General features: G+C 44.5%; 1 protein-coding gene and 1 pseudogene across 1 annotated transcript; one reads left to right on the top strand and one right to left on the bottom strand.

Annotated features, from left to right (window-relative positions):
• Positions 1-340: 340 nt before the first annotated feature.
• Positions 341-32,748, top strand: LOC115309969. The gene is made up of 6 exons (XM_040219550.3): positions 341-661; positions 7,666-7,791; positions 21,180-21,358; positions 26,431-26,522; positions 26,606-26,677; positions 32,575-32,748. Exons 2-6 carry the CDS (start codon positions 7,675-7,677, stop codon positions 32,709-32,711), a joined length of 597 nt encoding a protein of 198 aa, XP_040075484.1. The 5' UTR covers positions 341-661; positions 7,666-7,674; the 3' UTR covers positions 32,712-32,748.
• A 5,848-nt stretch (positions 32,749-38,596) lies between these two features.
• Positions 38,597-39,451, bottom strand: LOC115315060 (annotated as a pseudogene).
• Between the last annotated feature and the right edge of the window lie 15,848 nt (positions 39,452-55,299).

Here is a 55,299-nt window from a genome sequence, read left to right as displayed (position 1 = left end):
ACAATCTTAGTGCAGTTTAAGACTAGGAGTAATAAGTAGATTTGCAGCCAAGTTGTCGCCATTACCTAACCTGGCGTGAACCCTTTTCAGAAACCTTGTCGCTGCTTCCGTTGCCGTCCTAAGTTCACCCGGCATTGCGTGTGCGTCCACTTTGGTTACCATCTGTGGTGACGATGCAGTCGCGGTCTCGTCACGTGAAAGAACGCTTTTCATCAAGCCAGCCTCATCAACGCCGGTGGCTACACCCACCATAAATCAGCTGTCCCTGACGTCATCGACTTTACCCGGCTACAAAAAGGATCGTCGCTTTCCCAACAGCGGGATTTGCAGCCAAGTTGTCGCTATTACCTAACCTGCCGTAAACCCTTTTCAAAAACCTTGTCGCTGCTTCCGCCGTCCTAAGATCATTTGTGCCTGTGAGGGCGTCCGCTTTGCTTCATCTGTGGTGACGGTGCAGTCGCGGTTTCGTCACACGAAAGAACGTTTAGAACACTTATCATCAAGCCAGCCTCATCGACGCCCGGTGGCTACCCCCACTATCTATCAGCTGGCCCTGACTTTATCTACTTTAACCGACTAGAAAAAGGATCGTCGCCTTCACAACAGCAGGATTTGCAGCCAAGTTGTTGCCATTACCTAACCTGTCGTGAACCCTTTTCAGGTATGTTGACGCTACACATCTCACTGTAATATTTCGCGTATTTTGTCCTCATTTCATGGCGTCAAACTCCCAAAAGTCTGTGCATTGTGGGTGTCGATGGATCAACGTGCCAAGCAAGCATTGGCCACTTCGTGAATGGATCAAAACAAAGGTTGCACCACCCACCACCACATCGTCTGAGCCTTTCCTGTCTCTCGACTTTCGTTTTTATTTTTTTTCTCAAACTGTTTACTGTTGCAATTGTTCTGTTGATGTTGCTTTCTGCACCTGGGGTGTAGGGAAAAACCCTTGCCCAACATCAACCGAGGAAAAATTATATAAGCCGCAACAGGCCATCGAGGTCTAAATTTTTAGCGAAGGGCTAATCTTTTAGGGGGAGAATGGCTGTGTCCGGGGACACAAACGAGAGTCCGAGCAAGAGGGGACTCCCCCCTTTCTATCTTCTTAAACTGTTTGGTAGAACGCGCGATTTACGAGTTGAGGAGGAAAGCTAAACAGGAAAAAGTTGGAAAAGCACACGAAATCGCAAATATATGGTTGTGCTACTTGAAAAAAAAAATACGTAGACAGGAAGGTGTAGACGACGTTTCGGGCGGACGCCCTTCTTCAAGTGATAGACGCGAAATACGGCAAGGAACAGGCAAGGGTCGTACACGTCACAAAGATAGGTGTAGGTACATTGGCCGAGGGGAAGGGGAAGGCGAAACCACTAGAAAACGGAGCACAACTTCTTCGCTTGTCATCTAACGCAATAAATAACAAAAAGAAAGCAGAAAAGAAAGGCAAATCAAAAGCCAGGAAGCTCATTGGCACCACTTTGGAGGTGGTTTCCAATTTATTCAATCGGATTTCCATGACTTTTCAATATTGGTAATAGTGGTAATAGATAGGATAAGTTGGGCCAATCATAACCCTGTTCTCTACGACATTAACAATATTGGTTACAGAGAGGACACAGTGCATATTTTTGTTCCCAGTATTGGCCCAATGGCGAGTGCTCTCTGAGTAACCGTCCCCAGTGAATTTAGATCCGTTTACCGAGAATGAAAGGTGAAGCAGAAGTTGCTCAATCCTTGATCCCCAAATGGTGACCATACGAGAAGCCTTCCGCTACTTTCCCAGAATCCAGTGATTTTACATAAACCTATTCTACTACTAGCCAAATGAACGTTGTTATTGTCTTTTTTTTTTTTAGTTTGCACGGACGGCGGCTCGCGGCATGCGCCATATTGTCACGAGTGGTGACCAAAAGAACAATAAATAAAGAGGAAGAAATAAACGTTTAATGTGGCGAACTTGTGCCAAAAATGAAAGGGGTACAAAAGATATTAGAGAGTTTTAGTAATACGTATAGGGGCAAACGCAAACCCCCTACGTTAGCGTTAACGTTGCGTCGACGCAACGTTACGGAGCGCGTCGAATACGCACTTTTAGTACAGCGGAAGAAGAACGCATACGTAAAGACTTGTAGCGCCATCTAGATGTGCTCCTGTAAACTTCTTCAAACAATCCAAGGCGGGCATTCGGTCAAGCCAATCCAAAACCCCGATTCTCCTCGCTTTGTTACGGAAGTGCGTGTTTCCGTGTGCCTGTTGTGTAAGTGTTTTGTCTATTTTTTTTTCTTTTTTTTTTTTTTTTTGTACCGACCGCACGGTAAACACCTTTTTGGGTTCGACGACGTCGCCAACGTTCTTGGCTATCGACACCCATCTTTGTGGGTGCTCGAAAGGGTTCGTCGCGTTGACTTCTTTGAGGAAGTTGATGTCATCTTCGATGGTAAAGCGAACCCGTACAATGCGCGTAGCACTTCCGCTGGTTTGCCTCACCGCCGCCATTTTTCAAACTGGACTAGTCTCGCGCTGTCCCGTGCGCGACGAGAGCAACGAGATGGCACGCAGGGGACCGCTACGTACGTTCGCAAAAATCGATAGCGAGCGTACGTACGCAAGGCTCGCCGCAGTACGTACGTATGGCGCGTGCGCAGTGTGGAGGACGCAACGTTAACGTATGGGGTCTGCGTTTGCTCCTATACGTATTACTAAAACCATAGAGTAATATAGTAAACGTAAAGAGAGGACACAGGAGCCGATTCGCGGCCCAGATAGTGCGTTTCATACCCTCCGCTACGTGGCGCTTTTCTGCAATTTGGTTAAAATTAATTAAAACTCTTTCTGTGAAAAGTATTTATTTTTTAATTGGCAATGCTTTAAAATTGTTTAAAGTACTTACCACGGCTAAATAGTTTAAATCAAATACGTCACAAAAAGCACGTGATGAATGGCGCCTGCCATGGCCTGCCTGCCTGCACGCCGTCGCTTCTGCATCATACTGCATGGCCTTTGCTCGTCCCTGCGTCGTTCGTCTGTGCCGTGCGTGCCGTCCAGCTGTGCTTTCTGCTGCATCATGTTCGGTCGACTTTGCATCAATCAAGGTGACGCATGACCGCCCGCGTGCTGGCATGCTCGGCGTGAATTCGTGCAGCCGATCGGTTCGAGCTTCTCGCGCTGTTCTTTCTGCCGGGCTGCCTGGCTGCACTTGAACCTGTGTGCATGTTGATTTCCGATGAGATTGTTTTAAAAAAAGAATTTAACTTACGACCCAGCACACGACATTGTCCATGGGTTTACAGATGACGGTGTTGAACGAACCTCTAACATTGCAGATAGAGCCTTGGTTGTTATGCTGTCTGAAATTTCCAGGAGGTGCGTTTAGCCCCTTGCATACACTGTTGTGCACACTCCAACAACGTCTTCTGTTTAACGCAGTCTCCTCATTTCTCTCATTCGGGAGCTTAAAGGGGCGGTGCAACGATATTCAATGGGAATGGTCTTCACTTTACACAAGCTTACTGGCACTAGTGGGACTCAAGGATATTCGCACGCAACGCCACTGACCAAGAAACTCCTTTGTTGCGCTGCAAGTTCGAGGACAAAACCGAGTGTTTTCATTCAATCTCTCCTTCGAAAAACCTGATGACGTAGCTGGGCGGTAGCAGTACCGCCCAGTGACGATATTTGAATACGGCTCATAGATTGGACCCGAGCATGGCGTGGACACTCGATTTGGACTCGTGATAATCGATAGCTCGAGAAACATTCGGGTAGTGTCCTGTGTCCAATCGCTGCAATGACGACAACAGCCGAACCATAACAATGTCTTGAACTCAGCGCGTGTCCTGTGCCTTGCCAACCCCAGCGCATGGCTATGATCAACATTGGCGGCATATAATCGGCTCCAGATCACGGGGCCGCTTGTTATGGCTTCGAGTTGAGGGGTGAACTCTGCTCGTTTTTCTTTATTTTTTTCTGCGACTTCGATTGCGTGTGGTGAAAACGTACGGGTATTTCACAGATCATTAACGTCAGGGGTTCGTTCTAAGCGGTATTTGCGCAAAATAAAAATATCAGTGCATCGCCCCTTTAAGTCTGTTTGCTTTACAGTAAAGGCTGTGGTCTGTGGTTAGGGGGCTTCAAACATCAGCTTGGTGTGTGTGGTAATAAGCCATTTCTTGAAGTTCACAACGAACACGTTTACTCTGTCTTTGATGTTCCACACCTTCCCAAAACAACCAAGAGCAATCTCCAAGCCCACAAACTTTGCATTCGAAATGAGGTCATTGAGTGGTCTTCTTTGTTGAACTTTATTGTTCTATCCATGAGATGAGCTTGCAACTGACTCCGAAACTTACTGAGAGAAACATTTTTTCAAGAACCTTTCTGTAACATGGAAGAAAATTGTCCCCCACAGGTCTGCTCTTTCTTGCAATCATATCCCTTGTTTATGCCAAGGAACTTCCTGAGGCAGCCATGGCTACAGCCTTTTTCTGTGATAGGATGTGCATACCTTTTGACTGTCTAAATAGCTAAAAAATTCAAGAAGACAGGGCAGAAGTTGCGTCATGCCAATCTGAAGGGAGAATCTGAAATACTTGATTTTTTCCACCAGTAACTCGGATGGATTTCAGCATGGCAGTTCCAAAGTAGGAGGCAGCCATAAGCCATCATTGGGTGTCAAGTTACTATAAAAAGTTTCCTCATGCTCTGTGATGAGCTTTCAAGCAGCCATGACTTGAAGTTCTTACTTACACGACGCCTGCAGCAAGACACACTTGAGAACGTTTTTGGAGCTATATACGACAAATGCTGGGCTGCAACACAAACCCAAATGTGGATCAGTTCACCTCAGGACTAAAACACCTCTGGATAAAGAAACTGTTCAAACTGTCGGACAATGAAAACGTAGAGGATGACAAGGCTGACCTCCTAAAGGAGTTGCAAATATCTTTGCACCATGAAAGTTTAATTTCAGACATTGTGGAATGTCTTCCAATTGATAACTTCCCGCCACTTGAGGATATTTCTGAGCTGGCATCAGACATCAGGTCTAACATAATTGATGACTCGTCCACTTTTTTTATTACGTTTGGGGCTATTTGATCAAGCTTTTGCTTGAGCAGACAACTTACAGCTGTGGCTGTTCTCAGCTGCTATCGGATGAGTCTAATAACTTGACCAGGCCTCACCAGTACTGCCTTGTTCCTAAAGCATACCACGTGGCTGGAAAATTCTTCGGGAACTTAGTAGTACCATCACAGGCTGCCTTTCATTTTATTCAGCCACTAGAAAATGACTTTCTTCCTATAATAGAGAGTGTGACACATGTTCGAGGAGTCTGTGCCGCCTTGTATAGCACACTTTGAGGTCTGGGTGGTTTTAGCCTTTACCCAGAGGAGTACCACAAAGGGTTTTTAAAGTTGTTTTGCAGAATACGCTTGTGTTGACATGTTTGATTTCTTAACCGGAATTTGGACAAAGTTCGGTTGCACACTTCAGTGGTTAATAAGAACGAGACAGGTTTAACTGTTAATAGTGTATTAACAGAGGCGGTTGCCAAACCAAAAACAAAAAGTGCTTAAGTGGGCGGTGTAGCTTGCTCTCCAAATATTTGTTTCCCCTTTTTCCAGCGAATGCGTATCACGGCTCCCGAACAAAAATATTTGTCCACTTTCTACAAAATTGTGATAGAAAATAGTGTATAGAGGCTAAAAATATTTGAAAGAAAATGTATCCACTTTTGTATCCACTGTCCATAGTCTTTTAGCCGCTTTTTTCTGAAGCCATATTTCTTTTCTGAACAATTTCGGGGAATGTTTAGGGACGTTGAATCTTGTCAGATTTCGAATAGAGTTCTCTTTGTTTGGTAATGGCTTGAGGCTATGCGAATTGGTGTTTTTTTATATTTGCCGGAAATCGGGAATTTGTACTATCCGGCGCGTGACTGGTAATGATAGCGATGTCTTATTTATTTTTGCACTTACTTCCCGTACCCGAGTCGGCGTGAAAGTGAATGTATCATACAGCATGTTCTCCGTGGAAAGGTTTTGTTAACTTGGTTCCGTTAAGAATCTATTACGAAGTGTACGATATGCCGAAGTCCTTCATATTCATTTATTTTTGTGAGTATCGATCTCTTTCGTATAAAACATACAGAGCTTCTGAAGTAAATCATGTATACATGAATGTGGTCCAATAAAATGTGTTCGAACCACTCACTGTTGTTGACTCCAAAATGCTCCACCAGCCAGGAGTCAATGCGGCGATTGTGTAACTTCAATGCTTTACAATAGAAAAAGAACAAGAAATATATATGCTTATGCTTTGTGAAGTAAAATGAAATATTGTTTGATACATTTTGCACGGACTCTATCGTAAAAAATAAAGCAAAAGTGCGTCAGTATTAAAAAAAAAAAACAAAAAAAAACAGCGGCTTCGGGAGTCAAGGAGCTCCCGAGAGCCGAGCGAGGCGGGGAGGAAAGAGAGACAGAAGGGTACCGGAGAACCGGGGCAGAAACGCCCAAACCGAAACCGAAACTAACTTGACCGGAAACGGAATCAGATTACACTTCATACCGCCCGCTAGGAGCGCTACCTGTCACTGGTCTATCTGGGCCGCTGGGGCCTATGGCAGTGTCCGCTCTTTACCTTGTGTATATTACTCTATGCTAAAACTCTCTAATAACAGAGCGCCGCGGGTGTCGAAGTCGGCGTAACAGCAGAGTCGAACGCTGGGGCGAGACTGACTCCCCGCTCGCCTTGCGGAATCCCTTAGGTACCCTCGTGGGTTTCTGGATCGTTCGGCATAGAAGGTTCGGCGCGTAGAACATTCTAACCTCGAATCAGCAAGACGGTTCTCGAATTCACCAGAACATCACATTACAGTGTCAACAAAAATGTGTAGCCGCGGCCAGGAATCGAACCTTGGCCTTCTGCGTGGAAGGCAAGCGCGATAACCGTTAGGCCAGGCGCGTGCTGCCTACTTGGCCAGCTGCGCGCGCGGCAATATGCCTGGATGTACTGCCAAGATCGGTTTTGCCGGGCATTTTTATTTTGCTAGAATAAACTCGTTGTCTTCGTTCAAGTACACACTGGGTTTAATCCGGGCACATTCTTCACGATCAAAACCCAAGTACGCAATAATTTAATTTACCCAAAAATTCGCCGCAATCAGGCGTGTGGGAAAACATTTACCCCTCGTCTGCATCGTGAAACAGATAATGACATGAGAACGCAAGTCTATGCCATTTTTGTTTTTCGCCTTTATGATTTGCCGGGTTCTCTTCGTGCATCGCGGGGATTTGCTGAGTTCCCAGACGGAATACTTGTGTAAGGTAATGAAACGGTGCAACGAATTTATAGTTTGGGGGTGCTTTGTTTTGATTTTGCAGCATTTGATGTTTACTGGATTATTTTGATGATTGGCCATTACTTTTGCGCCCGTTCTTCACAGGAGAATTCTATATTCAATGTTCAAATCATTGTAGTATTCAATGCTTTTGTGTATGTTCAGTGCTTTGCGTGATGTTGATGATATAGTGTAGGAAGATAAAGGCTTGAGGACTGTTTTGAACAATAACATAGAAGAGATTCTTATCTATTTATAACATTAAATATTTATATTTTCTCAATTAAAAAAAAATTCTGTTGACACTCAGTTTCTGTCTTTAGGTTGACCGGATGGCATGGACAATGCAAGTCACCTTCTTATGTCTTGTGCTAAAACTCAACTTGGCCGAGGCTGATTTTAAGGACGCTGTTGATTATATATATAACAACTCTCAAGCCGTAAGGCTGGTAAGCAACATTGCTCTAAATTTCGGTCAGCGCCGTTTTGATACCAATTTAAACACAAATATGTATTTTTAAGTACTTGAATATTTTTTCCTCACTCTGTGTATAGTTTTTTTTAATATAAATCAGCATTTCGTCAAATTATGTTTTTTTATTGATTTAAATCGGCTTTGATATAAAGTTTGCGTTTCATTGTCTTTTCAAATATCTTGAACGTCTCGTAGATACGTAAGTTGTGGAACGAGAGTCACTTTTTAAACTATTGCGACGGCGTTACCTTCAAAAGTCACTTTAACGATGATAAAGACGGGCATTTTTGCAGGATCTTATACGCGAATTTCTATCTTAGGGCGGTCGATGATAATATCCTCTGTTCTTTTTGTTTTTTATGGCAATTGACGCGTTCGTTCTTCCGCAAGACTTGATAACCTATCTTGGTGCGGATTATATTTCACACATGACCTGTTTCCATTTAAATGTTCGGTCTGCGAAAAGCCAAGCTGTAGATCTTGAGCTACTTTTCGATCAATTTGGTTTTTCTTTCGATGTCATCATGCTCACAGAAACCTGGTACACTGAAGAGACTGACGTACTACAACTCCCTACATACCACTCTTTTTACATAAATCGTAAAGAGAAACGTGGTGGTGGCTTAGCCATTTTGACAAAAAGTGTTTCTGGTAAGTATTAGGTGATTATAGTTGCATCACTCAAGATTACGAAATGATGTGTATACGCAATAACCAGAATATCTTTGCTGTGGTGTACCGACCACCAAACGGCAACATTGAATCGTTTTTAAAATTTTTCGAGTCTTTTTTGTTTTTTGTTAATGAAGAAAAATGTAATGTAATTTGTGGTGGGGACTTTAATATTGATATGAGCGCGGAAACCGTAGCTAAAAAAAGTTTAGATTCGCTGATCAGGACATATATATGGTTGTGCAAATGTTATTAATAGACCTACACGTGTTACTCTCCAATCTGAAACATTAATTGATTTGTTTATTTCAAACAGCTCAGTCGATTATATAAAAGCTGGCGTCATTGTTTGCGATCTGAGTGACCACCTCCCAATATTCATTTCTCTCAAAAGTTTCCCGAAAAAAAATTGTAGGACAGAGCGGACATTAGTACAAATAATAACTTTAGATCGACTCAACGCTTTTCAGACCGCTGTTTCAAATACAAATTGGAGCCGGGTACTGTGTGAGGATAGTGCTGACGGAGCTTATAACACTTTTATAGAGTTATTTCTTGGACTGTATAAGACATATTTTCCTTTCGCTTCTATTAAAACAAACAAGCGCATAAAGAAGCCTTGGATAACGAGAGATTTACTCTGTAAAATTAAGATAAAAAACGCTTTATATGGTAAATTCATAAAATCCAAGGTCCAGAAGGACCTTAAAGTATTTAAAAACTATCGCAACAACCTGACAAAAGAACTAAAGCGCGCCAGAACGCGTTATCATTTTGATTTGTTCAAGGCCACACAAGGACGCACTGACATCATGTGGAAGCAACTAAATTATCTTCTTTATCGTAATCGCCCCTTCAGTTCAACTGAAAAAATTCTGTGCAATGGTACTGAACTTACTGGACGTTCACTGGCAAATGCTTTAACGAACATTTTGTAAATATTCTGGGTACTACTGAAACGGAAACTCCTTTGGTTTTAAATGATAAACGAAACAATGATTCGATATTTCTAGATCCCGTCGTCGAACCAGAAATTATAAGCGTGTTTCTTCAGCTTAAAAACAGTTCTAGTTGTGACGTCGATGGCATCCAGATAAGACCGGTAAAACATGTTATTCATCTGTTAGCACCTGTAATAACTCATATATTTAATATCTCTTTATCTACTGGAATTTTTCCTAAGCGAATGCAGATTGCCAAAGTTTCAGTATTGCATAAAAAAGGAAATGTAAATGAAATGGGAAACTACAGGCCAATTTCAATATTACCAGTGTTTTCCAAGGCACTCGAAAAGGTTATTCATACACGTTTGACTAAATTTTCAAATAAGTATAACTTGATAACTCCATCACAGTATGGATTTATAAAACACAAGTCGACAAAATCTGCCTTACTTGTTTTAAAAGAATTTATTTTACAAAGCTTTGAAAACAAAAATATGGTTCTTGGAGTCTTTATAGATTTCACCAAGGCGTTTGACTGCTTCAATCATAAAATTTTACTATCTAAATTAGATAATTATGGAATTCGAGGGCACGCTTTACAGCTGATAAGATCTTATCTGAAGCATCGAGCACAATATGTTTATATCAATGGGAATTCTTCCACTATAAAACCTATTCCTTCTGGTGTACCACAGGGTAGTATATTGGGCCCCTTCCTCTTTAACATGTACGTGAATGATATAGTCAATATTAATGTAAGCGCAAAATTTGTAAACTATGCTGATGACACGAGCATACTGTTTTCTGCAGATGATCCTGACCTATTATTCGATATGGCGAATCTGGCCCTGTCTAGGTTACAAACGTGGAGTCATTACAACGCATTACAAATAAATGTAAATAAAACCAAAGCCGTGCTTTTTCGTCCTAAAAATAAACTCGTTACCATTACCAAGGAGATAGTTTTGAATTCAACGAAAATCGAGATTGTGAATTGCTTTAAACTCTTAGGTGTCATGTTTTCTGAAAATATGTCGTGGGAAAGTCATATAAACTCTCTTATTTCAAAGCTATCCCAAACTGTGGGCATGTTAAATCGACATCGTTATATTTTACCAACCAGCGTTAAATTATTAATATATAATTCTCTATTTTATTCTCACTTAAATTATTGTCATTTAGTTTGGGGAACAACAACTTTAACAAACCTAGAAAAGTTACATGTATTGCAAAAAAAAGCACTGAGGGCAATAGCTGCCGTCTCGTATGATTTTCACACAGCTGGCTTATTTCAACAATTTCGCGTATTAAACGCGCATGCATTATATGATTACAGGCTTAGCACTAGCCTTAAAGTAGAGCAACTTAAAGACTCAACTTTTTTAACAGATCTTGGAAATTTATCAAAAAATGTTCATAATTACCCTACCCGAGGTGCTGAATGTTGGGAGGTGGCTACACCAAGAACAAACTATGGCAAACAAATGCTTAAATACACTCTCCCCAATTTACTCAATTCGTATAAGACTAAAAGTATAGATTGGGATAAGTTATCCCTAAGAGAAGTAAAATCATCCTTTTTCTCTAGCAGCTGAAGGTAGTTGCCTTTCTTTCTTTGTGATCTTTGTAACTAGTTTTTGCATAATTTTATCTCTGCTGTCTGTCCTGCCTCAATGTAAAAAAGGGGAAAAGAAATCTAAAATTTGTTTTAAAAAGTGTGATAGCGACAATCATTGTACAATTTTCGTTTTCTTTTCTCCTCTTCAATATCGTTTTTTCCGGCTCTGTTGCTGCTTTCTGTAGGCGGTCAGGGACCCGTCAAGCTGTACGTGACAGCTTTTTTCCCTGATCGCCACCATCTTATGGTGAAAAATAAACATTAGTATTATTATTATTATATATATTTGATGTGTTCCACGAGAACAACAAAAAGAAAACCAGGGGATACAGGAGAAGCCATCACATTAAAAGAGTCCCACAGTTTAACAGAAAGCATTGTGATCTAATTCAATCATTATTCAAACATATAAGTGACTGTATCGATCCTTCTCTGAGAAGAAGGCGTCTGGTTTAATGCTTGCGACTTTCGAGCTGAGGACCTTGGCGAGTCAGAGCGTGGTGTCCTCCGTGACTCAACAAAAAGAATGAATGAATGACAAACTCAGTCCACGTTCCAAACCGGAATGCCTTTATTTTTAACAGCAAAAAAAAACAAAAACATGGGATATGAGGAACAATATGGTGATGATGATAACGTGAATATGTTGCCAACACAAAGCAGAGCGCAACACAAATTAGTCCTTCTTAATTAGCTTTGATTACTCTTACTTTTCTTTAATCCTTCTTAATTCACTTTAATTCCTCTTAATTCACTTTGGTTCTTCTTAACTCGCTTAATAGTCCTTCTTTATTCCCATCGATTACTCTTACTTCTCTTTAATTCCTACTATACCCCTGTCAGACGGGCTAGTTTAGTGTCACTACAAGCGAGTGCACTTCGCCCTTAGTGTCATTTCTGTAGTGTGCCACACGGCTTCTTCCTGCGGAACACACTTGGCTTGAAGTGAGTTTGAAAAACTCACTTCGCTCGATCGAGTGCGTGGCATCGATAGGAGTGTTTCGACAGTAAAACATAACACAGAAACCAAAAGCGTGGCGTAAGTTTTATTTTAAAGAAAAGAAATTCGTGAAAGAGACGACATGTAGAAGAGTGGAATTGAAAAAACAATAGTGGGGTGGACTTGGAGTTTAGGCTGATCTGAATCAAGATTAGCGCAACGATGAATTGATAAAAGAAGACGAAAAAGTCAGTCATTCATAGCTATCTTGCTTAGCAGAGAATGATGGAGCCTACTTTTGTTTCAGCATGTAACTATTCGAGACAACACGATAATTATGATCTGATTAGGCAGTGTCAGGGCCTCCTCGTAGACTTCCGTGGAACGAAGCGGAACGCCGAAGTTAGATATGCTTCGTTCTTTATCTTGGCTTGCCATGATCGATCAGAATCATCCAATCGGCGTAAAAATCGTTCTTTAATGTAACGTTGTTTTAAAGCACAGCTCCTAGGCACCCGTTGTTGGGTTGAGCGGCGTCGACGTAACCGCGCGTTGCGTTAAGGGCTGTTTCCCAAAACGACGTCACAGGTGACGTCACGTGTTTCGTCACGTGTGACGTCACGAGGGTAAAATTTTCCCGATAAATTTTGCGGAAAAAGTTTTTGCTAAGTTTGGCGGAAAATGTTTCCGCTAAATTTAGAGGGAAAATTTTACCCGTGTGACGTCACGTGAAGTCACACTAAAAATTTCAGATGACGTGTCATGTGACGTCACACGTCGATTCAGCGGGAAAATTTCCCGGCTAAATTTAGCGGGAAATTTTGCGAAATTTTTACGCTAAGTGGGATGCGAACAGGAGAGGAGGATGGGAGGGCGTGGAGGGGGAGCAGCTGGCATACCCTCCCCCTTCGTACCCTTCCTCCCTCCTCCTCAAGAGCTGCGCTCCAATTCGGCATTTTTAAACGTCGAATTTTTTTAACGTGTCTTTATTAAGTGGTATCGGTGGCCGAGTGGGTAAGCGCCCACCGGATCGGAGTACGTGGAGAGAAAGCTCGCGCTGGAGAAGAACCCAGTGATCCTGAGCTCAATCCCCAGCCCTGACCGAAGAACACACTTCCAATGAAGTGAGTTCGGGGAGCGCACTACGCTCGCTCCGGTAGACCGAGTGTGTAATCTCGATAGCAGTGTTCAAGGAGTAAAACTAAAAGAAGAAATTAACGCTGCGTAAAATTAGTATATTATTTTGATAGGAGTAATATTAGATGCGCACTTGTTTTTGTTGGCAGGAAAGTAGTACATTGTAGAAAAACAAGCGGCTAATCTAGTTTCCAGCCTTGGTCCCTGCGCGACGGCCAACGACGGCCAGCGACGGCCAGGAGGCACCTGCAAGACTCCACCAGGAATCTGAAGGTGGCAGCGAGAGACACGAAAGGCTTGCTTGAAATGGAACTCGCCCAAATGGGGCAAGTGTCTTTGAACTACCGTTCGTTCCTCTAGAAAGTTCACCGTTCTCGACTGATCACAGGTAGTTTGTCGGTCATGAGAGCGGCTATGGTGAAAGTATTGGCCTGCAGCGGCTGGTCGATGTCACTTGAAATTCTTGCCTGTGCGTCGGCATCCAGGTCCAGCTGCCTCTCATCTGAAAGGCGCTGGACTCTCACGGAGGAAAATGCTTCAACCACACGCTTCCACTGTCCAACACCGCGGATATCGCCCTCCAGCTCGTCCTCCACACACTCCATGATGTTTCCTTGTGGCGAGTGGCGAGTGGCCGAGTGGCCGAGTGGGCTCGGGCACACCAGCTCGGAGTACGCGGAGCGAAAGCTCGCGCTGCAGAACCCAGGAATCCTGGGTTCAATTCCTACTTCTGCTCGTTTCGATCTATACTCCGTTTCACCTTATGTTGTACCGCAGACAAGGCAGCGCGAGCTCATAGCGTTGGGAGCTACTCTTAACGCACGAGAGCTTGTGCCGCCGAGATGTGTCCTAGAGGAAGGAGTTCGCGTTTGTAGCCTTTCCTGCGGTACATCATAAGGTGAGACCGAAGATAGATGAGCATCGTACCGGCGTGCGAACGTGTATGACTGGCTTGTAATGGCTGATCGCAATGACCAAATTGGATTTAAGTTTGGATTAAAGTTCGTGACTTAGCGCAACAATGTGTGGAAACGCGTTTCTAATAAGACGACGAAGTTATTTATGAAAAAATGTGTATACACTGTAATATTTTGCGTGCCCATTACTTACCCATCGTCATTGCCATCATTTTGGAGTGACACTAAGTTTTCCCGTGTAGCACCAACACACTTGGAGTGTGTTTCGACGGGTTGAAGTGCACTCGCTTGTAGTGACACTAAACTAGCCCGTCTGACAGGGGTATTAACTCACTTTGATTCCTCTTAATTCACTTTGATTTTTCTTAATTCAGTTTATTGTCCTTCTTGATGCCCATTGATTACTCTTACTTCTCTTTAATTACTCTTAATTTACTTTAATTCCTCTTCATTCACTTTTATTCCTCTTAATTCGCTTTGTCATCCTTCTTAAATTCATTGCGTCCAATTAGCCTGAGTGGTCACGTAAACGTTTTGGTCCCTTCCGTGTCGCCGACGTGTTTTCTCTCAGGGACTTTGAAATTCGACTGAACGATGAGGCATATCAGGCTTTCACCTTAATACCTTGCAATTTCTTGGCTATTTTCTTAGATTTAATGTAGACTCTAGACATCTACAAGAGTTAATATTGTGAACATTGTCATGTTGTATAGAGAACTTCCAGGTCTTCATTAAAACTGTATAAAAGTAAATTTTGTAAGCACTCGAGAAGGTGCTGAAGCCAAGCGCTGGTTCCCAAGTCTGCACCATGTTTTTAGCTTTAGCTAGGACGCTGGCTCAGGAGTCTCAAAGCAACGTAAATCGTAATTAAATCGATTTTTGTTTTCGGTATCAACGAATAACAGAAAAGATACAGACACTCTGATAAAATATGAAGTACGAAGACTAAACGAAAACGGAGTTTTCATTTCTAAAAACGAGTTCATCACATAAAATAACAAAAATAGTATGTGTTACGCTCGGAAGAGTAGCGACACCGCGTAGCCCCGTAGTCCGTAACGAAAGGCCCGCGGTGTTGCAGATGTTTACAGCATGCACACAAGACACACGCAGAGAAATACGTAGCAATTCTTATCATTAATAGTACTGCACTCAGCTTAAAAATGCTATAGATTAGCGTCAACCACATCAACGCTTCCCCGATTAGGAAGAAAAAAAAGAGTTATATACGTAAAAAACAGGGGAGGGGATGTTTTTACGTATATAACTCTTTCTAAACCTACACCACTACCAACGCGCTCACTAAGAAGTTTAAGAAAAAAAAAAACATCTTGATTTCTAGGCCGCCTAAAGCTTTTAGCGACCGTAGGCCAAACCCTCGCGGAAGCTCGCCAAGGACACGTATTAAAAAGAAGTAGTGAATCATTTGAAATCATGGAGAACATCATTTCCATTTGGCGGTTTGATATGATCACTAAAAACGACTTGCGATTTCTGTTAAGCCGAAGGGTGGACGAACACTCACAAGACACTGACCGATGATGCAACCCGGTAGGGATGATTGGAACTAATATCCAATGCACTTTCGGGATCCACGGTCGGACGAACATATCTGGAGCGGCTTTAGGACGGTCGGATGCGAATTTGGGCTCTAAATGAGGTCATTGCCACACTTATACGACGAGAAAAGTCCACACGATCGGCATCCTGCCCACTCCACTGCAGCTTACCGAGACGTCGAGAGGCTTGGTCCCGGCAGACTTGTATACCTATCTCAAATACTCTACTCAAGATACTGTATTTCAAATACTTCTTGAGGTATCTGGGTATCTTTGAAGTACTTTCGATCGAGAGTATTTGATAGTCTCTTTTAATTACATTTCTCAGTATCTTGTACTCATTATCTGAAATACATTTTTGACATTCCGCCATTTTCCGAGTTTTTCGGTATGAAGTGGCGTATGCGTGGCACGAGCAAACGTGAACATCCTTTCGAGCAACCAAATTTTGTTGCTAACTCCGAGAAGCTACGGTGACTTAGATTGGGTTTGTGAAAGCATCGCTTTTGTGCCGAATGTGACTGGTATTTCACCCCAAAATTCGTGCAATGAAGGTCTTCGCCTCGCCTTCCCAAAGACGTCATTTGTTACCTCAAGTTTTACCCCCGAATATCCTCAAACAAAAAGGGCACGTGGTTTTACCGAAGTAAAGATTGCCACACTGAGGCGCAACGCAGAACGGGAAACGACCAACGACAGCAATGCAGACTTAGTGTCAAGAAAATAACAAATAGAAGTAAATGCGAAACGGCCACAAAAAGAAGACACTTTTTTGTGTTGGCGAGCATTTGATTTCGCTATAAACAAAACGTCGAGGTTTTTTTTTTTCCTTCCTTTTTGTCGCGCTTATTGCTCTCGCGAACACTGTTTGTAAGCGAATATTGATGAGCAGAGAACAGGACAGGAAGCCAACTACGCGCAGGATGACCCCTCAAAATGCCAACAAAGTGTCCCCCAATGTTGAGTGCATTTCTGAACGCAACCTACTTGAAGAAGGTGCGACCAGTGCCTTAACTTATTTCTGGGCTCTCTTTGTCATCCATTCACTCATTTCCGTATCCCAAGTTCATTTATAGTGAACTTCCCATGTAGCGAATATGAATTGTACTTCAACGATGCGTCTAAGGTGCGCCGCTGGACTTGACATTCAGCGATGTCACTATTCGAAACTTTCAGCAATTGTGGTACCGCGGTGTCAGAATCGCACTCCCTAGCTCATGGATGCTCGGCTTCACAGAAAAGGTGATTGCCACCACCTTCCGGGCGGGAAAAAATAAAGTAGGGCTCTAATACTGCTTGTATAAAGCAAAACTATAATTAATTACGCGTTGCAGACCGCGACTTTTACTACTGTTGTACGACCATCATATAGATGACAGCCATTATGGTAGGCCAACGCGCATAGCTAAAGCGACCTCTTTTTTTTTTTTTACGTCCCTGAATGTTTTGTAACCTGTATCAGTGATATCCTGCTCTTTATAGTTAGACTGCATAAAACAGCCCTACAGTGTTTTTTTGTGTTTTTTTTTTCGTCTTGTGTTGATTTACGCTAATAAACCATTCTGGTAAACCAGATTTGCGAAACTGTATAATTGTGCTTGTCACTGACGTCGATACAAGTTATGCAATGCGGAAGTATCTTCAAAAGTAATTGACTCTCAGTATTTGTACTCTACTCAAGATACTTTGCAGTGAAAGTAACTTGAGAAGTATTTTAAGCACTTTATGGAGCAGGTATTTAGTAACTTAACTTAAATTCTTTTATCAAGTATTTTGTCCAACACTGGGTCCCGGGAAATTTTCCTGAGAAATTTTGAGGGGGGGGGGGGGGGGGGGGGGGGGGGGGAGGCTCGGGACCCCAGGCCCCCCCTTGGTCGGCACTTATGTGCATGACAGTAGGCAGCGAGTTGTTTCGTAGCGCCATATCATGTGCAACGGTGGTCCAACCTTGTGTTCTCTATGCGCTCTACGCCATATAATTAATGCCGACGAGGTCACGTGGTAATACCCTGCGTTAAGTCACAGGCACTATCAATATTTGCAAGAGGATATAGACCATATCCAACACCGGTCGCTGGCAAACCATCTACCCCTCAACTCATCAATATGCTCCGTCGTGCTGATGACGCACGGGAAGACCGCCGACAGCCCACCTATACTGACTTGGCCGGTGGCACCCCCTGTTAGCAGACCAGACTTCTTGGTGTTGCGCTTGCCCACGACTTCAGTTCCCTCAACACATCCACGAAGCGACATCCAAGGCCAGGCGAATACTGAGCTTCATCACTCGTACCTGCAAGGGTATGGTAGCTGATACTCTCAGAAGCCTTTTCACAACTCTTGTTTTATCACAGCTGGAGCCTGGAGTACTGTTGTTCAGTGTGGGGCCCACTACAAGCACGCGTCAGTGCCTCGCTGGAGTCTATACAACGTCGTGCCGCATACACAGTCCTGTGCAGAGGTTCACCAGCAGGCCTTTCTCGATAGAATGACACTCGGACGGCCCAGCTCTTAAAGGCTGTAAATAGACCGATCTTACGAGGAGTTGCGCGACGCCACCGCTGCCGCGGTGCATTCTGGTACCTGTAGTTCTCCCCAGTTTTCCGGCCGCGTCGGCGCGCATTGTACGCCCGGCGTTTGGAAATTTTCGGGTTGGCACGAGACTTTTAGCCAGGTGTTGACTCATGGTTTTCAATCGGTGGCTTCACATGTTGTATGCCACGGAGCTATAATAACAGCACCAGGCAAAAAGGCCTCGGATATTATATGTCTTCCCGCAAGAAAGAAGCATGGCAAACAAAGGTCGACAGAGCCGGACAGAGCGGCAGGAAAAATAGCGTTTTACAATTTGTTTCGCGATTTGCTTCATAATTGATATCCAATTATTGCACGTCAGCTAAAATATGTAGGGTTACAGGGCACGAGACATAGAGCGTGCCGATGTGTTCCGTAAGCTGGAATCTCTCAGACCATTTGCTCCGTAGCGGCCTATTCGTTGGTCTAGGACCTCCGCACTGCTTTGCGGAGGCCGTTTTTAATACACTTCTTACTCGATGTATTTTGGTGGTTATAACTGTTATTGCGACGACATGTTTCAAGCACAACTGTGCTTCAAAAGATCCGGACAATCACTAAAAAAGAGCAGCGATTCCCGATATGAACCACTTGATATAAAACAACTTTTTTTCGGAAGCAGCCTTCATTTTTTTTTTTTTCATACCAACGCGAAAAGATTACATAATGCAATTTAGAAGTGCAACACGTACTTACCGCCAAAAATGTAACAAACGAACCTCATCTATCTTGTGGTGGTCTATTAGGCTGGTGTTACTAATCCATTCTGCACTAGCACCAGTCGAGACCGCAGAAAAAAGCTTCCCCCGTCGGGCGACTGTTAGCGTTCGGATCTTGCGCAAACAAAATAAAACTGAATAGAAACTGTGCACGAAAAATCATCTCCACCCCAAGCTTTCAGGTATCTGGCATGGTTGCTTCTTTTTGATAGATGTCAATTATTACGGCGCATCAGGCATGGCCTTTCTGTAGATCAGTTCTTTGTGTGCAGGCTTCTCCCGCTGTTCATCTGTACTCTGTCGCACAGGCTGTCAACCAGAGTGAAACAACTTTTAGAAAACTATCGCTGACCGAGAAAGTCTATTTAGCTCGTCTTACTGGATGGCTGATTAAACGTTATGCACAAGACTGAGCACCACGAAGCTCAGTTTTTCATCACATTTTATGCTGTTCCGTGGTGCTACACCGAGCCGATGGTCCCTCGAATTTGCTTGTTCTTTGCTATTGCACTAGATGTTCACTTGTTTGCAAGGTAATTGAGACGTCCGAGGAGTCGGAATGCTCGAGTAGTGGCGCAGTTGTTTTTTTGTTATGTTTTTTCCGCGGCCGCACTGGGATTACCCCGTGAACGGCAGTGGGCTTACGCGTTCACGAAGACGAAGAAGCAGACGACGACGAAGCAGACGACAAAGCGATTCTAAAGCGATAAGACGACTGAAACTACTTTTATGCACTTGCTGAGGAAAGTAAGGCATCACAAACAACACAATCCTATGAAGTAAAAACATGCAAGAGAATCGAGGTGATACCGGGGCGTGCCAAATGATAATCTATGATGATGTAGTAAGCGCAGCCGTATGTAGCCGGGAAGGGATGACTACAAATAGCATGGCGGCGGCACCACTTCCGGAATGCGCGCGCCTGCGCAGTTCGCTTGGTGACATCTGTCTATTGGAAAATTTTGGCACTCGGACGAAAAGTTGTGTCTCTTCGGCCACTTGCCACCATATCCCGCCCTGATCACTAACCCCCTCCATTTTTTTACGACCAAAGACACACCCGGGTTGGAGGGCTCCAGCCCAAATTTTTCAGAACAGTGCACCATGAGCAGTCCTTCCTTATCACAGCTGTTGAGATGTGGCGCTCGCTGCCAAACGAAATGACCGCTGGTGCCTTAGAAGGCGACATGAGCCCCAAGGAGCTTTGTAATGATGCTGTGCCCGTACAACGCAGTACCTCACCCTCACCCACCCCCTTTCTTCCTCCTCCCTTTTTTTATCGTTAATATTCTTTTGCAGTGTCTATACTCATTATGTGTCATCTTTTCCTTTCATGCTCGCGTGCATGTGTGTCTGTACGGTGTTATCCGTTGTATTCTTGTAACTTAACCTTTAGGACAAGGTGTCACAAACCTTCTGGTATGAGTCTTTGGCCTTCTGTGACTGCCCTCCTCTCATAAAGAGCTCAAATAAAGAATATAAATTTGAATATGAACGAATGAAATAAAAGTGCACGAAAAATAATGAACTGAGTGTGGGTTTAATTTCAAAGCCTCAGTTGAAGCATCAAAGGATTTTCAAACATTTCCATAATGTGTCGTCTTTTTAAAAAATTAAATACCTCAACGAAGAAACTAATAATTGTATCCATACCGTTAATTCATAATTCTCAATTTTTTTTTTTTTTATTCAGTGTCTATTGTTTGCATTCCGTGCAGCAAACTTCATGCCTTGCGTCTGGTTTCCATCACCAACAGTAACCAAAATCGCATTTTGTTGCGCAGAACAGTGCCCGAAATTGTGTTTGGGCAGTATTTAAAATACAAGTATTCAAAGTACTGATTTTTTTATATTTAAATACAATTAAAAATACAATCCTTGATATGTAATTAAATACGAGATACGAAACACACAAAGTATTTTACATGGTGCCCATCCCTGCCTTCAAATTACTATTGAAATCAACCATCTAAAGTTCTCTAGGTCAGAGGGCACAAAAAAACCAAACCACCTTCTATCATCACCCGGTAAACCTTAAAACATTTTCTTGAAATCGTAACATGCAAAATAAACTCCAGTCTCGGGTGAAGTCACAGTTGAATATTCACCAGCATGCTTGCACCCTTGTTTTCTGTTGGTTGATTTACTATTTTACACCTCCTAATGTGAATTGACTTCAATCAACTCGATTGTTGATGTTGTTGTTGTTTTTTCTTTTTTTTTCTTAACTTGGTGCACTAATTATTGATTATTAAACTGAAGCTTTTGCGTACGTTCATTAGCTATTCTTACGAAAGATGACGTTTTACGTGGTCGGAGGTACATTCGAGGAAGACCCTGTTTTTCCGCTGGATCCAACCGGAATACCTTTCAAGTGTGCAGAAGTACACACAGAAAAAAAATCCGACGATAAATTTTCTTTGGAGAGACGGATTTGGACCCATAGACTTCCGAACAATTGGTAAGTACTCACGGATCATCTAATTCAAAATATATTCGAAGTTTCTTGTAATAAGGGACGTAATTTACATTTTGGCATATATTTTTTTCGGTTTGTTCAGACGGTACATATTGTGTGCAACACCAAGGCAAAAGGCCAGATTGTCTGACGAGGCCCCGATGGTGCTATAAATATGGAGTATAGAGAATTCGGCAGAGGCACTTAAGACTGCTACGTGTCGGAATGCTTCCGCAGTCCTACACGCAGCGCAGGCGCGGCGAATCTTGCCGGCTTTACGACTGCTTCCGTGTCAGAACATTGCGTGGCTGTGCTTTTCTTTGTGTTTTATTTCTGAAGAGCATCCGCTTTGACTTCGAGCGGCCGCGCCGGCTCCCGTGACAAAGCATGTGATATGACGCGTCGCAGCCAATTAAGGTGCCGTTTTTCGCGGTTACGGGTTTTTAGGTGCCGTTTCTCGCGGTTACAGACGCCACTGGCTCCGCTCCATAAGACAGTTATAAGGCTTTCGCATTAACAATTGATCACTGTCAGCGGCAGAACAAAGATATATAAAAAAAACGGTCCAATTAAGTACAGTACATGTCACAAAAGCAGCATTTTAAACTAAAACATCGTAATAGAAGAACAGTCGCACAAAGCGATAAATCAACTTTTAATTTATTTTTATTTTTAGCTTATTTTTTTAAATTAAGGGTTGCTTTTAAATATGCTTGCATTTGCTCGGTGAAAGCTAGGCTAAACGTGATTTGAGGGAATCTGATAAAATGATTTGGAATCTAATGCGATAATGTATGTTTGGCGATACTTGTCCTGGTTTTAGGGAGTATACATTTATCTTGGTGAGTATTCCAAATGTGGTATGTTCGAATGCAATGTGATGCGGAAGTTGGTGCAAGGAGCTTACTAGATATAGAACAATTGAATATAGAGTACTGTTCGCGAAATATTCTCCCGCTGTTAGAAAATGTGTTTAATTTTGTTGCCATCTCTATATAACATGTTCTTTTAATCTAATTCTAGATAAGACAACCACTTCTAATAGGGCATTAGATTTGTTTTATCATCTACATTCTAATGCTTCATATAACGTTTTTTGATAATTCAGTATATGTCCTAGCTTGCGTTGAAAAAGTCTATTTTTAATGCGTTAGCGTGAGTGCCCTGATACCCTGATTTTGAACTGGTTTGGAGCACACGTCATGGCCTCCGACATCCCAATGCGCGCGAACGCTTCTCCGGCCGTCCCATTCGTGCAAAAAAAAAAAAAAAGTAAGCGGGGGAAAAAACGGAGGCGGCGTTTTTTCTCGGTGAGGCGCTCTCAATCATCGAATTCGCCGTTTTAGTGGTTTCAGCATGGCACAAGAATGAAGATTCCAAGAAAACGTCGTGCTACATCGAGTTACTGCAGCTTCTACTTACATGTTTTTTGTGTTTTGTGGTAGAACGGTGAAAACTGCTTTGGGGTAGTAGATAGACAAGTTGCGATGCTTATAAAATTTGAGATATTCACCTGGACATGTAAAGGCTAGCTAGCGCTGCAAGCGCGCCTATTGGTATATTGGACTGCAATCCGTAGCGCGTAAAACGTTTCAGAAAAAAAAGTAGCTCCTTACATAAAAGATTCGGATTTTCCTAAATAAAAAAGATCATGCTGTACTTTTTTTCTTATTTCTTTTTAATCTCCGCACGTTGTTTGACGTAGGTTTCTGAGCCAGAGTACGAGGTTTGATACAATCAAAGCGCAATCCTCATGTTGTCCTTTTTATATTTTTTTTTATTATTTATTACGCAATTTATGCGGGCAGTGGCGTACCAACTTGTATTTGAGGGGGGCCGGGGGGGACAAACCAGACCCCCCCCCCCCCCCCCCCCGCCTCAGGGCCGGGGGGCGGTTCCCTCGGTATTCCTTAGGCGCTGTCGGCCAGTGTTTGCCCTGCCAAGTGGTGGCTGTTTCAGGGGGGGGGCAAAAGACATGCCTTGCCCCCACTGTGAGAACTGGAGGGGGAGGGAAGTGCCCCCTTGCCCCTCCTGTAAGGAAGTGTTGAGAGAACAGGTAGCTCAGCATAGAAGTGCGTGCCACTCGACGCAAAGCCGCAACGTGAGCTAAAGCACCACAGCTTGGAACGCGTGGAGCGAACGTTCGTGCTGCAGAACCGAGGGATCTCAAGCTCAATCCACACTCCTGCCCATTTTGATCTCGTCGTGCATTGTGCCCACGTGTGCTTGTATAATCACTACGGTGTGAGGCAGCTTAAATACCCCAGGCTAAGGGTCGCACTGCACTCGCTAAATTTCTCTACAGCAGACACACCAGGGCTGACTGACTTCCCCTTGTCGAAACAAACACACAGTTAAGCAACTCATGAGCTCCTGAATTGCGAAAATAATAAATTAATGATATTCATTCAAAGAAATGCCTGCACGTCTACTTACACGCAAAACACTCGAAGAGCCAATCTCTGTGATCTGCGAAATCGGCTCAGTGAATGATGAGGCGGAACATCTGTTTAGACCTCTAAGTGAAATCTGCGCTGTGGCATTACGCAACGCAAACATGACGCTTTGCATTGAGTAATGCCACAGCGCAGACGCAGACTTTGCTTTTAGATCTAAACGGATGTTCCGCCTCAACATTCGCTCAGCTGATTTCCTAAAAAGCAGAGATTAGCTCTTTGAATGTTTTGCGGGTAAGTAGACGTGCAGGCATTTCTTAGAGTGTTTGAAAGACTTATTTTGATTTATTAATTTCCTTCTTAACCAGCTTGCTCCAGGTGTAATTTCATGCTGCTCCTTTCTGGTCGCGTTTCGTTTTATCTAAACTCAAAGCATCAAAATCTTATTCTATATACTTTAGGACAAAAACAGTTGCGAAAATAATTTGCGAAAGTGGTCGCAAATTATTTATAATTTATTGAAAACTCAACGTACTATCGCCAACACTTTTATCGTATGTTAGGTCTCATTCTAAACTATAGCTTCCCGATTCTCGTTCGCCACAATATACTTCAATATTTTTTGTAAGTTTTACTAATTCTTAATACATATTTATATCGAGTAACCACGCGACTACTCGCGTAGTTACGTGATATTATGATGTCCGACACTATTGTCACGTGGCAGTGTGGCACCACGTGACAGTGTGACGTCACAAGACATCATGAAGTCACGTGACGTCATGGAGGGGGGAAGAGCTGATAACAGCTGTCTTTGTATAAACGTAGAACGCACGTAAAATGAGCTTTGCAGAAAGCTGCTTCGGCAGATAAAGGAAAACCAGTTTGGCAGTCCCACCAGAACAACCTGCCCCACTTGCCGTCAAGAGCAGAGACATGGCGGCGGCCAGATGCCTGCTCGCAATCGTCCTGTCGAAGTCAGGCTCGCGCCGCAACTTTGCTCGTCCAGAGACAGACGACGTCACGAATGCTCCGGATGTCACGTGCTCCCCGCTGGCTGCTCTCCGAGCGCTTGCCAGAGTGGACCGTATATAACGAAAAATACAGCCATCCGGCTCAAAATACAAACGTGCGATTGTCATTTACGGATATTGTGGATCACATTCAGCCTATTTCTGAACACGACGGGTATATTTCAAACTTCGTTGAAGTATCCCTTTATGGCACCACAAGCAACACATTCTTATGAAGTCCAGACATGCAGGGAAATCCAAGCTGACACCGGTGCGTCCCCAAACGATAATCTACGATGATGTTCGCGCACCACAGCCCTACGCAACCGGGAAGCCGGAAAGGGATGACGACAATTAGCATGGCGGCGGCAATACTTCCGGAATGCGCGCGCTTGCGCAGTTCGCTTGGTGACACGGTCTCCGGACGCACGGCAGGCATCTTGAATGAATGCAAACCAGTTTTTAATTAAGACAAAAATTAATATACATTCTCTACAGGAACTGTGCTAGCATGTTCTTTTTGTTCTTAGGGATTCTATGACAAGCTATTATAGTCATATAATATTTGCTTAGTTCGTTAATTGCCGAGTAAATATTCCGACGGGCTTCTCATCTTTCCCCTACAATATTATTGTTCAAGGGCATTAAAGCGTTTTCCGAGATCCTTGCTTTATTGTCATAACTCAATCTATGAGCACCAAACATCCTAAAAAGACCCAAAATTACATGCATGCGCGGCCGCCACCTGTTGTTCTGCGCCAAAGGTAAGTGTTGGGATTTTTGATAGTTTTTGTAATACGCAATTCGGCGCGTATGAATGTAATTTCGTTTTCTTTTAGGGTATTAGTGTTCGATAGACGGAGTTATGACAATAAGGCGAGGATCTCGAAAAGCGCTTTAGTGCCGCTTTAAATAAGAGGGTGATAATCTTCACCGTTTGTTTGGTTTTATAATAAAGAGTAAAGACGTGGATATTACGGGATTTTAGCGAACATTGTTGACTGGGAAGTGCAGAGATCTTTGCTTCATTGCCCCTCGCCGCGATAATAAGTTTGGCAGGGACAGATCTAAAAATAGCATTCTTTTAAAACTTTTCTTGGTAGCACACCGAAAGTTAGCCCACCCATTATTTTTCACCCAATTTTCTCTTATCTCTCGGGATATTACGGTACTCGTTTAATTATCCAGTTAACTTTTTAACTTATTATCGTTTTAGCCTACCATAGACTCCCGAAGACCACATGGATTATGTTGGCAAAATACTTTTGAGTATGTTTTTTATATGCATTTCAATAAATGAAAACCCCTTGTGTAGCCATTCAAGATGGCCGCTGTGGGACCGAAGTGTTAAGATAGGCTGTTATACGGTTCAATTTTGCTGGGTGGCCTTCGGAGTTCCCCTCTTCTGTATTATGTATACTCTGGTTTCCCCCATAAATGTGTTAAGCTCTTCTCGGGAATCCGAACCGTCGAACACAATCTGCAATTATACCATATCATAAGGTGTTCTAGGGAGAAGGTTTACTTGACCGCGACTTTTGCTTCACAAGCGTTACAGGTTGTTAAGAAATCAGCACGGTATGTAAGCAGTGTTTCGTGTGTGTGCTAATTGTGCGCTGTGTGTCTGTGATAATTGTCGCCCAAGCTGCAGTTTTCACCGTTACAGGTTAAATTCGACGTATGACATAGTACCCAAGACATCATCAGGATATGGGGCTCCGAACTACATGGACATCTACAGAATATATGGAAACAGAAGTAGGCGAGTTATTCAGTGAATATTCGACAGGTCTGTTTGCATTTTTTTTTTATTTGCCAAATCTCTCCCACTTTTTTTTCAGCTCAAGCAGGAACAATGTATCTCTTGTTGTCAGACGTCAACTCATGCGCTCTCTTGTACCATGAAAAGTCAAGTAAGCACCCCTTTGTAACTTTGGTCGCTGACATTTAGGTTGGTTCATGTGGCAGTCCACCAGAGTGAAAGACAAAGTTATAAACAAGCGAAAAAAAAAAGAGCTCTGCTTATTCAAAAACATCGCTCGCGTGTGAATGCAAACGAGAGCTCATCGCTATTTCCACTGCTCATGAATTCCAGACGCTTTGAATAATCAGCTATCCCATACAAAAATTATCTATAAAAAATTCTTTGTATGGCCAGCTATAGAAAATTGGCCCAATTAGCTATTGGCGACGTGAGCGATCGAAAGCGACGCTGTGGTAGGCCTTCCACGATTGGCCGAATGCTGACCATGACGTTAGCAAATGATTTCTCATCGACGGAAATAAGAGTAATGTAAGAACTTCATTCGACGGTGTTGGCAGTTTTGCTTTCAGAGCGCGATGATTTCAAGCTTCCACCATGCTATTTACAAACACCATCGAACTTGCTGTTCGCGAGGTAATGACGTCACGAAAGGTGACCATAGGAGGGCGCCACCAAAACATCTCGCCGCCAATAGCCGCTATTATGGCTTTTGGTGGCACCCTCCTATGGTTCACTCTTGTGACGTCATTACCTTGCGAACAACGAGTTCGATGGCGTTTGTAATTAGCATGGCGGATGCCTGGAATCATTGCGATCTGAAACCAACACTGCCAAAACCACCAAACTTGAATTTCTTCCATTACTCTTATTTCCGTCGATGATAAACCCTTTGGTGACGTTATAGTTGGCGTTCGGCCAATCGTGGAAGGCCGAACACAGCGACGCTTTCGATCGCGCACGTCGCCAATAGCTTTTAATTTTCTGTCGTCTATCACTGGTTAGCTGCCACTATCTATAGCTTTTTCAATGAATAGCTATGGAGTTTTGTATTGCTCACTCTACGGGTCTCTTTAGAAAGAATCCTATAGCCGCCTACGGCTTTTCTTGTGTTTTCTTTAGCCGTCTGAAGCTTTTTGTATGGTTTGCTATAGAGATTTCTAGGGCTTTCTCTTCGGATCTCTTTAGCCAGCGTGCTACAGCTGCCTATGGCATTTTCAATAGTTTCTTTCGTCCTCGACATCTTTTTGTATGATCTGCTTTAGAGGTTTCTATGGTTCTCTTTATGAGTCGCTTTAACCAGCATGACATGCCTATGGCTTTTTTCAATTTTTTCATTCGTCATCATAGTTTTTTGTATGGTCTGCTTTAGAGACTTCGATTGCTTTCCCTATGGCTCTCTTTAACCAGACTGCTATAGCCGCCTATGGCTTTTCTTATGGTTTTCTTAGCCATCTATAGCTCCTGGTATGTATCAGACTTGGACGTAGTTCAACTACTCTACTCAAACTACTGTAGTTTAACTACTTTTTCGAGTAACTTGGTAACTTTCAATTACAACTTGATTTGGGTAATTAGTAGTTTAATTTAACTAATTTTTTCAGGTAACTTCTACTCAAATTACTAACTACTTTCGAAATTATATAGTGCTAATTTTGCCCATCACGAAAGTTTGAGCGCAGAATTGAATAAGACGCCGGCAGAAAAAGTGGCATTCCCCAACAAGGGGCCCCCTTGTTCAGGAAGGCGTCCTTGGGCCAAGGTGGCGATGAGCTGCCAAAACATAACACCGGCACGCACGAACGCAGGAAGAGATGCTTAACAAGCCTTGGTCGGGTATTGACCTAATACGGTAATGCACGCAGGCGCCGCGTTTCCAGCTGCAACCATGAAAGACGGGGACACTCCGAGAGTTGTTATTGTTTTCGTGTTGTCTGTCTTTAGTGAGTTCTGACTCAAGCGGCAGGTTCCACGGGAGGCGCCACTGGAATGACCTCGCAGCTGGGCTCCTGTTCCCATGGTCGCCTTGTCATCAGCGCATACGCCTTTGCAAAGCCGGACTCCCCCGCGCACAAACCCTGGCACAGATAATCAGTTCATGGGAGCACTTTCCCGCTTCCAGCTGCAACTGTATACGAGCGACGATGCTTGTTCACGTAATCCTTCGCGTCCTTCCGACCATCCATGCCTGGGAGACCTCCTCTTTGTTAAAAACGATTTACTTGTCAGGCGTGTCAGCGGCATCAGAATATTGTAGTCGTCGGGGAGGATTGCGAGTTACCCTTGGGAGATCATTTTGTTGGACCCGGCGTCAGCGGTGAAGTATACTTCGGTTCATCATCTGTTAAACCAAAACAATTTTTTTTTTCAGTAGCGTAGCACTAGCACTACAACGGGACGCGCAGTCATCCGGATGATCTCATCGTCGTGGCGCGAGACTTGAATCCTTGACGATCTGGTGCACTCGCTCAGCGTACTCTCAGAACGACGTCGGAATAAAGAGGGGCCAGTCATAACAATCTCAACTTGACGAAGAAAAAAGAAAAAAGGAGGAAAGTTTGTTACAAAAGATCCTGCTACCCGAGGCAAACCTCACATGTTTAGTCATGGACACCTAAGATGCCGACAATCGCTTACCCGACCCTGCACAGCCTGTTTCTCAAATTCAACGCTGCCGTTCCATCCAGCCCGTCGGTGGAACGTCTATTTAGCTGGGCTGGGGGCGTCCTTAGAAGGAAAAGGGGAAAGCTCTCCTATCAAGAACTTTGGAAGTCAATTGCTTCTGCGAGCGAATAAACTATTTTGGCGAAAACGCAAGCCATAGATAGACTGCATTTATTTTAGGCTCGCAGGGTTTTTCATTGATCAAAACTGCTGTTCATTTTGCTACCACAAAAATATAAAAAAGTAACTTCGAAAGTAACTTCAAAGTAACTCGCTACTTTTTACAGTAGTTAGTAGTTTACTCAATTACTATTACAAATACGTAATTTCTACTCTACTCCAATTACTTTTGGCGTCGATACTCAGTAACTTAACTTAACTACCTTTTTTGAGTAATTTGTACATATCTGGTATGTATATATGTATGGCCTTTTATAGAGATTTCTGTCTTATTATATGGGTATTTTTAGCCAGTGTTCGATAGGTGCTATGGCTTTTTCTATGCTTTCTTTTGCCATCTATAGCTTCTTGTATGGCCTGCTATAGAGATTTTTATGGCTTACTTTATAGATCTTCCTAACCAGCGCGCTATAACAGGCGATGACTTTTCCTGTGTGTTTTTTGTTTTTGTTTTTTTAGCCGCCTATTGCCCTCTGTATGGTTTGCTCATTCTATAGTTCGTCCTATGGCTCTCTTTGCCCATTGCGCTATAGCTGCCTATAGCATTCCCTATGGTTTCTTTATCCACCTACTGCCTTCTGTATGGTCTGCTATAGCTTATCCTATAGCTCGTCCTATGGCTCCCTTTACCATCGTGCTATAGCTGCCTATTTTCTTTCTTTTTACCGTAATCGTATGAAATGTGAAACAAATTATTTGTTCTCACTGTACATCTTAATAAATAAAAGCGCCGACCTTATATCTGGATATAAAAGACGAAGGTTGGACATCAATTCAAGATGTTTCGAACTTAATAAACCTAATTAAAACATTAACAAACCATTAAAAAATGTACTCGCTCAGGGGTGTGCCAAAAGGCAGGTAAACAGACACAAAGGATTGTTTTTAAATCTCCTAGAAGTTTATTACACACAGCTTGTTCCGTAAACAAGTACAAACTAATCTGTAATATGACGTGAGAATGTACTACTAAGCTGTTTTACAACTGAGAACATTGCAAAGCAAACAAGAACCGGGATAATTCTTGGCCGGTGTGTATTCCCCCGGAAGTCGGCAGAATTATTTCCCCGAAATTCTACCGGCAGTCGCCACTCATTGGCAGTGCAGTCAGTTCATCGAACGACGTTTCATCGACAGATTGTTTGATCGACACGCGATGTCTCAAAACAACTCAGAGTATTTTTTTTTTTTTTTTTTTTTTTGTAAGGAGCCGTTTTAGACTTTCGCCGCGAAGCGGATTGAACGGGGTGGGCCAAATGGGTTAACATCTTTGTAATGAGCCGCCGCAGACTGTGGCCACGAAGCGGCGTGAACGCTAGAGCCCATCAGTGAGAACTCCTCACATCCGATCGTTTTCACTTGAGATCTGCAATAGAAGCTCCGCATCCAAGAAGGAGCATTCTGCCTTTGTTAACACTTCGACGCACGCGCAGCCAGTGCACCACGGAAAGTAACATGCATGCGTGCGGAAGATGGAGCATCTCCAGCACGCAAGTGAAACGTCATGTTCATTGGCACAGCCGGCTTCTTCTTGGTCTAATCGTATTTTGAGTTTCGTCATTCACCTGGATCCTTCTATTGTTCGCCATGATTCGTTCCCGCCCATTTTGGAGGAGAATGAAGTCGCGCACTCCTTTCTTTTATTTGAGTACTTTTAGTGACGTACCGGAATAAATCTCAAAATTCAATTCTGCAAGCTCCACCGCTGTACTTTTGCCACGAAAGTAGGGCTAGATAGTGGATTGAACTTTCGGAACTATCGAAGTAAAAACTGATATCAATCAAAAGTTACAAATAAAAAAAACTTATGTACGGAGGTAAGCTTTTTTAATTATAATTATTCGAATCATCTTGTTAGACACAAGATTCATAAGATAACACACACACACATATATATATATATATATATATATATATATATAATCTAAAATACACCTGCATATATCATAATTCTCAACATTACAGGGGCACTCAGGTGAATTCTAAGATCGTCTATTTTTAGAGATAACTCGATCTACGGGCTCTAGGCTATATATATATATATATATATATATATATATATATATATATATATATATATATATATATATATATATATATATATATATATAATCTAAAATACAGCTGCATATATCTTAATTCTCAACATTACAGGGGCACTCAAGTGAATTCTAAGATCGTCTATTTTTAGAGATAACTCGATCTACGGGCTCTAGGCATCCTGAAAGACCTGAAATTACACTCTTGGTGGGCCGATTTCCCTATTCAAAATCTAACCAAAGTTTGTGACATGCCCCTCTTTCTGCGCCCTGGAGCAGACACAATGGGGGGGGGGGTCACCGTCGGACGGCATTTTTGAGGAATAAGGGCAATATTACATGCACCCTACTACACACAAAGATTTGACGTTTTCATAGAAATATAATGGACAACGCCCATACAAAGAGCAATAGTAGTAATGCTCGGGATCTCTACGCCATGAACTATTTTCATTGGTCAAATTTTATGGAGGTGGTGTGGAGCCCGAGAGAAAATAGTGCCCGTGTCTTTCTATTGCTGCAAGTTTACTAGAACGTCAATTGCCATCTGGAACTGATCGTTTTTATCGACTAAAGTCCAGCAAACAATATGCCATCAAAAACAAGCTTCTACAAAAGGCACTTCGCTCGGCAAAGAGACGGACTTTTTTTTACTACGGTGCTTGAGGTGAAAACGGGTCTAGTGATAAATAATCCCTATTTTATCGCTACAGTTCTTGAAATCAAATGAATGTGATTTAAACCAACTATATCTGATTTTAATAAAATAAATATGGTTTATATAATTTATTAAAATAACTTTTTTTTTCCCTGGTTTCCGCCCCTGAAGCCTGTCACGTGCTTCGCGTCCATCGCTTTGATTGGCTGGAGGGAGCCGTAGCGTTCGCTCTTTACCAATTCACGGTGAAACGAAGTATAGAAAGTGAGGTAACAGTTAACCATGTCCCCATGTTTATTCTTTCCTCATTCATCATAATTCGTCGGCAGCCTTGGCTGTCCTTTTCTTCTTTTCTTTTTCCTTCCTTGTTTTCTTTCCATTGTTTGTTACGCCATAAAGCAAATTGGACAATTAATTAAATTTCAAAATATACTCCGATTTGTTTTTTCTTTTTTTTTTTTTGGGGGGGGGGGGGAGTTTTTTAATGGCCGTGACTTTCAATTACAGGTCACTGCGAGCTTTGGGAAACTCAGCGTCCGGGGAAGGATGGACTGCCTTCTTCTTTCTGCTCCAGTTATATACACGCATGCAACAATAATACTGTCATTTGGTACTACAATGACACTGTCTGCCACCGCAAGTAATCCTTTCCTGGCAAAGTCAGTGTCACGAATAAATTGATGAGACCAAACAGTTTGTTTAAGGAGTTTCAGTTAAAAGCGGAGCTCCTCACAAGGATCTATTTTGTTTGTACAGTAAACCTCGCCGGTTCCCACTTCGTACACCCACGTGCATAACAAAACACGTGTGTTACCTGCAATTACTCCACTAAAGCAACTAAAGCTTAAGAAATAGCATTTATTACAAATAAAGGTATCTATCCATACTGCTCCCAGTAATCGTCTCTATACCAGATTGCAAGAACAAGCTTATCTTTTTATTAATATTTTTATCAAAAGCACCAATGAATGTGCAGGCAAGCTGGTGAGAATCATAATGTAGCACCTGAGACTGTGGTGAGGAAAAAACGAAGAAACTTTCAAGTCGAAGGAAAAGACAACAGAGAACAGAGGAGGCGTTCTCCTCCGTTGTCTTTTCCTTGGGCTTGAAAGTTTCTTACTGCAAATTCCGCTGGTCGCTTTCGAGCGCGCCGGGATCAGTAGACCAGATCCAAGATGGAGCACGTGATCCGAACGGAAACGCTCCGCCTCCGGATACCCAGTGGAACACAGTGTTGGATAAAATACTCGATAAAAGTTATTAAGTTAAGTTACTAAATACCTGCTTCATAAACTATTTAAACTACTACTCAACTTACTTTCACTGTAAATTACCTTGAGTAAATAACAAATACTTGGAAATGTAATTCGATTACTTTTGAAGATACTTCCGCATTACGGTAATTTGTATCGACGTCAGTGACAAACACAATTATACAGTTGCGCAAATCTGGTTTACCAGAACGGTGTATTAGCGCGAAACATCCCAAAACAAGGGAAAAGCATCGTAGGACAAAACACTTCTGAAACAAAAAATAAAAAAATAAGGGGTCACTTCAGCTTTAGTAACATAGCTGAATACCACGTCCTGCGGCGCACCTAAGACGCATCGTTTAACTATATTCCCTATAGGGGAGTTCACAGTAAACGAACTTGGGATATGGAAATGAGGGAATGGATAACAAAGAGAGCCCACGTAATAACCACGGTACTGATCGCACCTTCTTCTATTAGGTTGCGTTCAGAAAGGCACTCAACATTGGGGGACGCTTTGTTGGCATTTTGAGAGGTCATCCTGCTCGTAGTTTCCTGTTCTGTTCTCTACTTATAAATTTTCGCTTACAGACAGTGTCCGCGAGAGCAATAAGTGCCGGGCTGAAAGCAAAAAGAAGAGAAAAAAAAAAGCAATTTTGCAGTAGCGTTGTCAAACATACAATGAGCAAAAAAAAAAGGTGTCCTTTTTGTGTACACTTCTCATTTTCTTTTATTTGTTATTTTCTTTACACTGAAGTCTGCCTTGTCGTGGGTCATTTCCCGTTCTGCGTTGCGCTTGTGTGGCAATCTTTACTTCCGTAAAACCGCCCCTTTTGTTTGAGGATCTTTTGGGGGAAACTCTAAGGAAACAAAAGGCGCCTTTGGGAAGACGAGGGGAAAAGCTTCATTGTTCGAACTTTGAGGTAAAATATGCGTCACAATCGGCACAAGCACGACGCTTTCACAAGCAAAATCTAAGTCCCCGTAGCTTATTGGAGCTTGCAATTAACAGGATTCGGTTGCTGGAATGTTCACGTTTGCTCGTGCCACGCCCACGCCACTTTACACCGAAAAACTCGGAAAATGGCCGAATGTCAAAAGTGTATTTGAGATAATAAGTTCAAGATACTCAGAAATGTAATTAAAATACTATATCAAATGCTCTCGATCAAAAGTATTTGCAAGATATCAAGATACTTCAAAATGTACTTGAGGTACAGTATCGTGATTAGGGTATTTGAGATAGACACAAGTTTGATTGGAACATAAACACTCCTCCGGGATCGGCGGATGCCTTCCCGTCATTCATCTTCCCGAAAATCCCCTTCCCGCGGTCCCAGATCTCGAAGTACGTGTTTCCCTTATCGCGGCGCTCTAACATGCGTTCAAGGCACGAGCGAAGTTAATCATCCCTATTGAAAATTCCATCAAGGTACGTAATTTGGGACACTGAGTGCCAGTCAGCAGCCTTAGTGGAACGTGATGGACCATCAGACGTCATCTGATGGTCCATCAGATGACGTCTGACTGCCACTGCCAAGGGAATTTCATCAACAAGGGCAGCATTTATATAAGAGTAAAGCTATACGCACTCATAAATATCGCCAAATGCCTCGATAAAACAAAATGTTCAAGAAAAAAAAAAGAAAAAAAAAGCACGACAACCGCGGATTCGAACCCGCGACCACTTGCGTACAATTCGCACACCTTAACCGCTATGCTATGGAACCGTTTTTTTTTTTTTTTCTTTATTGCATGGGAGGATAAACATAAACCACTTATTCACAGTTCACGGGCATGGTTCAATGTCATTTGTTAAGTCAAAATTCTTTGATATCTATGAGACTACTAAACAAAGGTAACCATTCCGGAACTACTTCTTGAATGTCATACACACTTTTGATACGGGTTACAAGGTCAATGAAATGTAAGCGTACAGTCTTTGGGTACAAATTCTCATTTCTAATGTCAAGGCGTGATTTCCACATGCTGTATAACGCTACAAGCATCACCAGATCGAAAGGAAAAGTATCTTTAGATGACACAGGAAGAAAACGAATCGTGTAAGTTGTAATATCAATGTCTTTCTTTAGTGGGCGCTGCAAAACGTCCCAAAAGAAAACCGCGTCCCAGCAGTGAATAAATACGAGTTCGACTGTTTCGGGCATTTTACATAATGTGCAGTTTACTGACCACGGAACATATAGGCCCTTTTCCTGCAGCCATACTTTGGTAGGTAATACCGAACAGTGCAGTTTAAAAAAGAAAGTTTTTGCCGCCGGGGGGATGCACATTTTTTTCACCCGGCGTAGTACATCTTGGTCAGGACCATCGCCGAACATAGTGCGATAAACTGGCATTGGAAAGAGGTCAGATACAAGATCTCTCGTCAACTTCTTACGTGTTACAGACGTCAGATAGTCTCTTGAAAATCTTACTGACAGAAAGTGATAAGCATCAACTACTTCCTTTAGGTATCCCACCAAAGTACATGTTTGATATCCTGTGGAGGATACAATAAAGTCCGCAAGAAAGCATCCCAGCTTGTTCTGAATGACATCTCGAAGAAAAGGATGTTCCTGGTCTCGTAAGAAAAGAAATCGCGAAACCAATTGGCGAATAAACAAATGAGGAAGGCCTAGTCCCCCCTCTGATAAACGTCGAAACAAGTTGTCACGACGCATGGGTTCCCAGGAGGACTTCCAGACAAGAACACTAAACACCCTGTGCAACTTCTGTATATTTATCCTTGCACAGTGCAGTACTTGCAGGACATACCACAATTTCGCCGCTAAAAAAATGTTGCAGACTGTCGAACGTGCAAAAATGGACAAATTTTTGTGGGACCAGTGCTTGGCTCGTTTCCCCAAGCCAGTCGCAATTCTGGACCAGTAGGACTTGCTATTCCGGAAGTGCCTCAAGGGCACACCTAGGTAGTCACACGGAGTGCAACTCCACTGGATGCCTTCATATTGTTCTGGCATCGTGGCCCAAGCTCCATGCCAGAAACCTCGGCACTTTTCTAGGTTCACTGAGGCTCCAGTGGCCTCGCAAAACCTGTGTGTGAGTTCCATAGCATGGGACACACTGTTCTTGTCTTTGCAGAAGTAAGCGACATCATCTGCATACGCCAGTACTTTGACTTCGGTGTTGCACAGGGTGAAGCCTTGAAGTTTCTCACTTCTCAGTATACTTTGGCATAAGGGTTCAAGATATAAAGTAAAAAGTAAAGGCGATAAGGGACAGCCCTGTCGAACTGAGGAACGGACTGGGATACTTGCTGTGACTTCGTTATTTATAACTAAGCGTGTGGAACAGTTACTGTAAGACATTTGTACACCTTGAAGTAGAATATCACCAACACCAATATGAGACAAAATTTTGAAAAGAACATGATGACTGACACGGTCGAAAGCTTTCGCCAGATCAACTTGGACCATTGCAATCTGTTCACTACTGTTGGTCACACACTCTAACACACTTCTCGCAATGTGTACATTTGTTTGAATAGCCCGTCCGCGAATCCCGCAAGTCTGGTGTTCTCCAACGAGACCGCAAATGACACTTTGTAATCTATTTGTCAGGAGTTTAGCAAAAATCTTATAATCCACATTACATAACGTTATGGGCCGATAGCCGGTCACTTGTAATAGTTTGTGTTTGTCCTCGGTTTTGGGAATGAGTATAGTATGCGTTCGCAAAAATGAGGGGGGAAGACTCTTGGTCTTGTAGGCCTCTTGAAAAATCTCAAGCAGTATGGGACATAAAGTGTCTTTTTGTAGTTGATAAAATTCTGCAGGGATGCCGTCTGGTCCTGGCGTTTTTCTTCTTGGAAGGGCATTCACTGTTTTTTCTACTTCATCTAGGGTGAAGGGGGTCTCAAATTCTTGTTTGCATTCTTTTTCTAATTGAGGCAACAAAGAGACTAGTTTATCTAGATATTCGTTATCTGTCGAGGCAGGACCATTGCCGAATATATTTTGGTAGTGTTCAAAAAAAACACGTGCTATAGTTTCTTTATCTGTAACGATAAGGCTGTTCTGTTCTATTTCATGAATTTCTTTAGATATTGCATACCGTTTCTCCTCCTCCATTGCCCTTTTCGTTGGCTGTTCTCCTAAGCAAAATTTTTCAGCACGGGCGCGCACAACCGCGCCTTGATAACGCTCGTGATGAAATTTGTCCAACTCAGCTTTCGTTCGAGTTATATCTTCCAAACCTTGCCCAGGACTTTGGCATTCTAGTTCTACCAGAACACGCAAATTACGAAGCAATGTTTTTTCTGTCTCAGCCTTCTGAAATTTAATAATAGTACCTCTCTCAATTGCTAGCTGTTTTAGTTCTTGTTTAAGGAGCTCCCATTTAACAAATATATGTTCGGTTGTTCCTCCTATTTGCTTGATTAGATCTTTCGTACTGGCTACAAAGACTTTATCTTTTAATAATTGAACATTTAGCTTCCATAACTTCCAATTTATATTCTTTTTTCTTCGTTTCTTCCCAACAGTTACTAACACCATGCAGTGGTCTGTGAAAAATACTGGTTCAACTACATAACCACTTAAAGTGTTAATTAGGTCTACAGAACAGTAGATTCTGTCTAACCTCGCGTGAGAGGAGTTCTGAAAATGTGTAAATTGCAGGTGGTTTTCTTCCAGCTGGAAAGGGGCAACATCAAAAAGATTTCCTTCGTCAACTATGTCCAGCAGTAGACGTGCGCTCTGGTCAATTCGCGGTTTAAATGGAGTTCTATCTGCTTCGTTGCAAACACAATTAAAATCTCCTAAAAGAACTAACATTCTATCTGATATTAAATATGGGCGCAGGTTATTAAAAAATACCATTCTGCTATTAACCTCATTCGGAGCGTAAATACATATAATTCTCCACCTTATGTCAGAGACTTGAAAGTCGCACATAATGAAGCGGCCACAGAGGTCTGTGGTGACCATTAATTCAGACAGTTGGAAAGACTTCTTAATACACAGTAAACAGCCCCCAGAGTAACCAACAGCGTGACTGACACATACTTCATAGTCACGCAGAAAATGCTGCAGGGCACGCTCTACCTGTTCATCTGTTGAGAGCTTTGTTTCCTGTACGGCCAGAAAGTCAACCTCCTTATCTTCAAGTAAACGTTTCAGTTGATATTGTTTTTTTTTAGAATTAAAGCCTCTAACATTTAGTGTTGCAAAATGAGGGCCATCAACTAGAAGGGAAGGAGGAGAGAAAGGGGGAGGGGGAGATGGAGGAGGAGGGGAGGGAGAGGAGAGGGGCTATGAATTTGGGTTTAAACACTAGCAGCTTGGGTGCAAGGTAGGTTTCCGCTTACTCGCGGTGGTGGTGTCAGGTGGTGCATCTTGTTTTCGTTTGGTGTCGTTAGTGTCCTTGGAACTGTTTTTGGTCACGTCCATTGAGTCCGGTAGGTCGTCATTGCCTTCTGACGTCGTCAGCTTCTCAGCAAGATCTGCAGGCTGCTGAGTTAACTCCTGTTGTAGCGGGGTATTTTGGTCCTTGCTTTCCTGCAAGTCTTTTCCTTCATTCTCTGTCTTCGAGCTGGCTTGTGGTGTTTCCGAGACTTCCTTGACAGCTGGATCTTCGTTCTTATCGGAAATAGGAGGTCCGGCCTCTGCAGACCCGGCTTGAGTTGGAAGAACCTCACCAGTGGCGTCTACGACCTCGGAGATATCCATGAACTCTTGGTTGGCATCTAGTTCTGTGCCAGAGCCCCGTAGCACGGCTGCATAGCTGGAGTAGCACTCGTCACTTTCGTGTCCGAATCTGTTGCAACGCGCACACTTTGGGATGCGACACTGCCTGCGTATGTGACCAACTTTCTTGCATCTCAGGCACAAAGGTGGTCGCCCGGACATGACCAGAAGGGACTGTATGCCGGCAACTCTGAGCAGATGGGGAATATCTTCCGATGTCGTCATGTCATGAAGAGTCAGACAGACCTCTCTGTTCAGCGTTTCCATGTTTTCCATCCCTGGCACGCGCCACTTTTCTCTCGAGACGCTACGCACGGTTCCAAATGGCGATAATGCTTCAGCAATCTTCTTATCTTCTAAGTACGACGGAAGCCAGAGGAGCTTGAGCTTAACGTCTTTTGAGTTCGGGTCGATGACCATGCACTTTTTGCCCTTCACCGTCAGTTCTTTTGCCGTTTTGAGCTTCTCAGCGGCTTCAGAACTCACTAGCGTAACCATCCAAACGTGGCTCATTTGGAACTGTCCAAGGGACAACACTTCTCGGAGTTCGATGGCGTCTTTGAGTCCGTCACGAAAATCAATTGCACGGTAGGGCCTGCCCGACATGTCGGCATGAAGAAAAACAGAATTGATGCACAAGCTTCCGGGAGGAAACCGTGGAAGTAGGATTCGATACTCATCTGGGCTAGTCGCCTGAGCTTGGCTTTTTCCTGAGGCCGCGGGTGCGGCTGCAGCGTTGACCGGTTGCATCGTTTGAAAGTCGTTGTTTGCATATGAACCAGAAGGAGAAGGGTTTCCTCGGCCTGGGGCCGATTGTTGATTTGCAGCGGAGAACATGAAAACGCGTCCGTTCGAAACGGCGTCTTCTTCTTTCTCCTGCTATGGAACCGTTTCTGGAACTCGATTTCACTAATCGTTTTATATGAGATGCTTCGGCTGCAAATGCAGTTAAAGGGCAACTCCACTCAAAATGTCGACCCTATTGAAATGACAGATATCGCTTTAGGGGGGCAAAATACGGTCATACCCAAAATATCACGTCGAACCGACGCCGCATTACCGATTAAAACCAATATTAAAAATGTTCTCCCGGCTCGGTTAGCGGCCCGAAAGCGGGTAAGCAACGCTGGCACCGGGTGAGCTAGTGAAGCAACACTGGGCAATGACGTAGGTCTAGTCCTACGCTCTCGTGCGGACGCAGCGGACGCTTCGTTTCCCGTGGCATTCTGCGATTCTGCTGACGGCAAGAGGTGTCTACCACGTTATTCTGTGTTCTCCTATTTTTATGAGCGCCCAGGCAGTTCATTTAACTCCAGCATTGCTTCCGCGACAGCACGGAAGAGAGCAAAATGGTGCTGCTCGCTCACGCGCGTGTCGTGGAGCCGGAGAGACTCGCCGGGCTCGCGTTGGGCAATGTCGAGCACGACTTGTAGTGCAGTGCGTTGCACCAGCAACCTAGTGCGCAACCCGGAGCTGCGGTTCCACAGGTTCCCAAGAGACCGGAAGAGGCACAAGGTGTGGGTCGGTGCCGTTCGCCGGATAGACTTCGGAAGACCTTCGACTCCGAGCTCCAACGCGAAGCTCTGCTCCCGGCACTTTACGGCAGACACCTACACACGGGATCTGCGGCTGCTGACTGTTGCGTGTTTCTCCACGAAAAACGCGTCTTTGAAGAACGATGCAGTGCCGTCGCTGTTCGCGTACCGTCCGCCGGCTGCTCCAGCACGATCGGCCGGACGCAGCAGGTCGCGGCTGATCTAACTTGCGTGCACATAAAGCTTAGCAACTTAGACCGCTTGTGGATACATATGTCCCTATATCTCCCATTATTCCTTTTTCTCTCGGTCCGCGAGCAAGAAAAAAATACAGTTACGCTGCGCCGGCACTGACCGCGTCATATTTATAGCAGTCGGATTCGCTTTTCGGCTGGCAAATTTATAAATGCACACTAAAACTTACTACCATTGGTGCATATTAACAAAGTGAAGCGATAAAAAAGAAAATGTGCAACTTACCTTCTGTTTTGAAACTCCACGTGCGACTGAGCCGACATTGACGGTGCGTCGGCTCGGAAGCGCGGGACCAAAACTAGGTCAGGCCGACGACGCGCCACTACTATCAATGTTGCCAGGCTGCTTCAGCCGGTAGTTTCGGTTTCGCCGTGCCGCCGTAGCGATACTTGGATTCGCGATATCTACAAAACTATACACGCTACCGAAAAACAAATTATATCTCGTGATTCAGGGTCGCCGACTTCGACTAAATAGATCATAACCCGAAAATTGTAAAAATGCAGTGGAGTTGCCCTTTAAGCCGTCAGCATGTTATGCAAAGCACTCCTACATCACTCGCCGTACTTCAGTTCTACTCACCTGCCATGTAGAGTACTTTCGCGTCGTAGAACGATCCCTTTTGTTCGCGCGTCACCGGCCCAGTAGACCTGGTACACCTTGTCGTCTTCAACTACACCGCTAAAGTCCCTTACATCGTCGGAACTCACAACAGGCTGGGTCTTGTCGGGTAGAAATTCTACTAAAACATAAGTCATTGTAGAACCCTGGCAGGATCGACAGGTTGGAGCAAGCGGGCAAACAAAACGAGTCGAGAGCGATCGTTCATGAAAGCTCGGCGAAGCGGCGAAGCCTCTGTGGGCGAAGCGAAGTGTCGTTTTCGGCGCTTCGGCGGGCTTCTGGTCAAGGTTGTCGGTCGGTTGCGTGTCAAATATCTAACGTCAGCGGTTTTATGGGCTCACGTCCCGAAATCGTTTTCTCGTGCATAGATTACTTTTCGTATTCATAGATTTGACGAAATAGTGGTGTCCGAACGAACTTTACGTCCTTTGACCGTACGTCTGTCTGCACGTCAAAGCTTTTTGACGTACAGTCAGAGACAATCGATGCACAGCCAGAATCGCCACCAAGACATCCTGATGGAATTTCGCGGCGGCCGACTGCCACCAGGAAACCATCAGAAAGCTGACAAGCAGAGTTTGACTGGAGTTTGACTGTCGGTCAGAGTAACTTGTTGGCCAATCAGACATGCTTGACGTACAGTCAGGCACAGTCAGCGGTCCACTAGAAAACATTGACTGCCAAACAGGGTTACATTGATGGATTTTTCCTTCGGGATGATGTGAAAAATGCGTGTCAATAAGCGATGTGCATCAGCGTGGCCCACTTGCCCCTTCATCGGAATACTCGTGGACGGTGTCCAAGAACGTCTCGAATTTCGGCCTCTTCTGCGGAAGTCTGAAAAGGCAGTCGAACTCATACGGGACATACAAGCAATCATCGTCGTCGCGGTTACTCGAGCCGCTGCTGCTGGTGAAGCTGCTCGAGCAATCTGACTACGAATTGTCATCAAGCAGCAGCAGCAGTAAAGCGGGTTGCACTTCGCGAGCGGCCATTACGAACTCTTCCGAGGCAAGGAGTTCCGAGGCGAGATGGGAAATGTCCGGCGAGATAGGAAGTCACGTGTTCACGCCGAGGGCTGGCCAGGCTGGCTTCCGGTCTAATCCGCCAAAATCGGCGGAGCGACTTTTCTTGCGTCTGGTTCGAGATCTCGGGCCCTAATCGCGACTCCAGCAAAACGGACGCCACCAAGCGGGAAAACCGGGAACCAGCCGGTCCAGGTCGCTCCGCGCCCCTCCGCGTCTCTGGTGGCTTTCGCGGAGACGTGTAGTCGGCGCGGTGGCGAACAATTAATGTAATTTGACGAAGGTCTGAATATTTCTTAACTTTGCCTGAGTGATCATTAGTGTGGTGAGGCCTCAGTAGATTGTTTCCTTCCATCACGTGTTTGAACGCCCGTTTACTCCACAACACACAGTCGCGTGCTTTCGATTTCTTGGATGGGGAGGAATCACGGAAAAACGTTTTGATTTCTTGTCTGTCGCGATTCACATTCAAAGTGACGACTACTTGGTAACTGATAAGTGGTTTCTTTATAAGGATGTAGAACAGTGGACTGAGGACGACAGACGAGGCATTTCACAGGACGACACATCAATGTTGCAGTCAAGTGAATGGGAAGGTTCGATAGCTGCTTTTCTTGAGTTTGGTTGTGTTCGGTTAGCTTCAAGATTGAGCCACCCACGCCGGTCGCTGCGTTGGCTATTCATCTTGGCTGCTTTTCGCCGAAAAAGCCTTTGGATCATACTAAAGGAGTGTGGCTGATTTCGAAATTACTTGATTCAGGAAAACCTGCTCGCTGCAAATGATGAATGAGGGAAATTATCTGCTTTCAAAAGGTGGGGGACGAGTCTCGCGACGTAAGATGCTGTCACGGCATTTTGACCTATCGCGCCTCCAATATTTATATTACGAGGACGTCGAAGCCAGTACGTCTACATTGGTCAGGTTGACCGGCCACAAAAAAAAAAAAAATACTAATTTTTTCCGTTCAGGATTTGAAGCAAAGTTCAATGCAGAGAGGTTCTGCGTGAATGTTCGATAAAGACTCTCTTCAGTTTGTCTCCGTGCTGCCGGCTATAGAACCATTTGGCTAAGTTTAAGTAGTATCTCTCTGTCTCTCAAATATACTTTTATTCAGCAGCTCACCTAATAGCTAGTCAACTAAACTCATATTTCAACCCGCAGATATACTAATATCACCTTAGTGGGACATACTACGCAATGTAATACATAACCCGCTCGTCAAAATGACTTCTCGATTGCTACTAAAACCTGAATTGAAATACGAGTATCAGCTGCTTAGTGGGGCGCCAGCGGGTTAACATGGTCCTTGACTCAAGAAGCGCTTGCTTAATTTTCGTAATTTTCCTGCAGCTTGTGTTCTTGACCGAGCAGACGACTGGAGCTGATACGCACAAAAGCTCGATTTTGCGGACAGATAAGTCGCATGGTCGAGGCATGCGAGTTAGCTGAAAAGTTACTTTCTGTGGAACAATTCTGTAGTCATTGCCACTTTCCTTAGATGATCAAAACCGATTAGTATATTACCGCCTCTCCGGAGCCCATAGTTTCGGTTTTGAACGAAATCTCCGAAACGAAAGTTTGACATAAAAAGAACAAAAAACATCGGCAAAAACAAAACCATGCTTTGCAAGTTTATCTGCACCGGCTGCACTTAACCGTCTCACTTCAAACACCTATAAAATTGGGCATTAAACAAAAGAAAATCTGTTAAATGGAACGCGCCACCTGTTCAGGCGGCCCGGCCGAGCCGACGCGACCTGGACTCAGCCGCCATGTTTGTTTGGTCGTGGCGCCCCCTATAGGTCGCTGGAGTCGCGAAATCTGGACACTTGGCGAAAAAGTCGGCGAGAAATCCCGCGGCTCTGACTGGCCGGCGCCAAGGTCAAGTTCGGTGTTGGCCAATCACGGCCGTCAGATTTCTCACCGCCTTTTTCGCCAGGTGTCCAAATTAGGGCCCCAGTAAAAGCTGATCCAAAACGACGATTGGAACACGTCCGTCTTAATCCTGATCGTCCATGTGAAATAGGCGTGCTCCAGAAAAGTCGATCCCGGCGCGCTCAAAAATGACCAGTGGAATTCGCCATTAATTTTTCCACACCGCAGTCTCTCAGGTGTTACATTATATATATTTTTTTTAATACAACGTTCCACTTTGACGTGCATACAACATCGCGCCCTGACGTGCCGTATTGCTTCTGGTACACATTATTGGTATAGGCGTATAACGTCACAACTTCAAAGAGCTCGGAAGCGGGAAGTGTTCGGTAACGTATACGTGTTTACTGTGTTGGAACAGCTGACACCACCTGGATGACGAGGCCCCATTGCTGGCTTTTTCCCGTCACATATCCACGAAACGTGCCCAGGGAACAGTCTGAACAAGAACTGCTGCGTCAGAGTGGGATTCAAGTTATCACTGATCGAGGACGAGTTCCAGCTTAAAACGCATTACTCTTGCCCAGTCTGCGCCCCTCGCAGGCCAGAAGATGACGTGAAGATCCAGCTTGCGTTGCAGTCCGTGACAGGCAAAGAATACATAAGAATACCTGCCCCGCGCTCAGACTTGTGCGGCACTCATGACAAGTAATAAAATTAATTGTAATCGATGACTTTTTTATGAGTAATTGTGTAATCATTTGATTATATCGATTGGGATATAAGCGCAACAGTAATCTGGTAACTTTTGGAGGTACTAAAATTACTTGTAACCTTTACTTCTTTTCCCTCTCCTTTCTAATGCCACCCTTCGTGCGTTTTAGTTTTGTACCCAAGCAGTTCGCTAAACAAATCTCCGACCGGAGGATGGTTTATCGAAGCTGGTGGGTTAAGAGAACGAGTAGTTCACAATTCGGTGATTAAAACCAAAAAGGCTCGAGGTACACCTAAGCACTGCTTTCGCATTAAAAGGCTCGAGGTGCACCTAAGCACTTCTTATGAGTTGTGAATGCGAAAGAAAGCACGCCGCTCTACCGCTCCCTTCTGTCGTCTGCTTCGTACTTGCGTCGATGGTCGAGCGCGCGCGCTGACCTTGGGCATGGAGTTGCGGCCTCGCGGACACTCAGCGCCATGGGGTGGCGGCCGTTGAAACTGACGCGCAGCGGCCAATGGGAGCCTCGTCGACGCGCGCCAGCCGATGGGACCGACGCCGAAATCCATCAGCTTTACTCCGCTCCTTTGGGATCGGGGAAACTAGGTGCCGTTGTCTAGGCTTTTCGCGTGGTTTCACAGCTGGGAGCTGGCTTCACTTGGAGAAAGGATTTAAGGTGCCGTTTGCCGCGCTTCAAACTGATGACGTCGGCTCGCTTCATGGGACAGTTAATGCTTTCGCATCAATAATGGACAGCTCGAAAGACCCGCTTTCGAACCGGCGGAAAATTCAGTCGTTCTGGAGATCTGAAGTATAGGAGAAAGGAGAGCACCCCTCAGGACAGACCTCTGTGGTACTCCAGACGTAAAAGACCAGACTCGAGCACGTTCCATTTACTACAATATGCAGTTTTCTTGAAGTTAAGTAATTTCTAATATAGTTAACCACCGCACTGTCATTAATTAAACCTTCAAGTTTTTTTAGCAGTATAGAGTGGGACAGTGTCGAACGGTACAAGATATGTTCAAGTAAATTACAACAAACTGATGTAAATGGAATTGGCTTGTAGTTCGACATTTTAATTCGATTTTTGAAACCCGGCACCACATTAGCAACCTTCCAATCATCAGGTAGTTTTCCTCCCTGAACCGATTTAGTGATCACGTAGAGATACTTTGCCACTTAGAACAACGCTTCAACACTCGAGGCGGAATTCCATCAGGATCAGAGGCTTTCGATTCATCAAAACTGTCAAGCAACTTGGCAATACCACTTAGAAAGAGGTCAACCTGCTCCACTGTGGCATGCTGATTGCTCACAATCTGCAGGGAAACAGGTTCATCAGAAAAGAGCATTCAACACAGTGGCTTTGTCACAGTTATTCATCAGTAATGATCCTTCATGCAGCAAGTTGGGGAACTCTATATTTGCGCTCCCCAACTTGTGCATGAAATAAGAAGTTGGGGAGCCTGACATAAAATCGTTATCGGCGTCAGATGCCTTCGGGATTTTTGTTGCTCGGACACAGACAATGTGTTTGTGCTCAAACTTGTCAATATGTTGAATACAAATATTTACAAAGTACATGCACAAAGTTGTGTTTTCTATAAAAATCATTTGTTAATTTTTGATGGATGTATGATTAAACTGCGACCTAGTGGTGCAGGTGCAAATTCTTTTACCTCAAATATTCAAATTGCTTACCTTCTAACGGCTTTCACTTTTATTAGACCTCCTGAAATCAACTGCAACGATGTCATCGCCGCAGCATGCTCGGGCGAGTCGGTCATGACGAGGGGAACGAAAGCAAACACACCAAGAGACTTATCAAAGCTGCATGCTGGGCTAGTTGGTATTGGTCTTGGGTTGCCAAAGGCATGGTAGCGCTTTTTTGGACGAGGACAAAAGAAAGAAAGACAAGACAGGCACGAGCGCTGTCTTGTCTTTCTTTCTTTTGTCCTCGTCCAAAAAAGCGCTACCATGCCTTTGGCAACCCAACACCAAGAGAGCCCACCCAGCAATCGAAACAAAAAAGCCGCGAAACTCCTTCACTCCACCACGGGAATGTCGATAACGAAACTGAAACGTAGCGAGAGACGACTACAGATCGTACTCCCCCGAAAAAGGCTGCGCGGAGAACTACTCCGGGCCGCTCGACGCGCTCCGCCACTTTTCCACGGAGCGGTTGGAGCCGCTCGGCGAGCGCCCCACTGGCTCCAGGAGCTCAAACCACGGCTCTCGCAAAATTCGGAAACGTCACTTTGACGTCAGCGACAACTTCGACAAACGAGGTTTCTTTTTAACACAAACTTCGGAGGGATTTTGAGCGTCAGCAGGTCGCCTAGGGACAATTTGCAAAGCATTAATTTTAGCTTGGCGTAGGGATGTAGGGACAAATGGGCGCTACGTCATCGGCGAAGCCGTTCAATCAGCGGGCTCCTCGCGCCCCTCACGCGCCGCACGCGCGCCTCGATGAACTTTGCTTCGAATGATTGACACCTCGCTCGGCGCGACGTCAGCGTCGCGAGAGTCCAATTAGCGCGTTCCGCAACTTTCGGACGCAAAGTTGTGCTTGACGAGTTTAGCGACCCTGATCTACAAGCGGCACACGGAGAGATTGCTCTCATCTCGCGAGGGAAACAAGAATCCGCTCGGCGAGCGCGTGCCGAGCGCTCGCTATTTGCCCGTGGAAGGGGCTATTAGAGTAATACGTCTAAATGGCTGCGAAGCTCTAAATTTTGTGAACTTAGAAGAAACAAGACCATTTCCAGAACCAATTGAAACATTTTACCCTTAAAACAGACAGCATGTAGGAGAGGAGTTCGAAAATATCTCCTTGATCTTCATGAGAGATGCCCGTGAATGTGCCCAAAATGACAGTGGTTGCTATATTAGAATTGCATTCATTCTTAATTATCCCTTTTACTATTTGTATGCAGAAGTCTCTTAGTTTGGGACACGAGAGTTCAGTTATTAGAAGAGGGTGGACGAGGCGGTTTGAGCCCTAAATACTTTAACCACCAAAATTACTTCGTTGTATGTTTTGCTTTATTGTTCAACTCCCCATATGTAAGATGGGAGTAAATAAATGAATTTAATCCAGCTCTTGAGGAGGAGGAGGGAAGGGTACTGAGGGGAGGGTAGACCCTCCTCCTCCTCCTCTCCTCATTCTTCAATATGCTCCGGGGGGTCACCTGACCTCGGGGGGGGGGGGGGGGGGGGTCACCTGACCTTGAGGTGACCTTGGGAGGGGTCACGTGACCTTGGTTACGCCGACGGTGACGCCGCTCAAGCCGGAAACGGGCGCCTAAAGGCGCGACCACTTTGGCGTTTCGGAGGCCTGCGGCGCGACGGTCGTCGCTGCCGGTTGCCGGCGGAAACCAGTTTTCGGCTTCAACGTCACGACGAGAGGAGCCAATGGGAGGTGGCGTAGATAGTGACGTCGCGATGCCATGGCAACGCTCAAGCCGGTCCTCGGCGCCTCTCGAAGCGAAGGACGTGTTTGGTGTCGTCTGCTTCCCCTATTCCCCCCGATGCCTTCCCCAACGGAGCGGTTCCTTGAAACTAACCAATTCGGAATTACAAGTGAGTTTCTCCGTGGCACTTGTTGCATGTCGTCTCTGTTGTGACGGATGTCGTGTTGATTTGGTGACACTTTCGAAAGTAGCCTTCGTCTCTGGCGCGCCGCCGGGGCAGCAAAGCCCCGGCGGCGCGCCAGACCTCTCCCGTCCTTCGGTGTTTCGGTAGAACCAACCCGGCCGGACCCAAAACCTGCGCCTCCTTCCCTTCAGAGCGCGGCGACGTCGCAAGATCAACGAGCAGGTTAGGATAATCACATTCACGCTGATCACCAGGTCATTATGAACTCTTACCGTCTAGACAGCGAGTGCGGAACGGAAGAATCTAACGAAGAGCAGACGACGAAAGAGCGGGAAATCCGACGGGAGGCGCGATCGCGGGACCAGTGCTGTCACGTGACGCCTGCAAAACGGAGGCCAATGTGGACTCCTCGCGTTGGGACGCCGGACGGCGGTACCGCTCGGCGGCGCCGTTCACGCTAGTGTGGTCGGGCGTTAAGAGCTGCGCTCTAAAAAAAGTCAGTAATTAAAGGGGTCATGAAACGATATCGGGTTGGAATGTTGATGACTCCGAAGAGGCGTACTGGACCTAGTCTGAATGTATGAACACACCGTATAGGTAGGGATAATAAACCTTCTATAAACAGTAAAATATTGGTGATGTTTTTTGTTTTTTGTTTTTACAATTTAAAGTTTTTTCACTCCTTTTTTTCCTTTTTGTTTTTTTATTTCGACCTCTAGGCTCCCCATGTAGAATACACTTCAGGGGTTGCTGATCGGTGGTGCAATTTTTAGATCTACAGTTGTCAACCGTTAAAGGGCTATGTTGGACGTATGAGAAAGAAGCAACTAAGCCAGTTCTTTCTCGAAGATAGCCGGGGCGGTTGACCGCAGCGGGCAATGGTCGTGACTATATTGGGTCAGCATTGCGCAGACTGATAGGGAACACATATAACGGGTCTGACACAGAGTCTTATATTGGGAGAGTCTGGCCAGTCGGTGGTGGCGACGAAAACGCTGGAGGAGAAAAGCGCAGGAAAGGGAGGAGGGCGCCGAAGGAGCGAGAGAGAAAGAAGGGAGCAACGAGGAGACGACCGCCATTTTGACGCAGCGCTGTCGGCGCAGAGCACTGTTGAGGCTATGCGTCGTCTGCTACGGGCTTATTTCTTTTTTGCCTGAATCAAACTTTGCATTCAAGCGTGGAGAAACTTAATTCGTTAGCTTTTTAAGCCACCGAGGAATAAAACTATACCATTTTCTGGCCAGAGCCTGCCAAATAAAAGGAAAGAACCGAAATTTGGATGTCGATCCCATGCATTTCCCCTGGCGAATGAATGAAAATGGCGGCACTCCCCGCTCCACTGATCTCTATGACAATTGCTGGATCGCGCTTCCCCGCTTGTTCGCTGCAGCGCAAGTGAAGCCACCGGGCTTCACTCGCTTGGGATACGATTTGCCGTTTTTGCTAGCCTTTGCTGCGGTTTTCCAGCGTGCTGACGACACGTTTTCTACTCGTTCGTCGTCATTCGCCGAAGAAGTTTTTTGAAGACTCTGTGTATTGTTGAGACTTGCCGTTGTGAACACGTGGAAAATTTTACGAAAGTGCAGTGTCGTAGGAAAAAGGCACAACGCGTCGAAAGGAAGGGCTGGCGGCGTGTTCAAAGCATCCTTGGCACGCCGAAGTGCCATGTCTCTGTGCCTTCGCACGCTTGGATACCGACCAAGAACCGACGCCGTGTGTATGTGTTCAGCGAGTGCAATGTGCGTGAAGCTGTTCGTGCCTCTGGATCAGCGTCTTTTCCCCTCGCGGTTTAGGAACGAGCTTAATCCAGCGTCCACTAGCGACGGAAGATGGGGAGAATTAAGGTACGTCTTTTTTTCGTCCTTAGACGATTTACACAATACCGTGCACAACAGCTCCTCATCACTGATCAGTGCTGGCTTATTATCAACCTACTTAATTGCACTTGACGTTTGAGCGCGGCTCGCCTAATTGTAATTGGTCAACAGATTGCACACGACCATATCGGCCGCGCTTCAAAGATTTTCATTCTCGCCGTCTTGTACTTTTGCTTTCGAAAACCCCCCTGGCTCCACAACGTTGCCCTATTCGTGCTCCCACGGAATCTATTAGAGTAGATTTGGGACATAGCCATGGTTAATATAGTACATAAGAACACGTACAGATCTCCCCCTTTTATTGATAGCAACTCACCGGAACAGCTGGACGATCCAGAACTCCGTGGCCGATATATATAAATGATCTAAAGGCATCTACGCGCGACACACGTTCAGAACTTTGGCGCGGCGTCAATTCTTGACCGGTATCCAAGCGTGCGAAGGCACAAAGATGCATCACTCGGCGTGCCAAGGAAGCTTTGATCACGCCGCGACACCGGCGACACGTTTTCGACGAGTTGTACCTTTTGATACGGCTTCACGCACATTGCACTCGCTAAACACATTCACACGGCGTCGGTTCTTGGTCGGTATCCAAGCGCGCGAAGGCACAGAGACACGGCACTTCGGCGTGCCAAGGATGCTTTGAACACGCCGCCAGCCCTTCCTTTCGACGCGTTGTGCCTTTTTCCTGCGACACTGCACTTTCGTAAACTTTTCCACGTGTTCACAACGGCAAGTCTCAACAATACACAGAGTCTTCAAAAAACTTCTTCGGCGAATGACGACGAACGAGTAGAAAACGTGTCGTCAGCACGCTGGAAAACCGCAGCAAAGGCTAGCAAAAACGGCAAATCGTATCCCAAGCGAGTGAGGCCCGGTGGCTTCACTTGCGGGAGCGGCAAGCGCGATCCAGCAATTGTCATTGAGATCAGTGCCCCGCTCAGAGCCGTATATGTACTATGTAGAGAGTTTGGCCATTCGTTGGGAAGTGTAGGAGACAAATGAAGCGGCGCCATTGGCCGAAAGCGGGCTGGGCGTGTTCCAGGGCGTCTTCAGAAATTCGAATGTGACCAACCAGAAGCCGGAAATAATGCCCTGGCGGTGGTCGCAAGAAACAAACCTAATAACTGCATTGGAGTAACTCTCGATGGCTGAAAATATGGTACACATGTTTCAATCACACTCATCTGAATTGATGGTGGAAGAGTGCGACTAGCGGAAAGATCGACATAATCCTTACGCCAAACGCCGAGCGCCGGGAATCTGCCGTCAGAGCGGTCACACTCTGTCCGCGCAAAACAGAGTTGAGTGGCGCATTCGTTTCTTACATCTTTCTGCATGATCATGATGAAACAACACATGCACCCTATTTTTAACCACAAAGAGTTACTACACTTCACTCTTACGCACTTATTAAGACCATATACGAACATAGACCTTCGATGACCGATCGGCTCAGAATTGTTTCTCGCTACCACCGCTAGGGGATTCTTTTCGGCTTCTGGTTGGTCAAGAGAGCATGCCAAGCCCTCTTTCCGAGTCTGCCGCACGCCCTGGCTCTGCCCGCGCCTCCCATTGACCAAACTCTCTACATAGACGGCTCTGTCCCCGCTCAGCTAGGAGCAGCCGGGAGTTCACGCGCATGCGCTCACGCCTCTCGCTCCGCGCTGCGGGCTGATTGGCTCACTCGGGAAGGGGGGGGGGGGGGGGGGGGGGCGTTACAACGGCGAGATCAGACTGGCCAAACTTTCTCCATACACAGCTCTGTTTGACATTGGTTTTGGAAAACAACTAGATGCAATTCCATATTTCCATGGGTTCTTGCATAATTTAAAAGCTTTGGCAGAAAGATTCAAATCTACAGATTGTTTTCAAGACAGATTTTCGAGAGAAGAGCACAGGACAGCGCTTGTCCTGTGCACTTCTCTCGTTGTCTTCGTCTTTTTTCGCGCTGTTTCCAATTTCCTAAGTCATGAACCAACTCGCTTGCATCGCCACCTTAATATAGATTTTCGGCTTGGCGAACTCTCACCGTTTAGCCAGGAGGTGGTTTATGCTATGTAGGCCAGACATGCCGGTGTAAATGACCGCTTGCTTGAACACAAGAGAAATGCAAGAAATAAGTGCCCGAATTCACAACTGGCTAACCACATTGGTGAATGTAGTTTGTGTTCCCCCTTGTGGAGAGAGACCTCAACTTTGTTTAAAGACACATATAAAAAGATTATAAAAGAAACCATGGTAATTGTGTTCAGCCGTCCTTGGCGCTGAGGGAACGCGTGAGGCTTTCTCTTGCTTCGATTGTTTTGTGTTGCCTTTTTGTTGCTTGCAAAAACCGTGCTCTCGTTTTTGGGTCATCTGTAATCGGACTGTGTAATCTGCTTTGTGTACACTTTTCAAGCTAAGTGTTGTCGAGGTGTCCAGTTCACTGTAAGATGTTCTGCCTTTACTTTTCTCAGAGGGAAAGACAATTGTTGTTCAGAAAGCCAATACTTTGTACATAAATGCATGCTTTCTAAAGCGTTTATTTGTATACAGTTTGTAGAGTTTTTCTCTTAGCGTGTGAATAGTTTGTAAAGCATTTGTTCACGTGTAGACAAAGCGTATTCGTTTAATTGCGAGCCGTAAATGTTTTGTGCAATATGTTTTGATCGAAATAATTTTGTTAATTTCGTAGTGTGTATTTTCGCCTCCTTGCGATACTCTTTTTTTGTCGTTCGTATACTCGTTTTTCTGTCTTTCTTCATGTAATAAATTTCATTTGAAATGCCGTCGGCTTACATTAGTGAAACATAACAATAAACACTTCCGAGTCATAGTTTTGATGGTATGTTTATTATCAGTCGTCAGTCTCAGCTTCTTCCGGTACATGCGACCTCTCATGACCACTAGCATCTTTGAAAGGATCAGGCTTGTACAAGGCAAATAATAATTTTAAAAAAGTGTCGTTCTTGGCCCGAGAAGTACGTCCGATCAATTTCTTCCAGCTGCTGCCTGTAGTGGCCACTCGCTTCAACCCTTACTTGACAGTTCGGTAGAAGCTACTTGCTCGTTGGACCAGTCATACGCTTTCCTTTTGCCACGTGATCACGCACCCGTTCATACTCTCGCGCAGAGAAAGCATTTGGTCAGGTGATGAAAGGCAGGCGGTTGATTGGGGGGGCAAGCGCGCAACTCGTTGCACTGCACCGTCAGTTTAGGGGCGACGGGGAGTATGCAGCATATACACCTTTTCCAAGAAACGCTCGACCCCAGGGGCAACAAACCGTTTTCGAGCCCAGTCACTGGGTTTGAGGCTACTCTCAACGGCGTCCCTGCTAACCCTAACCGAGAGGACTGTGGTTTCGATTAGCGCAGTTTCAAACACTGCTGGCAGCTAAATTCTTATCTTTTCCCGCTGTATTTTGTGTTTCGCGGTGTATGTATTTTCCCGAGGACATGAAGAAAGCATTGTACCACATTTAAAAAAAAGGAAAAAAAAGCTGTAAACTATTTATCCATTTTGTTCTTAGCCCGAGACTGAGGCAGGAAAAGAGGAAAGTTTCGAAGTAGAAGAAAGATGAACAGTCGAAGACACGTCTCTAACACAGCTAAAGAGAAGTTTATTTGGTCACCTTCTTATATACACTCCACAAACTTCACCACAGCACCTTCCCGATCTCGAAAGCCAAAAGATAACAAAGGTCTCACATCTTTCCACCACAATTGTCAAACGACCTTGACGTTTTCCACAAAGCAAGGAACAATAGCTCCCCTCATCCGGAAGACACTTTTCTGAATCCTTTGCGTACACAGTACACTCTCTCCCTCTACTCTCCGACCCATAATCACAAAGCATCCCGGTAACAGAAGATATCAATCCACGTGATACACAAAGGAAGAAACCACTTACATCCTTCACATTCGACAAGCACTTCACAAAACTTTCAGATCCGCAAGAATGATTTTGCGCTGCTGCTAAGCTGTAACGACACCTGACTAATGCAGTTGCCCATTGATTTCATTCTTATTGTTTCTTTTACAGCCCTTTTGATGTCGTTTAACTCCCTGTGTATTATTTCTGTTTCAGACAAGTGGGGTATACAATTATTACATTCTTGAACATGTTTCGCTATTTCCGAATTGGCAACATTGTTTTTGACATTCCTTTTGTGTTCAGTCAATCTGTCATTTATACACCTTGACGTCTGCCCCACATATTTAAAGCCACATTCCAGGGGGATTTCATATACCACTCCATTACCACACGGAATAGACTTTTCTCGATGCGTTTTTGCGCATTCCCTTACACTTTTGTGGAAGGGTGTGAGCTTGCTCAACTTATAATCCGAACTAAAAACCAGATCTACATTGAACTTCTTGGCACTGAAAACTGGGTTAATCTAGACATGAGCACTTGTTTGGTCAAATCGAGCACTTAACATATAATTTGCAGAATTGCCAAGTTTGGGAAATGTCAATAGTGGGCGCTTCCCCTGTATATTACGGCAGGTAAAGAATCACGCTGAGCGGATTTCCACAATCCGAGAGAGTGGCAGAAAATTTCTAAATGATCAAGGCGCGAGAGTCGCACCACCCGCGTCAGCAATTCATGGCACCGGCCTAGGAGCGTTTTTTGGAAAGGTGTATAGTTGGCGAAAGCTTACAAACCCTGTTGCCGAATACGAGACTGTGGTGCAGAAAATAAAAATCTTTTAGTCAAAGGAACAGGCACAGAAGGGAACGTCTCAAATAGACGTTCCCTTCTGCATCTGTTCCTTCGAC

This window comes from Ixodes scapularis, unplaced genomic scaffold (assembly GCF_016920785.2).
Source record: "Ixodes scapularis isolate PalLabHiFi unplaced genomic scaffold, ASM1692078v2 PGA_scaffold6__148_contigs__length_123643588, whole genome shotgun sequence".
Taxonomy (NCBI): domain Eukaryota; kingdom Metazoa; phylum Arthropoda; class Arachnida; order Ixodida; family Ixodidae; genus Ixodes; species Ixodes scapularis.
This window is presented reverse-complemented; position numbering and strand designations above follow the sequence as displayed.

What these genes read in the sequence shown, in the direction of transcription:
- LOC115309969 (XM_040219550.3), top strand. Translation starts at nt 7,675, where the DNA reads ATGGCATGGACAATGCAAGTCACCTTCTTATGTCTTGTGCTAAAACTC. An exon ending in CATAGACTTCCGAACAATTG is followed by an intron (nt 21,359 to 26,430) that starts GTAAGTACTCAC and finishes TCACCGTTACAG; the next exon opens with GTTAAATTCGACGTATGACA. An exon ending in CTTGTACCATGAAAAGTCAA is followed by an intron (nt 26,678 to 32,574) that starts GTAAGCACCCCT and finishes TTTCAATTACAG; the next exon opens with GTCACTGCGAGCTTTGGGAA.